This window comes from Arvicola amphibius, chromosome 1, assembly GCF_903992535.2.
Source record: "Arvicola amphibius chromosome 1, mArvAmp1.2, whole genome shotgun sequence".
NCBI classification, from domain to species: Eukaryota; Metazoa; Chordata; class Mammalia; order Rodentia; family Cricetidae; genus Arvicola; species Arvicola amphibius.
This window is the reverse complement of record NC_052047.1, coordinates 85,373,907-85,441,373: the sequence shown is the minus strand read 5'-3', so window position 1 is coordinate 85,441,373 and position 67,467 is coordinate 85,373,907. Positions and strand designations below refer to the sequence as shown.

Genomic DNA, 67,467 nt, shown 5'->3' with positions numbered 1-67,467 from the left:
GGTTATCATGCCCCTATTCAGGCAGATGGAAAGTTCGCAACATCTCAGTACGTGCATGCATAGCTGTTATGTCCTTGGTTCCCAGGGGAGGTGTCAGAAATGGCTTCACAATTGTCTTAAAGTTCTACAAAATCATATTCACCCATAAAGAATATAGCGTCATGGATAAAATACTGGATGAAGTCCTAGGTTCAATCCCAAGTACCTTGTGTTGGCATCCTTAGTATCTAGCTCAAAGCCAGCCAGGCCTGGGATACCTGATACACTGTTGTAAAAGAAAAGGCTTCCCTGCTAGGCAAAGTAACTCAGACCTGTAATCCCATCACTTGGAAAGCAGAAATAGGACCTCAGCATTTTAATAAGACCCTGTTTTTCGTTTATTTATTTGTTTTGTTTGGCTCTCTGCAACTGTGTAGATCAGGTTGGCCTCAAAATCACAGAGATCCACCTGCCTCTGCTGCATGTGACACCATGACCAGCAGGCTTGTTCTTACAGAGGTTCCAGGTTTGTTTCCCAGCACCCAAGTGGTGCTTAATAAGCACCTGTAACTCCGGTTCAGATCTGATGCTCTCTTCTGACCTATTAGGTACCAGGCAGGCATGTGGTGTGAATACAAGCAGGAAAATATTCATACACATAAATTTAAAAGGGGGCACCTCTTTGATTCCACCCTCAGCGTTAATCTTAAAGGAGGTAAGTTATTGGAGAGATGACACACGGAGGTTAAGGGGATTTGCCACTATTTATTTATTTATTTATTTATTTATTTATTTATTTATTTATTATGTATACAATGTTCTGTCTACATGTATGTCTGCAGGCCAGAAGAGGGCACCAGACCTCATTACAGATGGTTTTGAGCCACCATGTGGTTGCTGGGAATTGAACTCAGGACCTTTGGAAGAGCAGGCAATGCGCTTAACCGCTGAGCCGTCTCTCCAGCCCCTATTTGCCACTCTTGTAGAGGACCTAAGTTTAATTCACAGCACACACATGCACACATACACATTAACACAGCAGCTCACAAAGTCCCAATGCCCTCTTTTGGCTTCTGCAGGCAGGATGCACACAAGAAGTGCACAACATGCCCGGTGTTGGGAGCCCATGCTTTTAATCCCAGCACTCATGAAGCAGAGGCAGGTGGATCTGCATGAGTACGAGGCCAGCCTAGTCTACAAAGTGAGTTCCAGGACAGTGTCCTGGACAAAACAACAGAGAAACCCTGTCTCGAAAAAGCAAACAAACAAAAATAGGGCAGGACAGACATGCATGCAGTCAAACACCAATACACACAAAAATTGTTTGGTTTTTTTTAAAAAAAAAAAAAAAAGAGGGAAACCAGGCAGTGGGGGGAGCATGCCTTTTTTAGGCTGAATTTTTTTTAAATTTTATTTTTTAAAATCTTTTCTCATTTATATATCTATCCTAATCCCTACCCTCCTACTGTTCTCCCTACCTTCCCCTGACCCCACTCCCCATCCACTCCTCAGAGAGTCAACAAAGTCTTACATATCACTTTGAGGTGAGACCAAGACCCTCTCCTCTGACTGAACAAAGTATCCCTCCCAAGATAATGGACTGGAAAAAACAGTAAGGATAAATCCTTGTCCTATTGCCAGTGGTCCCACAGACTGCCCCAGGCTTACAACTATCACCCACATTCAAAGGGCCTAGTTTAGTCCTATGCTGGTTCCCTCACTGTCAGTCCAGAGTCATTGGGCTCCCACTAGCTTAGGACAGCTGTCTCTGTTTCCCCATCATGGTCTTGACCCCTTTACTCTTGGACTGATGACTACCCTAATTGTCATAGAAACTTTATCCAGCAACTGATGGAAGCAGATGCAGAAATCCACAGCTGGGCACCTTCTCTACTATAGCTTAGGGTCTTAGTTGAGGTCATCCTTATGGATTCCTGGGAATTTCCCTGATGCTGCCCCATAACGGCTCCCTCAATCAAGAATCTCTTTCCTTGCTCTCCTTCTCTGTCCTTCCTCAATCTCGGATCATTGGATCATCCCACTCCCTCATGTTCTCCCTTCCCTCCGTCTCCCCTCCCACTGTCCCTTCTCCACTCCACTCCTCCTTTACGCTCCTGGAACTTGCCTATAATTCCAGGACTCAGAAGACTGAGGCAAGGAAATTTGGAGAATCCAAGGCTTGTCTGGTAGTTAGAATGTACAGAAGATTTTGTTCCACCTGGTCCCACAGCCATTCAGTCCCAAAGAAACACATAGAGACTTATAACAATCATAAATTGTTTGGCCTAGTAGTTTAGGCTTATTATTAACCAGCTCTTACAACTTAAATTAACCCATAATTCTTGTCTATGTTCAGACATGTGATTTGGTTCCTTTTATCAAGGAGGCATTCTCATCTTGCTTCCTCTACATCTGGCTGAAGACTGACTCGACTCTGCCTTTACTCTTCCCAGAATTATCTTAGTATGCTTGCCCCACCACTGGCTACTGGCCAATCGGCATTTGATGAAACCAGTATGAGTGACAAATCTTTACAGTGTACAAGAGCATTTCCCACAGCTGTAGAGCCTGCCTGAAATAAACAGTTGATCGCACTGTAAAATAACCCCAGTGGGCAGGAGACGAGCACGAAGCCAGATTGTGCTACATAGCAAGACCTATCCCAGAACTCACTAAAGAATGTCTTAAGAGGCCAGCATGAAGCTCACGAAATTTTCTTTTAAAGATGTTATTTATTTATTATGTATACAGTATTCTGCCTGTATGCCTACCTGCAGGCCAGAAGAGGGCACCAGATCTAATTATAGATGGTTATGAGCCACCATATGGTTGCTGGAGATTGAACGCAGGACCTCTGAAGAGCAGTCAGTGCTCTTAACTTCTGAGCCGTCTCTCCAGCCACCTTGTTTAGCACTTCTAAGGCCCTGGGTTTGATGTCCAACACCAAACACAAAGATTTTAAATCAGTAGACTGAGACTATAGTCCATTGGTATAATTTTAAGACTCTGGGTCAGTCGGTAACACCAAAAAGGGGTGGGGGCGCTAAAACAAATGGAGTTGTTTATTATTATTATTATTATTTAAAGATTTATTTATTACTTATACAGTGTTCTGCTTGCATGTATACTTGCTGACCAGAAGAGGGCACCAGATCTCATTACAAATGGTTGTGAGCCACCATTTGGTTGCTGGGAATTGAACTCAGAACCTCTGGAAGAGCAGTCAGTGCTCTTAACCTCTGAGCCATCTCTCCAGCCCTATTATTATTATTTTTAAGCAAAAGCAATAGACTCCAAAAGACTGACCTTTGCAATGGTCACAAGTCCTTCACCTATTTAACACAGTGGTTCCCACCTCCTATTTTCAGGACAGCCACTGTAACACTAACAAAGCTTATGCTTTTTATTTTGTTTTTTTGAGACATGGTTTCTCTGTGTAACAGTCCTGGAAATCACCTTGTAGACCAGGCTGACCTTAACCTTAAACTCAGAGATCTGCCTGCCTCTGCCTCCCAAGTGCTGGAATTAAAAGTTTGTTAAAGCCACCATTCTGCTGAGGTTGTTTCTTTTCAGTTAGGGGAACATCACAGAGTCACCAGCCCCAACTCCGGCCTTTGTTGTCCACTGACCTTGCTGTTGCTCTCCAATTTCTGGAGGTATTTTTCTTCTCCTAAAGACCATGTCTTACAAGCCTGTGTTAGGCTCATTTTTTGTATAATCTAAAATTTGCTCTGAACCCAATCCAAATGTCATCTGGTGTGATCTTGTACATGGCAGCTAGCTTTCTCAATTCTACCTTTGCTACTGTTGCCTTCCCAGGGTGAAGGACATCAGTGTTTGCTTCCTCTCAAGTATATGGTGAATCATAAACTTCCTGGTCTGGATTGTGTCTGTGTCATTCACGATGGGGGTCCCAAGCTGCCAGGAGGAAGAGCAAGATTATGTTTTAAAGTGAGGGGGAAGCGTATGGTTCCTTAAAGCAGGAACCAAGTGGAAACAGTTCCATTTTGTGATTCAGGATAGTACTTCCCTTCCAGCTGAAGACGGTGAAGTGAAAGTGGTGTGCACTGAATCCCTATGGGACCTGCCAAGATAGGTAATCACAGGTGTATCATACAATAAAAACAGTTCCCCGACGATTGAGTTTTTCTGTCCTGAAGATCTAGCTTAGGGCCTCAAACAGTACACAGGCATGTTCTGAGTTAAAACCTCAACTACCATGTGTGACACATTCCTGTGGGTACATGCACATGTACATGCAGGTAGTTATGTGGGTATAGATGTAGAGGTCAGAGGTTAACACCAGGTGTTTCTGATCACTCTCCATTTTCAGACAATGTCTTGCTAAACCCGGCACTGACAGACTGGCTAAATTGCCTGGCCACTAAGTCCCAGGGATCAGTGCCCCCTAAGCCCTAACTAGAGCACTGCCATCTCCTTTGACCCCCCCCCCCCCGCTTTTTTAACACCTACTTTTTATGTTCATTGGTGTTTTGCCTGCATTTGTCTGTGTGAGTCAGATCTCCTGGAACTGGAGTTAAACCTCCGAGTCCTCTGGAAGTGTAAGAGCAATCTTAACCGATGAACCATCTTTCCAGCCTTTTTAGTAGAATTCTACTGCATCTATTTATTCATCTGTATGTGGGCATGTGCTTGCCCCTCACCCACGTGCTTGTGGAGGTCAGTAGACCCCTTATTCAGAATATGCTTCACACCTTGCACCATGTGTATATCAAGGATTAAATTCAGTTTATCAGTCTTGGTAGCAAACACCCATTACCCATTGAGAAATCTTTTGTCTTCAGCGTACTATGCCCAGCCTAGCCACACTTGGTATCAAATTGCCTAAGAAACAAAAAAAAAAAAAAGGGTCAAGCAGTGGTGATGCATACTTCTAATCCCAGCACTCCCAGGATCCCTGAGTTCGAGGCCAGACTGTTCTACAGAACAAGTTCCAGGACAGCCAGGGCTTCACAGAGAAACCATCTCAAAAAACCAAAATAGGGGCTGGAGAGATAGATGGCTTAGAGGTTGGGAGCATTGGCTGCTTTTCCAAAGGTCCTGAGTTCAATTCCCAGCAATCACATGGTGGCTCACAACCATCTGTAATGAGATCTGATGCCATCTTCTGACATACAGGCAGAACACTGCATACGTACGTAACAAAAAAATTTTAAAAAACAGACAAAAAACATTGGCATTGTCTATATTAGTATCCCCATGTTTATATGGTGCGTATGTGCCTGGTGCCCAAGGTTAGGAGAGAGCACTAGATTTCCTAGAACTGGAGTCATGTGTTTGTGAGACACCATACACAAGGTGGTACTGGAAGAGCAAGCAATTGTTCTTATCCCCTGAGCGACCTTCCCCACCTTCGTACTAGGTAGTACAGTAATAGATTATTTTGACCCGAGGGTTTGGCTTTATTTAAGAGTGCCTGCTTAGCATGTAGAGAGCACTGGGACCCACCACTAGCACCAAATAAAGCCAAAATTTCAGAACTGCCTATGAGTGCACGACCACCCTATCTCCACTATATAAGGCGCTGAGAACAGATGGAGCTCAAGAGATACTGTCTCAAACAAAAAAACTTGGACAAGGGTATTAAGTCAAGGATAGAGAACACCTGCTTCTTATGTGAGAAGTCCTGGGTTTGAACCCCAGCACTACTGAAAAATCATTTTAGGGATATGAGCTTATTTCAGAGGGCAGTATTAAAAACCACTAACTTGACATGTGGCCCACTCTTCAAAGTATAACCTTGTGATTAATATTGAAATGCCATCATATGCTCCTGTAAAAACATGCCTCACAGGACTGGAGGGCCACTCTTGCAGGGGACTCCGGTTCAGTTCCCAGCAGCAACATAGCTAGCTCCCCATCACCTATCTGTACAATCCAAGGCACAAACGGGGGTACTACTACAGAGACAGAGGTCTAGGAGTTGAAGGTCAGACTACTGATTTACAATTCTGGGTCAGCCAGGTCTATAAAGAGAGCTTTTACTGTGGTTTTCTACTAATTTAAGCTAAAACTGCATTCCTAGAACCTTTGTGTGTATGGATCCAGGTTGGAAATTCAGGGATCTGGGGAGATTAGAATTGGTCTGGTAAAGTGCCTCAGTTTAAGGAGCCTAGTGCTGGCATGACAGGTGTGACACCGTTCCTGTGATTTCCAAGACCCTGCTACCTGCCTTATGAATTAAATGTCCCTCCTTCCCTCTCACACATGGTGTATACTAGCATAATATTTGGTACTTAATGTGTTTGGCTAGAACTAGAGCAACGTCTTAACTGCTAAATCCTGAGTGTTGAATTTTCCTTGAGGAACACTAGAACCCAGTGCTACTGTGCTGAGAACAAGATGAGGCTACAGCCACAGCACCAGCAGTTCACCTCTAATACAGGCACGGAGGCTCTAACTGTCCTCTAGAACATCCGAGTGTGTGTGCATGCATGTGGGCAACTGGAGGCACACCTTAGAAATCAATTGACACAACTTGTGTGGGTTGTGCCAGTAGCTTTGGGCATCTTGCTTTTTGTTGCTTTGTTTTTGTGACAGAGTCTCTGTATTATGTAGCCCTGTTTGTCCTGGATGTTGCTTTGTATACCAGGCTACCCTCCAGCTCAGAAATCCACCTGCCTCTGCCCGAGTGCTGGAATTAAAGACATGCACCACCACACAAAGCTATCAATCTTATCTGTAAGACGAACAAAATTTCAGATAAAAATATTAGTTTTTAAATTACCTTCAGTAATGTAAGAATAATTTTAAGCCAGTGAAGGGAAAAATAAATGTAAACCAAGTTTATTTTGCGTTTAAAGTAGTGTTCTTAAAGCACTACAGCTTGGTAAACAATGTAAATTAGTATAAGTCATCTCAAAAGCCAGAGGTTTGTTTTCTTTCTTGTTTTGTTTTTTTTTTAATGAGTTGTTAAAAAGATGCAGCCTATTCTAACAGGATAAATATTTTTAACCATTTCACTTTGAGTTAATGAAGGCTCACAAATGAGCAACACTCCTCATTGAGGAAAACAAAAAGCTGTTGTCGACAAGCGACAGCACACACACACAAACAAAAGAACTGTGTAAAAATAACTAACTGTTCCCATATTTTTAAGTTGCTTTACAATGGGATGATATGCACATGATCTTGCTGCAAACTCAACACAGACTCTAATACACATAAGTCTAGAGACAGACAATTCAGCTCGAGGTGCCAGCTCCAGACAATGCAGCTCTACAACCCTCTTACGCAATTGGTTTTACTCATTACTTTTCTTCTAGACCAAAATACAGGCTAGAAAGAAAATGCTCCCTAATTAAAATTGGTATTGTTTACAAGAAAAGAATTTTATAATTAATTTTGCATTAGAATTTACAAGTATATGTTCAAATCTAATTTACTTCCTCCCCCCCAGCCTTTGCCACAAAATAGGCATGAAGTAAAAGTTTTTAAAAAAATGCCTTAATTTTCAAACTTCATGCAACAAACTAAAGATGACCAAACAGAAGCTTAAACAATGGAAGGGTATTTCACAGAAAATTTCTTATACAAAAAACACATAAGAAAAGGGCCACTAGGTGACATTTTAATTTACAAATTGGCATCATTTTGGTCGACAAATAATCCATATGCTGTTTTCTTCTGTGAACATATGTTGCAGAGAGAAAAAAACTGAACATGAATTCAGATTTTAATCACACATTTCTTCTGGAATCTCATGTGGATTAAGAATCCCAGGTACGGACATTTGAAGTTTATGCTTCTCCTCTTGAGCCTGTCGAAGTGCTGTTTCTCTTTCTTCCAAAAATAGATCAGAGGTATCTTCACCTGCAAACTCCTGTGAACAGAGGTCAAACATAAAACTTCAAGTTGTTGCCAGATCAGGGGTGGAGGTTGGGGTAGGGAGGAGCCGTGTGTAGAAATGCATGTACCAATTTTGCCATTTGCAATAGAAATATAAATTATTGCCAGGTAGTGGTGCTGCACACCTTTAGTCCCAGCACTAAAGAGGCAGAGGATTATGAATCCTGTGAGTTACAGACCAGCCTGGTCTATACACTGAGTTCCAGAACAGCCAGGAACTACTTCAGTTCCAGGCTTGGGTGGTGATGGAATGTAGGTTGCCCGAATGTACACAAAATATAATCTAGGGGCTGGAGAGATGGAGCGGTTAAGAGCACTGGCTGCTCTTCCAAAGGTCCTGAGTTCCCCAGCAACCACACGGTGGCTCACAGCCATCTGTAATTAGATTTGGTGCCCTCTTCTGGCCTATAGGCATACACACATACAGAGTATTATATACATAATAAATATTAAAAAAAAAATCTAAATATTTAATTAGAAGAGATGGCTCAGCATTAAGAGCATTGGCTGCTTTTCTAGAGCACCCAGGTTCAATACCTAGCACCAACATGGTAGCTCACAACTGTCTTTAACAAGTTCTGGGGATCTGACACCCTTACAGACAGACATGCAGGCTAAACATCAATGTACACCAATTAAAATCAAGTCCAGATGCATGAACAAGACAAGAGGATCCTCACCTACATAGGAACCCTGTCACAAAAAGCCAAAATAAAAACCTTAACTTAGCCAGTCGGTGGTGGCACACGCCTTTATTCCCAGCACTCAGGAAGCAGAGGCAAGTGGATCTCTGTGAGTTCAAGGCCAGCCTGGTCTAAAAGAGTGAGTTCCAGGATAGGCACCAAAGGTACAGAAAAACCTCGTCTCGAAAAACCAAAAACCTTAGCTTAATAAAAACATACCTTTATCTGGACTAAGAAATCCCTTAGATGTTCCTTGAATGCAGGGATATCCTGATTTAAGCTGAAAAGTCCTGTTACAAAGAGCTTCACTTGAGCACTACAAATCAAAATAAATAAATAAATAAATAAATAAATAAATAACCGTTTAAAAAACTGAACATTCAAAGCACTGTTTTTAAGACTATTTGTTTATCACCAGCACATCTGCCAAATTCAAAACTTGGAAAGATTTAGTAATACAGAACTCGAGGGAAGAGGGTTTAGGTGCTTGCAGCACCTGACAGTCTAGGACCCATTACTGGAAACATAGTAGAGAAAAAGAACTAACTCCCATGTATCCTTCTGACCCTATACATGTACAAAGTGCACACACCCATATGCATGCACACACAAAACTAAGATTAAAAACAAACCCAAGCACTCTTCCCAACTGCCTCTAACTCCACCTCCAGGAAGATGGATATCTCTGGTCTTAACATGAACCTGCACTCACATGCACAAACCCCTCCCCCATATAGTAATAACAGTAATAAAAGTATTTATTTACTCTTGTAGATGAGGGAATGCAGACTTAAGGAGATTAGCCACATATTCCTGAATAAACACTTGGTTGTTAACTGGATTTCCAGGATTTAGTGGCGTACTTATTTTTCCTTCTTCAACCAAATTAAACATATATGCAAGAATTGACGCATGCATTGTTAAGCCTGTTGAATAGAAGAAACTTATTAATTCAAAGAGGAAGCTTAAACACCAGGACACTTTGTAGCTTTGTGGGTCTCATTCTTACCTGCAGTATGTGAGGTGTCCGTCACAACAGAAAAGATATGCTGAAGAATATCACAAAAATAAGTTTGATAAAAACTCTGCGCTGCAGCTTCTTCTTGTGCAACATTTTGTAAAAGTGTAAAAAGTATCTGTAGGCCTAAAGTTAATAGAACATCGTTACAGACTGATAGATTATTTTAAAATGACAGCAGATATTCTTTAACTTTAAAATAAATAGAAAAAGAGAGAGACTGACTTATGTGAAAGGGTCCTGGTGCCGAGATGTAATTAATCTCTGATTCTCATGACTCTTGATTTCTGAGCCCCAGAGACCAATACTATAACTTACCCGACTAAAGTCTATTCTCCTTTATTATGGATAACAGATATATACTGACATATATTTTAAATATGTGGTCCCTCACAAAATAGCTCATACTAATGTTGACTCGTGGCAATTCCTTTCTTGACTGATGGTTTGGCTACCACCACAGGTTACAAATTAATGTCCCTTCCTAAGTACTTCTTAATTTCACCCCGGCCTCCAGACAGGGTTTCTCTTTGTAGACAAGGCTGGCCTAAAACTTAGAGAGCCTCCTGCCTCCATCTCCCCAGTGTTGATATTAAAGGTGTGCACCATCATGCCCAGCTGAGTTTCCCACATCCCCCTGCAAATTTTTTTGCGTCTACTTTTATTTTGTGTATTAACCTTGGATTAGTAACAGAGCTTACAAACTCCAAAATATTCCAGAAGCAAAAAAACGAAATAATTTTAAGCTTGGTTGTATCAACACAAAGAACTGTATCAAAGAGTATTAATATCAAAATGGTTTCTGAGAACCAATGTTCCCAACGCGTATAATAATAAATTATTGTGAGAAAAAAGAAAAAAAAATATGCCCTGGTAATACTGAAGCTGTTCTACTGAACCAATTTGTCCATGTTGGGTTTCATGGTCTAAGTCTAAGATATCTGACCAGGTCTCTTCCTCAATAATTAACCTAAATAAGATAAAACAGCTATGGAACTGCTTCTGTTCACCAAACTGCCATTTTAGGCCACTTTAGTTTTATGAATACAACTTACTCTAAGACACACAAAGAGAGAAAAAAAAAAAAAGAAGAGAAGGAAGAGAAGAAGAAGAAAAATATTGCACCTATGTTTAACTACTCATGAGTACTCAGGAGGCTTGCCACAGTTGCGACAGGAGAATGCCAAGAAACCAGCTGGTCCTCTAGCTTTGAGAGTACACTGGTAAACAGTAAAGGATCCTGCACACTTAACCTCTGGGCCATTCTCCAGGCCTCAGAATCCATCTTACTCATGGTGGAAGGTGAAGACTTGCACATGCAAGCCATGATACACACACCTGCATCCATAGGCACAGAAATGAGGAGGGTGGAGAATTAAGCAAAAACAAAACAAATCACCATAAAAAGGCACGTAAGAAAAGTTAATGCAGGAAATAGTGGCACATGCCTTTCATCCTGACACTCAGGAGAGCCAGGACTGTTGCACAGAGAAACTCTGCTAGAAAAAGAAACAAAAAAGAGAGCAAGAAAAACCAACAATCATAATCAGAAGCTAGTTTTTATGAAATAGCCACTAAAATCTAATTAATGGACACAGCGTACACAAAATGCATGAGCTCTATAAAAGATGACGAAACATGGCCCAGATTTTCATAATGATGCTAGAAAGGTTAGATTTAAAAGTAATAATTTTTATTCCTTAAATTTATTCAATATTTTAGAAACTTCATTAACCTCTGGTAACTGAAACCTCAGAAATTAAAGAGGTATTAAGTGGAACTTTATATATTTCTGGTTCATGAGGCAAATGAGTTAAACTACTTTTTTCTATGTATTTACCTGTATCTGCAACATTCCTCATAGTATGTTTAAAAGCCCAAATAATAGAATCCAAAACAAGCTTAAACTGTGCGGGTGGGATAGCTAGGAATGCTGGGAAGCAATGTGAATTGACAGCCTGAAGTAATAAGAAAAAGTTTGTTCTGTGTTCTGGATATTCTTCGAAATCCTAAAAGAAATGAGAACAAAATAACATTATCAGGGGAGGGAAATAGCAAGCCTGTATTTGCAGACACATTCAGAATTACCCATGGGTACTGTAAGATATATTGCCCCCAAAGGAAAACCCACATGTTGTGGGATAATCATTTTGAAAACTATTATCTCTGCCAAAGGTGACTTCTGATTGGCTTAATAAGGAGACAAATGGCCAATAGCTAGCTAGGCAGGAGAGAATTGGTGGAACTTCCAGGGAGAGAGAGTTCTCTGCACAGAGACACTAGAAAGACACAGAAAAAGCTGAACATACCGTACAGGAAAAGGTTAACTGAACGACATAAATTAATATAGATTAATAATGACAGATTAACTTATAAGAGCTAGTTGGGAAAAGGTCTAGGCTAAGGCCAGGCTTTCCTAACTAATAGTAAGTCTCCAATATAATTTATTTGCAGGCTGGCAGCTCCACATTTTAGGGTTCATATTTTAAAGTTTTAAATATCATGCTCTGCAAATAATTAAACTAGCAAACATAACCAGGTTGGGTGGTGAATGCCTATCATCTCAGGATTCAGAAGCCTGGGGAAGGTATATGGCTCCAAGTCTGAGGCCAGAGTGTGCTTTTCAACAAAATGCTGTTGTCCCAATAGGCACCCCAAAAGACCCTGGTCTGTGTTTGGTTATAATCCATGAAGAAGAAAAAGTTTCTGAAACTTCATCACTAGATTACATCCTGCTACACCTTGAAACCAATGAAATAAACTAACAGAGTATCTGATAGCCCCTAATTTTCAAATTCTACACCATATTGAGCTTCAGCCAAGCTTTAATGCCCACCCCATCCACTTTTAAAGCCAAGGTCTTACTGTGTAGCTCCAGCTAAGTAGACCAAGCTGGCCTTGAATTTACAAAGATCAAAATCCAACCATCTCTGCCTCGTGAACACCGGGTAATTAAAATGTTTTCCATGACCAAATGTCTTAATGTCAAAAAGCTTGATGTCAAGATTTTGTTATTAAGATGACAAACTTAATTCTAGGGCCTTAAAATTTTTCTAAAAGTTATTATTTCTATATTTTAAAGAACAGACTATAAAACTTTCCATTATGTAATAAGACACAAACCACTTACCTTATTTATCATATTCAATGTGCACTCAAAAACTGCATCGAATATTTGAGGTATTTCTGCTGTTATATGCCCGCCTAATTTGTTGACAATAATGGCCATAGTACTAAGCACTTCTGGTTCTCTAGCAGCTGGGACATTTCTCTGGTAATCAATGAGAACTGCATCCAACAAAGGAGGAACAAAGTTCTCAGCTACCTGTTGGGAGGGGGAAAAAAAGTCCTTACTTTTAAGCTATGGGTCACCAGCATCTCGAAGACCCAAATTATCTGCTGAAATAGCATGCTGAAGCATTTTAGCAACCAGTAAAGTTAAAATAAATAGTAATATAACTGAACATACACAAAGAGTTCAGACATGAGATAATTTGAATATATTCTTGAATCCTGTCATATAGCCAGGTTGGTACTCATCCTGCCACAGGTTACCAAAGCTGCAAAAACAGGTGTTTGCCAACACGCCAGCTTCATACATATTCAGTGAGTCAGATCTTCAAGTCCACTATACAATATATCAAGAAATTTGGTCTTGTAGTATTTTGGATATAGCCAATTTACGACTCTGACTTACTGAATATGTATGTGTTATTCATGTAATTTTATGTTGAAAGTTAGGGCATTTTCTTACTTTGACCATCAAATCTCAAGATCAAAGATGGGGGTTGTTGAGATGGCTCAAACCTTAACTTACAAGGTCAAAGTCATGATACTCCTACCCACTTAGGAACCGTATGCCTGGATTTCAATGTGACCCATATCACATCAATTCCACTGACCTTTTGTGACCAAGTTGTTTGTTTGGTTTTGAGGCAGAGCTTCTCTGTGAAGCCAGCTGTTCAAGAACTCACTCTGTATACCAGGCTGCCTCTGCCTCCCGAGTTTTGGGATTAAAGGCGTGAGTAACCACCACCTGGCTAATGTGACTAAAAAGAGAAAAACTTACCATCTGAGGATCGTTGGAACGGCTCACCCAACCAGATATTAACTTTAAGGTTTCCCTTTTTACTGTCCGCATACTTCTAATCAATGGTTGCTTTGTAACCATTTCACCTAAAAAAACAGTCAAATATAAACTAACTTGACAGACTACATCAGTGATAGGTCTTCTTCAGATGTTATCATTCCACTACCATTCATGAAGAAGAGTCTAAAACTAATGGAGGACAACGTTATGAAATGGGAAGAGCAAGATAAGCAAGACTAAATAACATGGCTTTGCGTATTTTCAAAGCAGCCACTGTCAATAAACTATACTTGTAGGCAAGAATAATCCTAATAGGGCAAAGGGCAAAGAGTTGTTGAGAAACGGTCGTGGACTTTTGATGCCCCAGATACTCAGGCTGACTTAAATTGAGAAATGGAGAAAACATATCAAAGATAAGTGAGAGCAGAATGACTTACACAGCATTCTATCACTTCCCCAGAAGCCAGAATCGCTTACCATTAGCTTGAATCGCTGCAGAAATATTTTCACTGAGGCACTTATATACATTAAGCATGTCTAAATAAATTCTCCCAAGCTGAATTACAAATGGATGTCCAACAGCTTTGCAGGCTCTCACGTTTGTTTTTAATATGCTACCCAGTTGCTTGACTGTTTCAGGGTCTTTCAGGATATCCACATTCTGGAATTATCACAATAAAATACAATCTCACTTATTAAAAACATCTCAAAACAAATACTGGAACTCAACTGCAGCTAAGTAGCAGAATATGTGCTGTATACATGAAGTTCCAGGTTTAGTCCCTAGAACCCAACAAGATCTAAAACTCAAATTACTTAAAACCCACATTAGAAAAGTGTCTAATAGTCTCACCAAAAGATCAAAACAGAACAAAGATATCCTAAAGCCAACCATGGTGGCACAGGTTTTAATTCCAGCACTTGAGAGGTACATCTTTGAGTTCTAGGACAGCTAGGGCTCCACACGTAAACTGTCTCAAACAGTCAAATGCCTCCAAAAAAAAAAGATCTTATAATGGCTCTCATTTTTTTTTTCTATGACAGGGGCTTCTGAGTCTCAGCTGACCTCAAACTAGCTGTGTTGCCAAAGTGATCTTGAACTTCTAGTCCTGCCTCTAACTGCTAGAATTATATATAATTCCATGTCTGGCTTCTGTAATGTTTCAATTGTCCAAACTCACATTAAAGCATCCATGGAGTAAGGAAAATGGCTGTGTTGGCCAAGGGCTTTGTCACACAAAACCTGAAGGCCTAAGCTCAGATCCCCAGGAGTAATAGTAAAGCTGGGCCTAGCAAAAATACACTCTCCCAGAGCTCCCATAGGGAGACATAAGATCATTAGAGTCACAGGATAAACACTCTGAGATAGGTAGTAGTGATGAGACCTTGTCTCAAAAAACACTGCAGGGAAGGACCAACACCAGAGGCTATCTTCTATGTGTGCAATAGGCATCCATTTTTTCAAAAGCACCAAGAATGATTATACTTTAAACCCCATTAGAAATCAAAACGCATAAACAAACACCCCCACAAAAAACTCAAAACTTACTTTGGTTGCCTGCTGAATTATACTGTCCCATACTTGATTAGGAAGCAGCATGTATTTTTCTATCAAATGCTCTTGAACTGTCTGGTCTGTCTGTGCACCAATCATATATCCCACAGCTTCGTAAAATGTATGAACCTGTTTTAAAATGCAAGCACTTTTATTTTCATGCTTTCACACATCATTCTTAATGGAAAACACATGTAAGCAGATTATAAATATATTAATAGTATTGATTAATGCCCCTCATTTTAAAATTGTTCCTGTATTTGTGATTCTGTGTGTGAGAATGGGATGGGGGCATATGAATTCAAGTGTATGAGCCCGAGGATATCATGAGGATGGATACAGTAGTGTTCAATGTGGGTGCTGGGATCCCAGTTACAATCCTCAGAAAAAGTAGACCCACTTTTCCATCCCATGTACACACTAGTTTTATACACTTTTAAGGCCTGGTGAGGTGACTCAAGTGTTAAGAGGACAGGCCTATCCCCCCAGAGACTCAGGTTCTAGCTCAGCTTCTGCGGAAACCAGGAAAGAGGAGATATACAAGACACACATACATGTAAGTAAAAACCCTACACACAGCATAAAATCAGCAGTGGCTTACATACCTGCTGAGGCTGAAGATCACAAATTATAGTATTTATGTTGTTTAAAATCTCGTCAATAAATGGCATTACTTCCCCAACTTGAACTTGAACAAAATGTCTGCGACATTTTTGAGCTATTTTAATGAATGTGTCACAAGCCATGTCCTGGACTCCATCATGGGTCTCTATCAAGATAAAAATACTTATTGAACAAAACAATGAAAACAAAAATTAAATACATGATGTGGGATTCCATTCTGTATGCTGTGAATACCATTGGTTAATAAAGAAACAGGCTTGGCCTGATAGGACAGAGTAGAGCTGGGGGGTGGGGTGGGGGGTGGAACGGGACGACGCTAAACTGAATGCTAGGAGAAAAAAGGGTGGAGCCAGGGAGAAGCCAGGGAGCCACCACCAGAAACAGACATGCTGAAACTTTGCTGGTAAGCCACAGCCACATGGTTATATACAGATTAATAGAGATGGGTTAAATTAAGATCTAAGAGTTAGCAAATAAAAAAACTAATGGACCAAGCAGTGATCTAAATAATATGGTGTGATTATTTTGGGAATAAACAAGCAGGCCTCCTCCAACAAATATGAGTAAATGTGATTTACCATGCATGAATTCAAACAGCTTGTTTACTACTGTCTTCAGAAATTTCCAATGTGCTCTCAAAAACCTTGGGTATTGACCTACTATATACATGATATTCGATGCAATAATAGCTTTATTATCTTTGCCTCTTTTCTGCTCACATAATCCTAAAAGGTCCTGTAAAATACGACAAATGTATTTATTGTTAAAGATGCTTTTATGGTTAAATACTGTTAAAAATAAGACACATTTATGGTTCTATTTCATCCTATTAGCTGCATACCTTAATAACAGTAACAAGAAACCGCTTCTCATCTTCTTCATGCATTGCACCACTAATGGAGCCTATTGCCCAACACAACGTATTCAAATTTTTCCATGACCATTCTGTACCATTCACTTGATTTTGAAGTTTTTTAGTCATTATTATTTCCGTATCTACATAATCCAGATGAGTAAGATAAACTACAAAGAAAAAAAAAATAACAGATGTTTGATACCCAAAACTTAAATGATTTATTTTGGGGTTAAGGTAAGTAAAGTTACTTAAAAGATTTCATTAACTGTGGAACTTTGACCAAACAGTATTTTCAATAAGACATAAAATTACAGAGTAAATCATTGTCATTTATTAACTCACCTAATGTTTCTCTCATATTCTTATACAAATTTATGGAATCGGTATCCTTCATGAACTCTCTTACAACTTCTCCCTGATCATTTTCTACAACCAGTACCTCCTCTGGTTTAGCCATGCGACTAACCATCAATAAACGGACCTACATATCAATAAACCAATAAAGAAACTGTTAAGACATTTGACACCCATGCCAAATATAGAATCAGTGGAAGACATTTAAAAGCATATACTTTTTTTGTTTCGGTTTAGTGGCAGAGTCTCTCTGAAGTCCTGGCTGTCCTAGAACTTGCTTGTAGACCAGGCTGGCCGTAAACTCAAGACACCTGCCTCTGGTTCCCCAGTGGTGGGATTAAAAGCGTGTTACCACTACCCAGCTAAAAGCATATACTCAATTAAGATGCCAGTCATGGATGGTGGCACACTCCTGTAGTTTCAGGACTCAGAATACTGAGTGATTACTAGTTAGATGCTAGGATTGGCTACCAACCCAAAAACAAACTTTCAAATAAGGCATTGTCATACATGCTTATAATCCCAACACTTGGGAGGCTGATTTATGAGGATCAAGAAGGCCAGCCTTGACCAGTTAAGACTGACCAAGGACCGACCTATCAAATGTTTCAATTTAAAAAAGCTAGATGTAGCAATGAGACATGCCTTTAATTTTAGCACTGGAAAAGCAGAAAGATCTGGATTCAAGAAGATCTTGTCCCCAAAAGAATAAAAACTTCTAAAAAGTAAAACATAACTTGTGCGTCAACTCTGCAACCCTGCATCTCAGGCCCTCCTGATCTGGGTTTGTTTGTTAACACTATCAATAAATAATCAACCTCTGGCCTACAGCCTTCATGTACCTCACTGACTGGATAGGGGAGTCAGTGAGGGTCCACTCTAATAAAACCTCTCCTTCTTATGCCCACTTCCAATACCTACTAGTCATCAACATTACAGGAAGAAACAGCACTCACCAACCCCTTGATCATTACCTTCGATAACACAGTCAAATACAGTTGTCTCCTAGGAGGAATATCAAAATGCTGACTTCCAGATAACAATGGAGAAGCAGACGTAGAAAATGGACTCTCTCTGTAGAGCTCAGCTGCCAAATGATTCCAGTACTCAAGACAGATTTTAAAAATTTCAGTTTCTTCCACTTCAGATACCAACAACATGTAATGAAGGGCCTACACATTAAAACCAACAAAATTAAAATATTACCACCAAATCTCCAAGTTGGTTCCCAGCACTTAAATCAGGATTAAAAAATTATCAGTTTGAAATACATCTGGATCCTCATGCCTTGAACAGAGAACTATGTAAACAAATGTTTCCAGTATACATAAATAACTCAGTTATAATCAAGTCTGTTTGAACAGGCCCTTTGGTGGCAGATACAAGATCCTCACAAGTTTGAAAATAGCTTGGTATAAACAAGTTTAGTGCAAACCAGGACTAGAGAACATGATCTTAAAACACCGGTACCGAATTTGATGTGGAGACAAAAACGTTCGGAAACCAAACTGGTGTTGTTTATACCATTCAGATACATATCCAAGCAATAAAACTATTTCCTGGGCTGGTGGGGAACTCTGATCTTGAACTGGGAATCCTTACTCCTCAGCTTTCCAGGTGCTGAGATTATAGCACAAGCACGTTTCAAAACTAGGTTTCTTCAGGCTGTCCCAATATGATATTTATATCATGTAGTCCTGTGTGGGTTCATATGTACAACACTATAATGTATGGCTTTTCTATCTGTTCTGGGATCTTTTTTTTCTTTTTTCTTTTTGGTTTTTCGAGACAGGGTTTCTCTGCAGCTTTTTTAGAGCCTGTCCTGGAACTAGCTCTTGTAGACCAGGCTGGCCTCGAACTCACAGAAATCCGCCTGCCTCTGCCTCCCGAGTGCTGGGATTAAAGGCGTGCGCCACCACCGCCCGGATCTTAACAGTTTTCCACCACCGCCCGGATCTTAACAGTTTTCCAATTTAAAAGTAAAAGAATTTGTCAGGCATAGTCCAAGGATTTGAGAGGCAGAGGCAGGTTGATCACTGTGTTCAAGACCAGCCTGGTCAAACAGAACAACAGAGTGAGACCCAAAAACCAAAAAAGGAACCTGGTTTGGAAAGAAGTATGCTCATGCGTATAATCTCAGAACCCGGAAAGTTAAAGAATGCAGATTCGCCGCAAGTTCAACACCAGAATGCCCCTACAGAGTTTCACACCAACCTAGGAAATAGTATGAGACACTGTCTCCAAAAAAACAGAATAGCGGCTGGGCACACCTTTAATCACAACATCAGGGATGCAGAGGGATCTCTCTGAGTATGACTTCAAGGACAGTCGGGGCAATATAAAGGACTTTGTCTTAAAACAAAACAAAAGCAACAGGTGGAGAGCAAACAAGATGTTTCAATATCCACATACAGAACAGCACATATTTAAGAACCCTTTTTTTCCTTTTCAGAGAAAAATGTCAGGAACCAAACCTACCTCCATGAGTGCTTCCCTGAGATTCAGTCTTTTCTCTAAAAGTTGGCCATGTTCCTTTAGAAAGGTGCAGAGAAATAAACTGAGATTCTGAATAAAGTTCTGTTCATCATCTTTTCCATTTGAATATGCAAGTCGAATATTAGTATTTAAAGGAAGCATCTGGAAGTTGAAAATTATTATCAATCAATGTTACAAAACCAACAAAACAGTCTGAAGTCTAAAATGACACCCAGTTGCTAACACCAACACACAAAGGACAGCTATTAACTGCCTTATATATTCTTTGAATTTTGCTATCAGATTTTTCCCAAGACACAGAAAAATATAAAGGTGTACTCATATGGCAAACAGCAATATAGCATCATGTTTAACTACCTAGATGATCAAATTTTGTCTTCACACAATTCTTTCACATGTGTACTAACAGACTTTAGTCTAGAAAAGAGGTTGGCCAGTTTGGACAAGCAATGTTAAATTAGACGAAGGAGGGAGAGGTTGGTCCTAGAAGGTTCTCCATTACCGCACTGTGTGATCAAGTCTTCACATCATCCAACCTTCAAATTTCTAGAACTATATTATCATGGAACCCATAAAACCTTAATATTACAAGGAAGAAAATTAATAAACCACTTCTACCTAAGATTGTATATAATATATATATAAGCACGCTATAACTAATATATATTAACTGTTCTATAGTTTAACTTAAATTCAACCATTTTTATTGTTTATTTGGCAATGCTACTGATCATGAATGTAACCATTTCTAGTGCATTAAAATTATTCCATTTTCAAGGCAGGTCTATCAATTACCTGCTTTAGCTGCATCATTGTAAGTGTAAACAGAGTTTCAAACTGTTCCTCATATTGGCTTACACTCACACCAGCAATCTCTGTGAGGCACTTCAGCGACACATTTCGAAACATTGGGACATTCAGGAACTATTTTATTAAAAAAGAAAAAAGAAAGCAACATTAATCTCAAAGAACATTTTATTTTAAGAATGACAAAGGAGTATGGGGGCTAGAGAGTTGGTTGTGGTTAAAAGCTTTTGGTGTTCTTGTAGAGGACCCAGGTTCTTTCTACTCCCAACAACACCCAATGGAAGCTCACAAGTAGCTACTCGTAGGGGATTCAAACCCTCTGAAGTCTATGCCTTCTGACATCCAAGAGCACCAGACACTCATGTGATACACACACGTGGTGTGCACACATGGATGCAGTAAACTCACCCCCATACACAAAAACAAAAAAATTTACAAATAAAGGAGACTTACAATCATAAACAAGGATACAGTCTAAAAACATTGAATAATAGATTTTTATTTTTGCATATACAATTTTGAAGAAACACCATATACTCAAAGCACATATGCTTGTGTCTTTTGAGATGGGAACGTATGAGACAAAAGCCGGTATAAAGCTAAGAATAACCCCAAACTTCTGACCTCTCTCCTTGTATCATAGGTATGTAATAAGGGATGCTGGGGGTTAAACCTAAGGCTTGCACATGCTAAGCAAACAGTGAGCTACATTCCCATGACATCTGAAATAATAATAATAATAATAATAATAATAATAATAATAATAATAATACTTGTTTGGTAACTTTCCTGAAATCATTACTGTGTGTTTGATTGGCTTGAGACCCTATCGTCATCATCATCATCATCAACCAGTAACATCAAAACACAACCTACTCTGACGAGAATAAATAATGGCCGAAAAATAGTCAATGCCACTTTACACACCAGCTACACTGAATTTAAAGCGAACTTAAACCATGATACCTTTACCACTCTTCGCAACCCCAAAATAAGGTCTTTAGGAGATAATTAACAAAACAGATTATATTATGAAAAAATTTAGTTATATATTCTGTATACCCTTAGTGGTTGATTTGGGAAATATTAATAGCTGATCTACAATGTTCATGTGTTAGCAACTGATCTTTACTAAGGTTCAATAAACACCTCTGTAACATTAATCAAGATAATACAACACACAATGCACTGGCAACTACTATGGAATAATCCTTCTGTACACTACGAGAATATATGTCACTATGATTGGTTTAATAAAAAAGCTGACAAGCCAATAGTAGAACAGGAGAATGGCAAAGTCAAGAGAACCCAGCCAGCCACCAAGTAAGCAGAATCATGTAGAAAATGAGGTAACAAGTCATGAGCCACATGGCAAAACACAGATAAGAAATACAAGTTAATTTAAATATATAAGTTAATTAGTACAAACCTGAGCTATTGGCAGATAACTTATATTAAGTCTCTGAGTCAGTTATTTGGGAGCAGGGAGTTGGGACAGAAAAATGCCACCTACACATAACAGTAATTATCTATGAATGATTAACAATAGGAAGTGCATGGCATTCTAATTTTTCAGGCAAAATAGATTTTCATGGTCTCAGTGTTGAAGCACTTGCCATTACATCTGATCCCAGGGGCAGCCAATTGCATACAAAATGGGATCATTTGATCTCTTCACTGTAACTCAAGTGAAAGCAATATACCACTAGAGATATACCCAACATAGCATTATTGTTTTGTTTTTGACAACACCAAGGAGCCAAGCTTTTCCCCCAATAACTTCCAGCCTTCACTTTACTTTGGTTTGCCGCCCCCCCACCTCCCGCAAAGTCCTACAGTCCTGGGTTAAGAGGTTCCAAATGGATTATGTGCTGGTATTAAAGCTTTCAATTTGCAGCCCAATGTGATAACACTTTTAATCTCAGCACTCCAGAGACAGGAGGACCTATATGAATTCAAGGCCAACCTTCTACAAAGTAAGTTCCAGATGTCAAATAGAGAAACCCTGTCTTGGAACCCCGAAAAAAAAAAAGAAAAAAAAAAAAAAAAAGCTTTTACACAGACCTTAAACTGCATTCATACCTGATTCTTGAATCAAACTGACCTAGGTAGCTGTCAGTTAGACAGACCCTCCTAGGTAAGTAATTTAGATCACCCCTTAACCTTGAAATCCTTGTATCTGGGGCTGCTGAGATGGTTCAGCAAGTAAAGAAGCACCTGATGTTCAATCTCCTAAACCTGTATGGCAGAGGGCATCAACTCTCAAACAAATTGTCCTTTGACCCCCACACATATCCATCCCCACATACATTCACACAAAACTAACAGAGATGTAGTAAAAAATAAAAGACTTCCTACTTCTGACCCTGCAGTACTGTATTACATACATATATACCACTATGTCTAAGTTTAAAACAAAAAACAAAAAACCAGGATTTAAAGAATCATTTCAAACAATTACTATTTATATAAAAATCTTTATACCTATCCAGACACAAAATTGAAGTGTACTGGCTTTACCTTGTAAATTAATGTGCTGATTAACTTGGTCTCAAAGATGTATCCCAGTGGAATCCAGTTCAGAAATCTTAGCAGTGTTTCTAAGGTTGCATGTACAAGGGGAGCATTTTGGGAATTTTCCTGCAAAGGCAAGCATATCATAAATATACTTTACTCTCACTCTATTTCAGAAAGAAGAAAATTGAAACCACTTACCATCACAAACTGACAGAGCTGAAATATTTGTGAGAACTCATTGCACATGCTAAGGAGAAAAAAAAAAGATTTAGGAAAGAGTAAAGACAAATCCTGGTTTCAAGCAGAGCTGATGGAGAGTGACGGAGAACACTTGACATCTCCTTGTGCACACACTCCCAAGTAATTTAAAACTTGCTGACCACACTCAAACACTTTTACACATAGAGCTCCATACAGCACAAGATAATTTAAAACAAAATTACTTGCCTGTCTTTTAAATGCTTTGCTTTCACTTGGGTTATCTGTCCACTAGAGAAATCAAACACTTCTTCACTCAAGAGTTTAAGAATCACCATGTTATTTTGACATAGACTTTCACTGGTCCTACTTGCTCCAACAATGTCACTGATAAATGTTGGCCAGTGCTTAGGCCACTCTTGCTTAAGTATCTAAAAGTGAAGATGAAATGTCCATTTCACTTCATTTGACAAAGACAAGACAATTTCAAAGCCAGAGTAAATATTATTCACTTTACCCGTTTTATTAAGGCAGAAACATGTCATTCTCAGTACCACACAAACACAAAAAATGGTGCTTCAATACTCACAGACCCACTCAATCACCCTGATGGTTAAATATGGCTGTAGTATGTATGAATATTAATATATGCCTGGTAGAACATTTAAAATCTAATTAAATGATAAAGGGTGAGGTTAAGTAGACAGATTTAGGAGCTAACGAGAATGCTCATCTAGTATGGGCCCCTGGAATCAATCCCTGCTACTCTAAAACTAAGAAAAGACATTTTCTGTTGGATATAATCTAGTTCTTATATTATCTAAAATTTGCTAATGCAGTGAAGTTGAATTGGGGCTCCAAATTAAATTGATGCCACTGAGCCCTTCCTTGTTCTTGAATTACAGTAGGGTGTGGACATTTTACAAGCTTGAAGTAGACAGCACAAGCTGGGAATGAATTTTCTACTAATGAAAATTCCTAATGAAATTAAAATTCTGAAGTCTGAATACTGTCATAACCAAGAATATTCCAAGCATTCTACAAATGAGTGACCTGTTGGGGGGTCAGTAAAGAAAACAGGTCGATACTGTATCTAACTAGGAGGCCTAATTCCAGAAAAGGATATATAAATTGGAACTGGACCAGCCACATGGAAGGGAAAAGCACAGCATCAGGCAAAGAGTCTAGGTAGGAATCCAACTCCAGTATGCAGTCCAATTTACACTAAAGCCATATAACTGAAGTCTTAAGATAGTTGTTGATTCTTACCACCACAGGCTCATAACAGATGTTAACTAAAGAAATGAGCTCCTGGCCGGGCGGTGGTGACGCACGCCTTTAATCCCAGCACTCCGGAGGAAGAGGCAGGCCATCTCTGTCAGTTCGAGGCCAGCCTGGTCTACAGAGCTAGTTCCAGGACGGGCTCCAAAGCTACAGAGAAACTTTGCCTCAAAAAACAAAAACAACAACAAAAAGACCAAAACAAACAAACAAAAACAAAAACAGAACTGACCTCAGGTTGGGTGTGGTGGTACACACCTTTAATCCCAGAATTTAAAAAGCAGAGGCAGGCAGATCTCTGAGTTTGAGGTCAGCCTAGTCTAAAAGTCAAGTTCCAGGACAGCCAGAACTATTACAAGGAAACCTTGTCTCAGGAGAGGCACAGTTCCCAAAGCCCATGTCAATAACAACCATCTGTAATTCTAGGTCTAGGCATTTCAAATGCCACTGGCCATTGTGGGCACCTTCATTGGCATGCACATACCCACTGGAAGACACAGACACATACACTCCTTCACACACACCTACACAAAGTTAAAAATACAAATATTTTTATAAAGATATCTAGGAACAGAGGAAGTTTGAAACGTTAAGTGTTAACAATCATTTAATTTTTCCTAGGAAGATGGTTATTAGAAAGCTTACCTGAACAAGAATCATATTTAACTTCCCAATATACACCTTTTCTTTCTAGGAAAAGAGAAAAGGGGTCAGGTTAAATAAGTGCCTAAAACATACAGCACAAACATAAGGAAAAGAGATAATCATAGGTCTACTATAAATATGTTTTTATGACTATTAAAAGTAGACTAACATTTAAATGTTTCTTTCTTGAACACATTCTTTGGGGACCTTGGAGGTGGCTCAGCATGAAAAGCCAACTGCTACCAAGCCTGACAACCCGAGTTCCAATTCTCTGGGCCTATATGGTATAAGAGAACCACTACCAAAAGTTGCCCTCTAACTTCAAATAGTACCTAGGTGGTTTATTCACTGCATACTTAACATCAATCTCTGAGGCTTACATTGTAAACAACTGAGTTCAGTCTCCAGACGACAGGGTCGAAGAAGGGGAGCACTAACTACCTCCCTAGTATTCTCTGATCACCACACTCAGGTTATGCTACTTGGGCATTCCCATGTGTGTCAAAAGAAAATGTGCACACAAAGAAAATAAAGTTTAAAAATTAATAATTTTCAAAAGAATTTTCTTACCTCTACACAAGCTGGGTCAGAAGATGTCTTGATAATGAGGCCAACAACATATTTTTTTATTCCTATTAAAAAAGTATATATAAAATGTATTAAAAAATTAAACTTTTTAAAAAGATAGGCATGGTGACTTATGCCCATAATCCATCACTTCAGAGCCTGAGGCAAAGGAACTATCACAACACCCTGAACTAGAAGGTGACATTATTTTTCCTGGGTTGTTTGTTTGTTTTTAAAGACAAGGTATCCTTGTGATATCTGGCTGTCCTAGAACTCAGATTTGCCTGACTCTGCCTCCTGATTGCTAGAATTAAAGGTGTTAGTTAGCCTCCACCACCTGGCCAGAATGTGACTCAACTTAAGAAAATCATACTTTTACACCAGGCTAACAAACATTCAGGATCCAGGAGAGGGCAGAGTAACCAGTTTTAGGCTCCAAATCCTTCACAGGTGCTGGCAATTTCAAAGAGTGTCAATTAGGACTCTAGATGTAGTTCAGTTGTAGCACACTTGCCTAACATACCATGCTTTCTATACTTTTGAACTTTTTAAGCTTTGAAAAATCAGAATCAAGCAGAGTGGTGGTGGTATACACCTTAAATCCCAGCATTCAGTGCCAGAGGCACACGAATCTGAGTTTGAGGCCAACCTTCCCTACACAGCAAGTTCCAAAACACCCAAAGACACACAAGAAAACCCTGTCTTGAGGGGTGGGAGGGAAATCAAAACCAAATAAGGGAAAAATCAGAACCCAGCAGTCCCAGGCTAACAATAAGCTATCATCCTCCTAAATCCCATTTATTCTTTTGTAGTAAGATCATACACATGCACTACTATGCCCATCTAACACCATATCAATCTTATAAACACTGAACTATACATACTTGAACTTTTGATCCTGCCCCCAAAGTCCTGGGAGTAGGTAAGGGCATGACTAAATTACACATTTTTCATCTTTACATTGTTATTCACGTGTGTCCGTGATTGTCTATTTCCTGTGTGCGAATGCTCAGTGAGATTAGATGACCAGAGTTACAGGTAATATGGATGCTGGGAACTGAACTTAGAACCTCTCCAAGTATAGCAAGTTTTGCAATTGCTAGGTCATCTCCAATTCAGGATCTTTCCTTTGCAACTGATATATATCTTGTGAATAAAATGCATATCATTTAAAACTGTAGGTACATTTTCTCCAGAGAATTACTTACTGTTTTTAGCATTTATTCCCTTTTTTTTAGGGGGGAGGGTCTTAAAATAATCACTTTGACTTCTGCCTAGTAAGTGAATCACAGTGTTTCTTGCAGTCTAGACTGGCCTAAAACTCACCCTTCTGCTTCTACCTCCAAAGTTATCTTCAAGGATCTCTAACTAGTCTTATAAATGTTGTATACTGAGCTAATCTTGAATTTGATGATCTTTCCGCACCGGTTTCCCAAGTTCTGGGATAAGTCACTCTTACTTTGTTTCACTCTCTGCCTCTAGTCTCTGAGACAGGGTTTTAAGTTCAGGCTAGCCTCCACTATTTGTAAGTGGTGGTGCACTCATACAGAGGAAGGAGGATCTCTGTGAGTTTGAGACCAGCCTGGTCTACAGAACAAGTTCCTGAACAGGCTCCAAGCTACGGACAAACCCTGTTTCAAAACAGAAAAGAAAAGGAAAGAAAAGGAAAGGAAGAAAAAGAATGACCTTGTGCTATGGGATTGACTGTCTACCTTGGGAAGGGGGAAGATAATGGTGGTGGGATTGGTGAATCAAAAACAAAACTTTTAATTTAAAAATAAGATGTTTATGTTTTTTTCCTTTTGTCCTGAGAGAGGGTCTCAGGTGTGCAGTCCTGGCTGTACTGGAGCAGCTGGAATAAGGTGTGCTAGAAACCCAGTTAAAACTGTAATTTAATAATAATAAAAAAAAAAAATCTACTTTTATTTGGTCTTTTGTTTTTGTCTTAACCTTCACTTTCATGCATACAAATCCAACTAAACAAAAAGGTACTGGCCACTGATTGTTGCTGGGGGGAGGAGTCATTGTCTTGAACTTCATGGGTTGAGCCCATGAGGCTCCAATGACAGCTCCACCCATATTCATTGGCTAGCCCAAGATTAACTCAGTGAGTCACAAACAATGGTGTCAATGTGGAAAAGGGACTTTTAAGGGAGGAGATGGTGCTGAGGGTAGAGGGAGGAGAGAGCATAAGAACTTCTTGGTCTCCTTGGGCTAGTTTCTCAAAACAGCACTTAATATAAAGAAATGAATGGAGAAAACCCTATTAACCTGAAAAATAATTCAGTCATTACTAGCAAATCACTAACTTAATAATCATTAATACATAAAACCACAAAACATACAGATGTTATTTTTTGGCCCCAGGCTAAATGAACATCATAGCAATGCAGAAAATTTATAACATATTTTACATCTTTTGTCCCATATTTTGTAATGCCTTTCTCATTATTAAAATGGCTTTTTAGAGGGTGGAGAGATGGAGTAGCAGTTAGAAGTGGACCCGAGTTTGGTTCTTAGCACATCAGACAACAAAGCTCTTTTCTGCCATATGAGAGCATGTGTTTGCCTAAATGTATACATGAGTTCAAAGTACCTTCAGAGGCCAGAAGAGGGCACTGGATCCCCTGGAACTGGAGTCTGAGTCACCCACCCACTGTCTATACATACCAGAAACCGAACAAGTCCTTGGCAAGTGCTCAAAATTGTCCAACCTGTGCTCCAGTCCTATATTATATTTTCAAAATTCAATACTTTATAGCCCTGGCTGGTTTCCAGTTGAGATCTACCTGCTCTGCCTCCCCACTGCTGAGATTAAAGATATGAACCACCATACTTGGCTTGTTTACATTATACTCATTGTTCTCTGAGTTTCTGATAATTTTACCATTAATTTCATAAGTTCCTTACATGTTAAAAATATACCCCTGCCCGAAAATAAAATTTATATATATAAAGTTTTAAAAGTGCAAAACAGTAAACTTAATTACTATTTTAAAATACTAAGAAATATTTCTTTTAAAACTTAAACTTCAGCCAAGTATGATGACACCTGGCTACACACGGTGAGTTCTTGTTCATTCTCAATCAAATTTGAGGGCAAAGATAATTCAGTTGATAGAGTGCTTGTCTAAAGTCCTGAATCTGATCAGTACTCACAAAGCTACGGTAGCTCAAGCCTGTAACCCAGTCCTTAGATGGAAGCAAGAGAACCAAAAATTCAAACCATCCTTACCTACAAAACAACCTGAACTACAGAGGACGCCATCTAAATAAAAAGGAACAGGGCTAGAAAGATGGATGACTCAAGGGTAAGAACACTTACTATTTTTACAGAGGACCTGTGCTCAGTTCCCATCACTAACTTAGGAGGTTTCAGAATCACTAAGACCTCCAGCACCAAAACATAAAAAGCAACCTCAGAAATAGCAAGGTAAAAAGCCCTGATTTGATGCTTTCCACTCTTAATGCAATCAAGCTGCTAAACATGAACAATATTTTTGGTTACTTGTCTCATGATCTTAAAACATTCAAATTCAAGCTGTGCCCCAAAGTAGCTCAAGTGGTATGTACTAATTTGGTATGCATGTGAAACTGAGGATGGCCCAGTGACTCCCACTTCCAAATACTAGGCAAACACTCTACTTCAGTTCTTCATTCTCAGCCTGGTATTTATTTATGTCCATGCATTCTTTCCTACCCTTCTGTCTTGACAGGGTCTCTCCACATAGCTCTGGCTGTACTAGAACTCACTCTGTAGACTAGGCTGATCCTCAAATTTACCAAGTTCCACCTGCCTCTGCCTCCTGAGTTCCAGAACTAAGGGGGTTTTATCACCCTGCCCAACCGTGTGCATAATCTTTTATTTTCTAATCAAGGTTTGCTCAAAGTGATGGTTGCCTCTTTCCTCTAAAAAATAGCCAACTCCTCTTTCCCTACACAAAATCCTGCCATGCAACATTAATAAACTCAACTGTAAGAGTGTCATGACCCAAAATTGAATTGTTTTCCTACCTTCACACTGGTTCCTTGGAAGAATCTTCCACCTTGTTTTTATCACATTTTCCAGAATTTGTAGTCCATAATACTGAAAATTGGAGAACAGAATTATGTGAGTATCTTGTCATAGGACTAGGACCTTTCTTTCAGGGCTCACAAATGGACAGACACACATTTATAGCTAATATTTCAAAAACATTATGCTATCAAGTTTAATTACACATATTAAACAAGGATCTATTCACCCATAAGCTGAAATTTCATGCATTTTCCTCATTTTACTGTTTGCTACTCTACGTAACGTCCTGCTGTTTATACATGCTCACACCAGGAAGAACCAAATAAAAAGCCCGTTAGCAGCCAAATGGGCTTATCTGTAGAAGGAAAAATAACAGCCAGATATGAATTCTCAGCATAAGACTGCTCATAGGCTTGTATTATTAACACAACCAGGCTCCTAAATTTAGTAACTTGAATGCTGTCAAGCTTCCTGTTCTCCTCTAGGAGCTCCAAGCTTGCAGCCATACACGAAGTGTTGCCACAGGTAACTTTCTACACAAGTGTAAGCGTCTCTGGTGTGTTACTTAACGAGCAGCAAGACAAACCCACAGGTTCATTTTCAATTCTAGCCCCACCCTTATGCACTTTCTATTTCTACTAATTTAAAGATAAACTTTTGTGCACAGTCAAAATAAAATACAAATGCATGTTGCAATCTGTGTCTACCTTTCAGGTATCCCTTTATAAACATGGAAGCTGTAACTACATATGTGAAAAAGTGAAATAACAGAGACCACTTTGAATCCATTTTATCCCTTCTGCTGATTATGGACAATAGTCAACATTTGAGAATTTATAATACTCTAAGATTTATTACCTAAATTATTATTGGTCATTATTATTATTACCAATTAGTATAAATAGGCAGGAGGAAGAAAAGGAACCAAAATGCATTTTGTTTCACCTCAAGAATTAGGGATTCTAAGAACTGGCTGTAATACCTGAAAGGTAAACTCATTCACACAGACATAGCCTCAGATTGCAAGTTTTGGCTGAGAATAAGAGTTCATCTTTAAAATTGTTAGTCATTTACACAATAATAGGAGCATTAGTATTTCAACCAAAGGGATCATATAAATGCTCATTTTAGTCAAAGCACAATATAGACTGTCCCAAACTACACTGTGTTCAAATGTTTTTGCTGTTTTCTCTCACTTTAATATTTTATACCTTACAAAAATAATTTCTCTGTAATCTCTACCCAAACTCTATCTACATTTGCAGAACATTCCTTAAAGTCTTCTAAAATAAGAACAAGGCCAAAACAAATTCTGACATTAAGAACCTAAATGTCACAATCAGCAGTAGTGAAGCTCACTATCCTGGTCATTAGTTGCAGAAAGCGGGTGCTCATATGCATACAAAAGACAAAAGTTTCTCTAAGTTAGCATAAAAACTATTTCCCTAAAGAACCCAAAGAAAAAAGAAAAAAAATCAAGGCAGAACACCACTGTGCTACAGAATGTCCTCTTGCTAATAATTAAAAAGACTACAAAGCACCAACGAACTAAACAACATAGTCAGACTTAAAAAAAAGTCATTTAAGATATACTTGACCTAATTTTTATTTCTCAATTGAAAATACCCTCTTCCATTACTATCATATTTATTAATTTACTCACCCTTTACTAACATTCTTGTTATACTGTATTGATTTACTAGCTCCAGTCATTTCTACAATTACAAAAGTAGGATCAGCTCCTTAACAAAGAGGCTGAGGAAGGGAGCCCAATAGAAGCATCCCACATGCGTGGTCAAAGGACGCACACGCTGTGTCCGTCCTACAGTCTAAGCTCTAGCCTCGCCTCATCAAAAACAACTGTGTATGAAACTTGGAAAGAGAATTTGTGTTCCTTTGGGAAAATAATTTTCTTCATAAATGCGAAGTGACAGCCAGTCTTTAAAAAAACAAAAAATTAAACACCTACTTCTACTTTAAATCTCAGAACTTGAGTTATCCACTGCTGAGCTATGAAGATGAGGGACAGATAACAGCAAAGACTACATGAAAAAGCAAACGCATGAAATGATCCCTATGGCAGAAATTTCTGAGCCCTTAGAAATACTTATTTTATGCATTGAGTCCCCCTTCCCCTCCCACCACCCATAAAACAAAAACAATTGATGAACAGAATTCAGTTAAAGGGAATCAAAAGGGTAGACCTTGTGGAGGCCTGCCGTCAAAGCCTAGCTGTGTAGTTGCACAGGAAGACACCCCTTTTCTTCCTATTACAAGCAATCAACATAATGGAACATTATGATTAATATCAGGTAGTGTTAACATCTTTAAAGAAAAAAAAATGATTGCATAAAAGCCAAATGTCATAGTGCATAAATTTAGCACCAAATCATTTGTAATTTATGTAAATTGAAGAATTCTTTACCTGTTGCTTTCTTTCTGTTCCTCTAATCATCTCATTTTTCACAAGACAAATTTGAGTTTTTAAAAATACTGTTGATAAATCAACTTAAACATTAGTAATGTCTGTCAGTATAAAAAGCAAAATTTACCAGGCAAGCAAACAGGCAAACACTGTTATGTTACTTAAGGTTAGCACTTTGAGGAAGTTCTGGGCTGTATTTTTGCCTTAAAATTTACCAAGATGTCAAAACTAATTAATATTTTTAAACTGTTAACTAACACACTCTGATTTCATAAACAGATGTGCACACGGCTATTTTCTGTTTTAACACAATGTATATCAAGTAGAAGCCTTTTGTGTATTAAACAGAATGCCATGGTATTTTATTACTTTAAGGCGTTTAAAGAGAAGCGTGAATCATCAAGCATTAAACAGTCAAAACACATTTTGATCAACCCTTCTGTTCAAACTCAAGAAAAAAAAAGCCCTGAGTTATAACATTTTCAATTGCAAATAAGAACTGAGTGCTGTCTCATTGAAAACACTGGTACCATGGAGTAGGGTTTTAAGCTGTCCACACTTACTGGGTGTTGATGGTGCCTAACCTGTATTATATTGATTACTTGCCCAAAATAATTTGTCAAGTCTCATCTCTGAATAACTTTTAAAACGTATACTACTAAGACCTATATACATGCTCTAAAAAAACTCCCACCCCCAAAAGGAAAAAAAAAAACACCTTGCACCCTAGTCCCAATTACAAAAACTTCATCCATAATTCTTAGGACTATTTGCAAGAATTAATTCTAAGGTCTAGAATAATTTTGAAATTAGTTAGCAATATAAAATGATTTGGTAACAAATGCTAATACTAAAAATGAGATACCTTCCTCAAAGTTTATGACTGGAAGAAAAGAATAACAAATTTTTAAAACCACCACTTGCTTACTTTCGTGTTCATGTTCTGCGAAAACTCCAATATTGTGTCGACGCGCGTCCAAGCATCAGGATGTTCCTTTAAATGTGTCAGTACTTCTTGAGCCATTCTTTGCTAAAACATTATACAAAAAGAATTAAGCTTCTGTGCTCTTCAGAACTCATTAAAATGTAAAGTACAGAGAAAGGCACAAACTTAGCAGCACAGTGATACTTCCACCTCCTGAAAGCAGCTGAGAGATGAACTATTCCAGAAGTAGAAGCTCATCAGGCTTTGGGGTACAGGGTGTAATCCCAAGTACTTAGGAGGTTAGGCTAAGGTAAGATTCCCTAGTTCTCTAGTTACCACTCCATGTATGAGCTCATTCCCTGGAGAGCACTCATTAAGTAAAGGCATTACTACCAAGCCTGATGGCACATATTTCATCCCCAGAACCCATATGGTAGAGAATCAGCTCCTGCAGGCTGTCTTCTGACCTTCAAATTCACACACACAAAAGATACACACCTTTTTCTTTCTTTCTTCTTTTTTTTTTTTTAAAAGTCACGGGGCATGTCTGCAAGTTATCTCTAATACTGAGATACATGGCTTTCTGAGTTCAGAGACAGCCAAAGCTACAGAAACTTTATAAGGAAAGGGGGAGAGGAGGGATTTTAAGAAAGGTGAGGGAGAGGGAAGGATTTATTTGAAATACATCAGCCTTTTTCACAAATCTGGCTTATTAAACTGAAACTGCATTAAATTAAGGAGGGGTTTGGTAAGAACTATGTGTCAAAACACAAGTTTAAAATAAAACAAGGCCCCAGATTCACTGTCTAATATCACAAAAGGAAAGCAGGAGCAGCAGAGGATCTGTGGGTTCTGAGTCCATCCTGGGCTGAGTTTCAAATAAAGAGAATATGTAATGTCTTCTGCAATTTGTCTTTTGCATTTAATGCGGTTTTAAAGATCTATCCATGTAAACATTACTATGTCTAGTTTCTTTGGTTTAACAGTAAGCCATTTTCATAATACATTTCACCAAAGTTTGTAGTCTACTGAGAACTTAATCTTTTCACATTTTTTGACTTTGTTATTTTGTAGCTAAACTGGATCCTTCCTCCATTTCTACAAATCTATATGCATGAGACAGGCATTGTGGTATTAACCTGTATTCCAGCATTCAAAAGGCAAATAAAGTAAAAATTAATCTACAACAAAAAAGGCTAAAGCAAAAAAGACTGCCAGCCCGAACCACACAGGGACAGACTTTGCTTCAAGAAATGGGAAAAAGAAAGGGAAGGGGTTTATTTTGAAGTAAGCAAACATAACCATAACCATATTTATTATGATCTTACTAATCAATATATACTTTTGAAACCAAGCAAAATGCACACAACAGTAATCCTAGAAATTGGGGGGGGGGGGGTGTACACATAGTAATCAGGAATCCAAGCTACATGAAATCATTTTGCCGGGTACTAAGTGCATGTAGTGTAAAGACCAGAAGAGTGCTTCGGATCCCTGGGGTAGTTGGGAGCCACCATGTAAGAGCTGAAAATTGAACCTGGGTCCTCTGGAAAAACAACTAGTGCTCTTAGCCTTGTCTATAGAGTGAGTTTCAGGACAGCCAGAGCTGTTAAACTCAGTCTTGAAAAACAAAACAAAAACAACCAAAACCACTTTTTAGCATCTGGGGAGATGGTTTAGAGGTTACAGGTTCAGTTGCCACCATCCATATTAGGCAGCTCACAACTGCCTCTAACTCTAGGTACATCTTCTAGCCTGAGGGCACATGCACACACACCATCCTTTTAGAAATATACACAACAGACACTGTAGTTCTAAAACTCACCCAAAAGCAATTGTGGAATTAGGAAGAACTCAGTTACCTATATCGGTAGTACCATGAAGATCTTGGGTTAGAAGTTAGGCAAAATTGAAGGTTTTATTTGTTGGTAAGGTATTTGAGTGTTTTGTCTATGTGTGACACAAGCATACTGTGTGCCTGATGCCAGCAGAGAGCAGCAGATCCTCTCTAACTGCTATAGATGACTGTGAGCTTCCAAGCGGGTGCTGGGGACTGAACCTGGGTAGTCTAGAACAACAAACACCCCCACCCCCTTTTTTTGGTTTTTCGAGGCAGGGCTTCTCTGTAGCTTTGGAGCCTGACCTGGAACTTGCTATGAAGATCACACTGGCCTTGAACTCAGAGATGCGCCTGCTTCTGCTTCCTGAGTACTGGGATTAAAGGCATTAGCCACCAATGCCAGGCCCTTGTTTTGTTTTTCAAGGCAAGGTCTGTCTAGCTGCGTAGCCTATGTTGACATTGTCCCTGTAGATCCTCACTCTCCAGAGTACTGGAATTACAGGTAGATATACCATGGTGCCCAGCCACTTACGTACATTTCCCATTTATTTTGTCAAGGGACTTACTTACTAAGAAGGTATACATCTGCCTGTCCTAAGAAAAACTATGAAAAATAAAGGAATATGACTTATCTAGAACCAAAGCTTATTTAGTTGTTATTGAGGCATAGTTTCACTGGCCGGGAAGCTGCAACAATCCTCTTGCTTCTGCCTAAGGTTACAGATGACCTCCACCTCACCCAGCATTGGGTAGTGTCTATCTTAATGTTCTCCCTGAGAATAACTAGAGTGTGAACTTGTAACAAAACAGTACATATCGTGAATCTTTACCTAGTAAAACTTACTTGGTCCTACTACTGCCAGCTCTTTAGGACAGCCTGAACTCAAGGTCTACTTGCCTCAGTCTCCTTCCGGAGTCACACCAGCTTCAGGTGAGTCAGGTCATTTGATGTGCAGAGCACTGCACAGGGGAACACTTTCCACATTATAACCTTTGGTTCCAACCCCCACAGATAACATGTGCTTTGCTACTGGTTATAACCTCACGCTTCCAAGTTAACAGCACTATTTGTACCATAGTTTTCTTCTTTATTTTGCCCTATTTCCCATTTTTCTTTTAATAGATTTCTATTACCCTAAAATCTCAAAAAGGTTTAAACAAAACAGTAACAAAAAGAGGGACGGTAAAAGCAAATTTCTAGTAAAAGCAAAAGCATTTCTACTCCTTAGCAATAGAAGAGTTCAAAATAACCAACAGAACACAACATTGGAAAACACACCCACTCTTCACTCTTTTCCTTTGGGCTAACTGGCTAAAAATAGAAAAATACCTAATATTTTAGTACTTTTAAAATTATGTGTATATGGGGGGGGGGGCTGCATTTAGTGCAGTAACCAGTGAATACCAGAAAGGGGGCACAGGATTCCCTCAGGGACTGGAGTTTCCAATGTGGGATCTGCAGAAAGTGGGTGCTCTGAACCACTCAGTTCTCTGGAGAGCAGCACATGTTCTTGGCTGCTAGGACAACACTTCAGTCTCCAACCATCACAGTTTAACAATCTTACCAAAATCCCCATATAGGCAAAAGTTCTGTATATAAATTATTTCATGCTACAAAAAAAAAATCGTGGTTCTGACCATTTATTTTGAAAAATATATTTTGTGTTGCTGGGCACAATGGTATCTACCTAAAATGCCAGCACACACAAGCAGAGGCACATTGATTCGAGTTTATGGTCTTACAATGCAAGTTGCAGGCCAGCCAGAGCTACATAAACTGTCAGAAAAAGGAGAGAAAGAGAAACAGACATGTAACTTTTTAGGCCTGTCCCTAGTGACCAACCTACTTCTGTCCTAGGAGGGAAGACAGGGCATGGTTACATGGGACACCTCACAAGGATAGCTAATTGCATTGTGCACAGCACTGACAAGGGTATGAACGGTGCGTTCGTACCAGCAGCCTATCAAAGGTAAGTCATTTAAACAATTCTTATTACGAGCTAGGATCCATATCCCAAAGTGCATAAATTTTATTTTACATTATTTATCCACCTATTACAAGAATGAAGCAAACAAATGATCAAATCAAACCAGGATTAAATCTTTTTCCTGAGAATACACGCCAAAATGTATCTTTCCTTTTCCATTTCTACAACACTGGGGTTTGAACCAAAAGTCTCATGTCACTGAATTAATATTTTCAGATTTTTCTAAACTATGAGACAGATCTTACTAAGTTACATAGGCATCCTCAGTGTTCAGAGCTGAGATTATAAAGATCTAAATACCACTAAGTGACTTAAATAATACCTTTCTTTTTAACCAGAATGTCTGAAACAGGTCCTTTATAAACTTTATCACTAATCTTCCAAAATCTCGTAATATAGGCAACATTTTGTACATGGAGTTTTAAGGATACAGCTAGGGAATCTATGAAGAAATTAATGAATTAACAAAGGAGAGCACGATAAACAACGTTTGCGTGCAATCTCACTACTGCAGGTGGAGGCAGAAGATCATGAATTCAAGAGCAACTTAAAGCAATCTTCCAAGTTTGCCTCCTAAAAAGATAATAAAATGTTGGAGGTAATGCTCAGTTGGTGGAATGCTTATGGCAGAAGCCCTGGGTTCAGTCCCAGCACTGCATAAACCTGGCATGGTGTCACGTCACTGTAACCCTAGCATTCTGGAGGTGGAAACAGAAGAACCAGATGTTCGAGGTCACCCAGAGCTACATTTGTAGTCTATTCTCACACTATACTATGGTATAAGATCCCATTATTTAAAAAAAAAAAAAAAAAAAAGAGTCAAGTCATGTGATAGATTACATTTTCTACACGTGACCTGTCAGCTTGTTACTGGAAATAAAGTCATTCACTTAGAAAAAGCTAGCCTATTGCTCTCATAAACAAAAAGACTTATGCTGGGACTAGTGGTGAGTCAAGCCTTTAATCCCAGAGAGGCAGAGACAGGTGGATGAATTCAAAGGCAGTCTGGTCTACAAAATGAGTTTCAGGATTGTCAGAGCTGTTAAAAAGATAAAGCCTGTCTAGAAGACAAAACAAAACCAAAAAATGACAAGCATTTCTGTTGCAGTTAAGTTATCATGAGATTCAGGCTAGCCTTCAACTCTGATGCCCCTGCTTCTACCTTTTCTTTCTTTTTCAAAACAGGGTTTCTTTGTTGCCCCAGCCATCCTGGTACTCACTTTGTAGACCAGGTTAGCCTTGAACTCAGAGATCTGCCTGTCTCTGCCTTCTGTTCAGGATTAAGGGTATGTGTTGCCACAGTCCAGCTGCTTTTAAATCTCTGTACTTAGAAGCGTTAGGCCAGTCTGGGCTACAGAAGTTCAAGCCAGTTAACACCCACAGAAAATCTTGTCTCAAAACATAAGAGGCAGGGGCATAGCACTGCAGAGATGGTTCAGCAGTTAAAAGCACTATAGCTACTACTAGCACCTACCAACACAGTAGCTAACAATCCTTTGTAACTTGTCTTAGGGATACACATGGTTCATACATGTATATAGGCACGTACAAAACCATTCATACATGTAAAATAAATTTCTCTTTAAAAAAACCCATGGCAAATTTTCATCTCTGCTCATTTGTTTTTAAGTACTAAAATTTTTAGATTTTTAAGTTTTATTTTATGTTTATGTGTGTTTTGCCTACATGTATAAATAAATACCACTCTCATGCCTTGTGCCCTCAGAGGTCAGAAGGAGGCATCAGATCCCCTAGAACTAGAGTTCAAGGTTGTTAATGAATTACCATGTAGGTGCTGGGCACCAACCTTAGGTCCTCTTCAAGAGCAACGTGCTCTTTTTCCTAACTGCTGAGCCAACTCTCCAGCCCTCCCTTAAGCTCTCTTTATAAAGTTTATAAACTGTATGATAGTACCCAAGGTCAGACAAAAATATCTTAACAAGCCAGACTTGCTGAGTACCTTGGGAGTTCCAGGACAGCCTCGTCTATACAGTGAGTCCCAGGACAGCTAGGACTACACAGTGAGACCCTGTCAACACCCCCGCCACTCTCCACCCTCATAAAAACACACAAAACACAATTAACTTCCAACAGAAATTGTCCAAGAAATCAGATGTTTGGAAACAATATTTGCACTGTTAGATGTTGTCATGTTACAAGACTTTGGGGTCAAAAGCATGTTTGAGATAGTTTCTGAACCTGGCATGCACAAGACACTGGTCTTTAATTCCTAATCCTCCTGTCTCCCTAGTGCCAAAATTGAAACACACACACACACCCACCCAAAAACAACAAACAAACAAATAAAATCACCCAACAACAAAAATAAAAAACCATGTTCCACCATGGTCAACTTTTATTATAAAAGGATCTTTTTGGCTAATTTCAGAACATTTAAATCAGAAGACAATTAACTTTCCAAAGTGGGTTCTCTCCTTTTACCAGGCAGGCCCTAGGGACTAATTCAGGTTGTTTATACATCGGGAGGCCAATTGCATAGAACTTTACTCAAAACTGTTCTGTTCAAACCCAAGATCCTCCTGCCTCTGCCTTACAAGTGACAGGACCATGAACAAACACCTATATTATAATTAAGTCTTAAATCATCAAAATATAGCTTACTGTGAGATAATTAACTTCACTAACAGGACTTCTTTTGCAACAACACAAAATTAAATGAAAAAAATTCATATTGTCTGGAACCCACTATGTAGATTGAGGCCATCTCAAACTCAAAGAGATCTTCCTGCCTCTGTCTCTCTGAATTAAAGGAGTGCACCACATCTAGCTCTTAACGAATTTCAGATAAACATTTGAAACACCTGAAATTTCAATGTTTAAAAACTGGTAGTAGATATCAGCCAGATGGCTAGTGGCCAAATCTGTCCAATCTGAATCTTACCACCAGAATCCATAGGACAGAACCAAGTAGTTCCCTGACTTCCACATAAGCAACTGCACAAACACTCAAACATTAAAACCTCTACTAAAAATAGGACATTAAGCCAGGCAGTGGTGGGATACATCTTTAATCCTAGCACTTGGGAAGCAGAGGTAGGCAGATCTGAGCTCCAGGACAGCCAGAACTACACAGAGAAATCCTGTCTTGAAAACAAAGCTTGCTGTTAAGAGTATGCTCTTCCAGAAGTTCTGAGTTTAATTCCCAGCACCACATGATGGATCAATGTCTAACTCTAGTCCAAATGAATCTGATACCACCATCTGTTCTCTGTGAGTACTAGGAATAAAATGATACACAAACATACAGGCAAAACACCCATATCCATCAAAACCAAAATGACTTAACTCCAAATACATTAACCATATAAAGATATTAATAAGCATTTTTTGTATTAGGGTTACAAGTATACATTACTATACCAAGTGCAAATACATTTTAATAACTAACAAAGAACTAACAATGGGTTCTATTTCATTTTATCCATTTTTTGTTTTGTTTTTCAAGACATACTTTCTCTGTGTAGCCCTGGCTGTCCTGGAACTCAGATCCACCTGCCTCTGCCTCCTGAGTACTGGGACGAAAGGCGTGTACCACCATTTTATTTTATTTATGATTAAATTGCTTGGAGGTAAAAACTCATAAGTGGCTGGAGAGATGTTTCAACAGTTCTAAAATTCAGTTTCTACCATCTATAATTGGGTGGCTCAAAACTGCCTTTAACTCCAGTTCCAGTTTTTTAAGGGCACCCCCACACCCACTTAAACACAATAAATATTATCAGCATTCCAAAGACAGAGGCAAGTAGATCTCTTAAAGTTCGAGGCCAGACCTGTCTCAAAAAACCTAGGAAATAAAACAACAACAACAACAAAAGCTGGGATTGGTGGCAAATATCTTTAACCCTTTAGCCCTCACACCTACATATGAGCAGATCTCTGTTGAGTTGGGGCCAGCCTGGTTTACAGTTAAGACTGTCTCAAAAGAAAAAATAAAATATATATTAAAAAAAAAAGACAAGTCTATTCGTAAGTTTCCTTCTTGACCACGTCTAATAATACTTTTCCCAGACTGATTCTCATTAGTAAATAACTCCAAATTTATATAAACTATAGAATACATTTTATAAAAAGGAAGAAAAACTCAACTACTTTGTTACATTTTAATAACTTCATAAAGTTTTAATAATCTACATTACCTGGGCTCCTTCTCCATGGTATAAGCAATTCACCACATTGTCTAAGAGGTTGATATCCAGTTTTTGGCTGAAATCAAGCAGCTGACGAGCTGCATGGTCTGCTAACATTGTCATAATTGCTGGCATAGATTACTGGAAAAAAAAGGTGCAGTTACTTAAGAAGTTTAGACATCAGCTAGCACACGATCTATCCGAGTAATTTTACTTCAGCACTATTCACACAAACACTTAGAATACAGATATTTTTACCTAATTATTATGAAACTAGTAAAAGTAACAAAATTATTAAGCCACTCTATAACTGCATTAATAAATAAGCCCATTCAACTTTCCTAGTTACATTTCCCACTTACATTTATAAAATTATGCCAATCTAATTTTCAGGTGAATCCATCATAATTCCAGAATCCTTTTGGGGGGTAAGGGTGTGAGTATGGAGGGCAGACAAGGATTCACCATCTAAGACACCAGTCTCCCAAGTGCGGGGACTACAGAAGTGTGTGACCATGACCAACCAGTTACCTATGGGTTCCTGCTTGTCTGACTTTTCCAGTTTTTGTATCGTGGTCTCTAGGCCTGGCTCACCTGAAACTCCACGTGGCCAACAAATGACCTTGAACTTAACTCTGTATGTTTGTGTGTGTGTGTCAGATAGAGAGAGAGATAGAGAGAGAGAGAGAGAGAGAAAGATTGCGATTTCTTCCTCGGATGTCCTGGAAATCACTTTGTAGAGCAGGCTGTCCTGAAAGTCACAGAAGTTGGCCTGCCATTGTCTCCCAGAGTGCTGGGAACTAAAGGTGTGCACCACTACTTCCCAACCTTGAACTTCTACTACCACCCCCTTCTCCAGTTCCTGTTTTACCGAGTGCTAGGGAAGGCAGGCTAGGCAAGCCCTCTACCACCTTTATGCCCAGCCCTCATAAAAGTTATTTCAAATTTTAAACATGATTTTAAGGATTAAAAGAAATCCTATGTGATTCTTTTGAATAACTTAGTATAAGCATCTCATACAGCATAGTGTTAAAATATTTATTTTGTATTGTACACAGTAGTGCTAAGAATCAGTCTAACATATATTAGAACCCAATACCCTTAACCCCTACAGAATTTATTTTCTACATTCAAACCACTCAAATACATTACTACTTTCCATCCACATCAAAAGCATAGTATATATCATATGCATATAATACCAGCACTAGAAGATTGAGACAAAGTCTCTAATATGAAACTAACCTGGCTACACTGACAAGTGCCAGGAGAAAATCCCAGCGCTCAGATGCAGAAGCAGGAGGTTCTGTGAGTTCAAGTCAGCCTGGTCTACAAAGCAAGTGCCAGAGCTACACAGAGAAATCCTGTATCAAAAACCAAAAATCAAAATCTTCAAGCATACACATCAAGAGGAAAAAACACACTATGAAAACCAAGCACGGATCCTCCAAAATTAGCCTGGACTATGGAGTAAGACCCTGTCTCAAACAACAAACAAAAAAATAAAAATATAGACTGGTTGTGGGGAAAAGGGAACACTTCTGCATTGCTGGTGGGAATGCAAGCTGGTACAACCCCTTTGGATGTCAGTGTGGCGATTTCTCAGAAAATTAGGAAGCAACCTTCCTCAAGACCCAGTAAGACCAAAGGATGCTCAATTGTGCCACAAGGACATGTGCTCAACTATGTTCATAGCAGCTTTGTTTGTCATAGCCAGAACCTGAAAACAACCTAAATGCCCCTTGATCAAAGAATGGATAAGAAAAATGTGGCACATTTACACAATGGAGTACTACACAGCAGAAAAAAAATGACAGCTTGAATTTTGCAGGAAAATGGATGGAGCTAGAAAACATTATTTTGAGTGAGGTAACCCAGACAATTATCACATGTACTAACTCATAGGTGGTTTTTAAACATAAAGCAAAGAAAGCCAGACTACAAATCACAATCCCAGAGAATTTACACAACAATGCAGACACTAAGAGAGACTTTCTACATGGGAAGTAGAAAGCATAAAAAGACAAGATCTCCTGAGTAAATTGGGAGCATGGGGACCTTGGGGGAGGAGTGAAGGGGAAGGGGAGAGGCAGGGAGGGGAACAGAGAAAAAAAGTAAAGCTCAATAAATATCAATAAAAAAATAAAAATAAAATAAAAAATAAAGGGTTGGTGGTGGTAAAGCTAAGGTTGCTCCCCTGATTATAAGGAATTCTGACTATCCCACTGAAATGTATAGCACTACAGATTTAACCAGTCAATCCTTAGTGGCACTGGCTTTGCAGAACTAGCCAGGGGAGAGGAGCATTGTGGTTCATGCCTCTAATCTCCAAGCATTAGGTTTAGGTCAGAGGACCATACCTCCTCCTACATGGGAGGTCAACCCAAGAAAAACAGTAAATTCTTTGTCTAAAACAAAATCTTGTCTAAAACAAACAAAAAATTAAACCTAAGCCTGTACTTTGGTGAAATGAAAGGAAAGCTAGGGGGTCAGAGGCAGGTGAAGCTCTGTGAAGCCTGGTCTACATAGACAATTCCAGGACAACCAGAACCATGTAATGAACACTGCCCACAAACAAAAATAAGTAAGGCAACAGAAAAAGTATTCTAATTCTGGATAACAGGGGCTGGCAAGATGGCTCAGAGGCTAATGTACTTGCAGCCAAATAACCAGAGTTCAATCCAAGGGATCCCCCTTCCACAATAAAGACCTGACCTCCACAAACTGACCTTTTGAGTGCACACAAGCAAACAAAATATACTGCCAACTTTTTGTTTCTGTGGTGTTAAACCTTGTAAATGTTAGTCCCAGCATGCCACACTGAGCTATTTCTCCCCACCCCTTGGTTTTATCTTCAGATAGAGTCTTTCCCAGTTGCTGGCTGGCACTGAACTCACTGTAGCACAAGAAACACTGGAACTTGCCATCCTCTGTCGCAGACCCAAATCAGCCTGGGATTACAGGCCTGGCTTGTATCAGTGCCTCAGCAGTAGAATCCTCTTAGAAGTAGAGAGCTGCCTATGATCACTTATAAGGCAATTCTGCCTCAACTTCCAGACACCACGACTATAGGTGTGAGCCACCACACCTAGTTTCTAGCTCAAAGTTAAATTTTGCAGGGGCTAAAGAGATGGGTAAGTGGTTAAGAGCACTTGCTATTCTTTGAAAGGACCTGGGTTCAAATCCCAGCCCCACATGGCAGCTAACAACTGTCTATAACTTTAAGATCTAACAATTCTCACAGATTTATCTACAGGCAAAACACCAATGTACATAAAATGAAAGTAAAACAAAACAACTCTGCATAGCATTTAAGGAGAATACCTTAAGTATCCATGACACCTTTTAGCAGTGTTTGGAAACCTTCCAGGACCAGGAAATGAATAACATATTTGATTACAGGTTTTGAACAACAAGGTAAGAAAAGATGTTTTTAAGATATTATTTTTTAGTTCTGTATGTGTTTGTGTGGGCATGTGCACCTGAGTGTAGCTGTCTGCAGAGGCCAGATTCCACCTGAGCTACAGTGACAGTTATTATGGGCCACCCAGAATGGGTGCTGGGTCCTCTGCTGAGCCATTCAGTCCAAACCCTCACCCCCTTTTTGAAAATAGCAGTTTGAAACCTATACAAGCAGGGCTTGGTGGTTTAGTCCTATATTCCAGTTCCTAGGAGGTGAAAGTGGAGATGTAAATTCAGGACATCTTGGACTGCAGAGATCCTGAATGAAGAACAAGGCCAGGTGTGGTCACCCACAGCTTTCATCCCAGCCAAGGCTACAGAGTAAGACCTGTCTCAAAACACATAAGGTCAGCAGTTTCTACATTTTATTTCTTTCCATTATTTAATTGCACATTTATCCGTGGTGCTGAAGGTTTTATTGAGATATAAATTAGTTGGCTTGGCTCAGTAGTGTTCCACTATGCATGAAGCTCTGGGTTTGGAACCAGGGGTAGTTACGACATGTATCTGCAACCCCACTACTCTTGAGAATCAGAAGATCCAGCCCATCCTCACCTGCAGAGTTTGAGGCCAGCCTCAACTATGAAACCCTGTCTCAAATAATTAATAATTAGGCCAAGACTAACAGAAGTCCAGAGGATGAACCCAGCATACTACTGTAACAGATAAAGGCAAGAGGAGGGTAACAGGTTCAAGAACTGCCTATTGGGGGCTGGAGAGATGGCTCAGAGGTTAAGAGCATTGACTGCTCTTCCAGAGATCCTGAGTTCAATTCCCAGCAACCACATGGTGGCTTACGACCATCTATAAAGGGGTCTGGTGCCCTCTTCTGGCCTGCAGATATACACACAGACAGAATATTGTATACATAATAAATAAATAAATATTAAAAAAAAAGAACTGCCTATCCCTATTCAAACTCCTTCTAAAAAGTCCAAGCCTTCAGGCTGGAGATGACTCAGTGGTTAAGAACACTGGTTGCTCTTTGAGAGGGAGTTCAATTCCCAGCAACCATCAATAATAGGAACTGATGCCCTCTTCTGTCATGCAGGCATCCACAAGAAAACCGAGCACTCTAAGTGTCCAAACACTGTCACACTGATAAAGACACACTTAAAAATACATTAATGTAAACTAAAGAAACACGGTGCCAGCAACTAAGCTCTTGGAAGGTGAAAGGCAGGCCAGCAGCTTCATCTATATGAGGCTCAAACCACAAAACAACAACAAAAAACCAAAAACAAAAAAAAAAACCCTATGAGAATTGAATGGGCAAACACATCTGTAACCTCAGAGGAGGTGAAAGCACCAAGGCCAGACTGGGGTACACAGCGAGATAGTACCTCAATAAGATCTAAATACTAATATACAAGAGAAATAAATTCCATAAACAAAGAACTATGTTTCCACTACCTTCAAGGGCCATAATAGAGTAAAACAGAATTTTCGATTTTATGGTTAAAAGTTGCAATTAACTTTTTCTCGACACTACCACAATTTACACGAAATAATTATTAGTCAAAGTGCCCCTCAAGTTTCATTTTCAAGCTGGTCATCTTTAAGAGTTCCGATGCTAGACTGGGGGGGGGGGAGGGAGATACTTAAATACAGATGTTAGCCATCCTCAGAACTACCCAGTCATCTTCCAAATGACCAACCTATTCTCTTCAACTATAGGTAACCCAGAAATGGCTGCTTTGTGGTCAATGCCAAGTACCTTTAGCAGCCCAAATCAAACAGCTTCCAAAACATTCTTTCCACTACCAGGCGAAGACCATGCACTAAGTAAACAGCCATGGAGGGAGAGCATTCACCAGAAACACCCTTTTTTGTTGGTGTTCCCTAATCCTAAATTCCACTCGCTGGACTGCGTACTACGGGGAACCATCCACCAAAGCTCTGACTCTAACAAGTGACTGCTGATATCTCTTCAATGTCACCTCAAGCAGCCGACACACTACCTACCAGTTGCCACCCAAAAATCTGAAAATCCTAACCAAAGCTTGGAGGTAACTTCACATTAGGTCAGAAAAAAGACGCTACAAAAGACTGTTACTTCGGCGTGTGGGCAACCGCCTGCTTCATTCAGTAAGAAACACGCCTCACTAGGAAGGCCCGCCCTCCCTTGGCTTCCCACCCGAACGACTCTCAGCACTTCTAACTATAGCTCACAGGAGCACGCACTCACCCCGCCCATACTCGGAGGAGGCATTCAGACCCGGCGCCTTAAGTTCACCGCCCCATTCTCTATGCAGCATGTCCTCTGAGTGATCCGAGGTCCCGCCTCGGCGAGTATTTAGTGCATCCTCTACTACCACCACTTCCTCTTCTCCACCCCAAACTCAAGGGACTAGAAGGAGTATTTAGGAGGGCATCATTCACAGTTGATGGCCAGCAGTAAATGATTCCACTACCAAGACACACAAGCCCCGGACGGTGAAAAAAAAAAAAAACCCTAACACAGAACCCCACTCACTGACCCCCGAAAAAAATTTTTAACTCATCTTCCCTACTTCTTGTCTCACTACAAAACAACAACAAAAAAACCACCCACAAGGCTTTCGAGTTTCCCCACTAGAAGGGACTCGGTAGCCCCTCCCTCCCCCATCCCAAGCTCTCCACCGAGGGGCCACGTGATGCAGGCGGACGTTTCAATGCTGCTGCACTAAATATTTCTGGAAACTTCCACTCCTAATAATTTACAGAGACGTTCCTGAAATCACCCCAACTCTAGCCAGCCCTTTGGACTGGGGAAGCCCTTCCACCCACACGCAGGGGCTCTACCTCACTACCACGCTCTTCGCCTTCCTCCACCGCCACCCGCACACGCCAATGACCCAGCAAGCGCTCCCCTCCCGAGGCCGCCTCCCCGCCTCCATCGACAGAAGCGCTTCCATTCAATCGCAGGCTCCGCCGAGGGCCCCGCGCCCGCCCGCCCGCCCGCCCGCCTCGCCTCACGCCGGCCGCGCCGCCGCCCGACCCTCGGCCCCGAGCACACGGCCGACTTACCCAGAAATTCAGCCAACTGCTTCTTCCTTCCTTGTCCGGGCTTGGGGCGAGGGAAGGTGGGGAGGAGGGAGAGGGGAGGAGATCAAGGTGGGTTTCACAATTTTCCCACCTTTAAAAAAATAAGAAATTAAAAAACGGAGAGAAGGGCAAAAAAAAAGCTCAATATTTACTATTCCAGGGACAACTCCACCCAACACACACTCACGCACACACACGCGCGCACGCACACACACACGCGCCCCACCAAAAAGGGGAATTAATCCGAGGAATAAATGCTCCCGCCCGGCTGGGGAGGGAAGAAAGGGGGAGGGGAGCGGGCCAGTCCGGGAGACAGAGCCCAGGACCCTCCAGCCACAGGCGGCGGCGGCGGCGGGAGCAGCAGCGCGAGTCCGTACGGCCGGGGCCGCTCTGCCGCCAGTTGCAGTCCGGCTCCCCCTACCACACAGGGCTCCCTCGCTCACGCCGCTCCGGCGCCGGGCCCCCCCACCCGGGCTCGCCTAAACTTTCCCCCTTTCGCGTGCTCCTCGGCGGCTGGTGGCTCCCCCCTCCCCCTCGGGATGGTTGCACGACTGCTGCAGCAAAGGCTGGAACAGGCACGGCCGCCGGGGCTGTAGCTACTGTTGCTCTTGCTGATGCTGAAGCTCCCGCTGCTCCTGCCGCGGCCGCTGCAGCCGCTTCTCCCCCTCCTCCTAGTGCCTCAAACTCGGAACCGGTTGAAACCGGTTCAGACTGGGAGATTCCATCTCGGTTGAGTTTTCAGCCCATGGCGCCGCGGAGCGTTTGGAACCTGGGCCTCCGCCCCCAGGCCGCGCGCCCATTGGTCGGACCCGGCCACAGCCGCGCCACCAGCCTACCTCCTATTGGTCCGAGCGCCCGTCAATTCCGCCTCAAGGCTCCACACGAGCCTGCCGCTTCGGCCCCCGCCTCTTTCCAGCAGTGATTTGCCCGCAGAGTGGGGGAGGGGAGGCGGGGCGGGACGCAGAGGAGTGAGGCGGAGGGGTGGGGGGGGAGGAGGAAGAGAAGGTGGGACGTAGAACAGAGCCCAGCACAGAAGAAAGCGGAGAAGCCGCCAGGAGGATTGGCTGGAGTGAGCTGTCCGTCAAGCGCAGCCCGCCTTCGCCTTCCCTTCCCCCTCGCGCGGCTCCCCCTCCCGGTCCCTCGCTTGCGAGCCCGGCCTTTCCGGCTCGCCCATTGGCTGGGCGCCTTTGGTGACGGAGAGGGTGGGGCTCGTGCGTGAGCTAAAGGCGGCGCGAGTTTGAGCGCCGCGCGCGCCGCTTTTTGCTCGGCTTGCCCAGTTCCCTGGTGGCCCGCCCCCCTCGGGCTCCCGCCAACTTCAAGGGCCTCGGCCTGGGGCCCCAGCACCCGCCCCTCGGATTGGGTCTGCGCTCTGAACATGGAGGGCACACCCTGTTGTTTCTATATCAGGATAGGCGGAGGCGAGGGACCGGACCGAAAGGAGCACGTAGGTGCCGGATTGTAGGCCCTGGGCCTGGGATCCATTGTGAGAGGCCTGGGTATGGGCACTGCAGCTGGGGGGGCGAGGATAACCCGGCAGAGGTTGGCTTGAACTGTATGGCGTGCAAGTTTGGCGCCTTGTGATCTCAGAGCCCTGGAAACGGTGGCTAGTTATTGAGTAAGCCACCTTAAAAATTTGACTCCCCAGCCTGCTTCAACAAGGAGTCCATCCTAAAAATTAAAACATTGAAATTCCTGTTACTGGTTCAACAACGCGTATAGACTGCAGTCCGTGCCAGTTTCTTTCAACTTGCTGCCTTTAGTCTGCCACGCTCAGTTTTACTTTTTGGTAGTTTCCCTTTGTACACTTCTTCACATAGTACAGTCTATGAAAGTGAAGCACGTGGCTCCCAAGTGCCAGGTCAGCTTTACTGATTAGCCTTTCTTTTTTTCTCTCGAGACAGGTTTTCTCTGTGGCTTTGGAGCTTGTCCTGGAACTAGCTCTTGTAGTCCATGGTGGCCTGGAACCTACAGAGATCCGCCTGCCTCTGCCTCCCAAGTGCCAGGAATAAAGGCATGCGCCACCAACGCCAGTCCTTAGCCCTAATTAAAACAGCCAGCCGCCTGATGGTGATGGTAGACACCTTTAATTCCAGCACTCCGGAGACAGAGGCAGGTGGATCTCTGAGATGGAGAGAGACCAGCTTGGTCTACAGAGAGTTCCAGAACAGTCAGGGCTACATAGAGGAGCTGTCTCCAGGAAAAAACAGAGCCAGCAGCCCACCAGGGAACGATAAATGATAGATTAAGCTAACATGTCCTGGCAGGATGGCACAGGCCTGATATCCCAGCCTTTGGGAGGAGGTGGCAGGAATGCAAGGCCCTTCTCGGCTACAGAGTAAATTCTACGTCAGCTGGAAACAGAAGATCCTATCTCGATACACAAAACAAACACTCAGAATACAGATCTGACATTGTCTCTGAGTTTTCATTACCTTCAATAGAATCAATCCTTCCCCAAGGATACAGATATGGAAATAAAGAAAAGTGAGTACCTGCCATCCAACAGGTTTGGAAGATCTTTTGTGCAATGTTCTATTAAATGTTTTATATCCCCATAAATAATTTATATTTTGCAGGAACTACCCCAACCCCATCCCAATTTCACACTACCCCAGATTTTCTGTTTGTTTGGATTAGGGGCCACTTGGCACAGCACAGGTGAGGAATCAGAGGACTTTGCTGAGATAATTTGCCATTTCCTTCCCCCCCACCGAGACAGGGTATTGATGCATCGTCTTGGCTGACCTAGGACTGGCAGTGGTCATTGTGCCTCTGACTCCCTAGTGCTACCATATGCCACTACTAAATAGTTGCAGTGTCTTTCTTTTACACACAGGGTCTGGATAAATTGTACAGGCTGACCTTGAACTCAAGATATTCCTGTCTAAAGCGCTGGCTGGGATTACAGGTATATGCCCTTTAGAAAAATAGTTTTCTTTTTGTGGCTGGTTATAGTGGCACAAGCCTTTAATGCCGGCACTGGGGAAGCAGAGGCAAGCAGATCTCTGTGAGTTCAAGGCCAGCTTGATGTACATAGAGCTCTAGACCAGCAAGAGCTACATAGTGAGACCTTGTCTCAAAAACAAAACCAAAAAAAAAAAAAAAATAGTATTTTCCAAGTAAGGTGCTATAAGCTTTTAAACCTCAAGGCTCAGGAGGCTGAGGCATGAAGATTGCCATGCAACTTTGAAACTAGCCTGAAATAAAAAATTAAATAAAAATATATTTGATCATGGTTAACAATTGTAACAATGGCAAAAAAATAAAAGTAAAACTCCCCTACATCTGCCTTTCTCCTAGCCTTTTTCTTTTCCTTTTTTCTTTCCAGTTTTTTGAGAAAGGGTTACTCTGTGTAGCTTTGGAGCCTGTTCTGGAATTGGAGGCCAGTCTGGCCTCGAACTCACAGAGATCTGCCTACCTCTGCCTGCCGAGTACTGGGATTAAAGGCGTGCGTGCACCTCCACTGCCTGACTCCGATCCTTTTCTCACCCAGAAGCAACTGTGTGTCTAGTCCACTGCAGCCTTGTTACTAGAGCTCTGTAGCCCACACATACCCTTAAGGAGGGTCTCCTGCAGCCCAGGCAAGCCGGTGCTTGTGAAGGAAGAGTTCATGAGTAATCTAGATGCTGAACCCTGAGGCTGGCCAGGAACTGTTGATCTTCCTACCCCACCTCCTAGTGCAGGGATTATGGCTATGGACCACTGTGCCAGCTCTCCCATCTTTACAGTGTCATCAGTGATTCAACAGTTTCTTCACAATGGATAATTAAGCTATTTCCTGCTTTCCCTGTGACAAACAAGGCTGCAGTTAGTATCCCACACATTTATCTTCTGGCACAAATGTGGACATATCTCTAGGTTAAAGTCCTAAATGTTTCGGAATTATAGTGTCAAAGGCCATGCATTTTTGTTTTGATAGATACTGCCAAAGTGTTGCCTAAAAGCCTATATCAGTTTTGACACAAGGTCTTCCATTGCCTAGAAATGACCTTATATTTTTTGTTATTTTGAAACAGGATCTCACACACACAGAGATCAACCTGCCTCTGCCTCTGGAGTGCTAGAATTAAAGGTGCCAGCAAACTGGGCTAGAATGAGCATTTTGTTTGTTTGTTTGTTTGTTTGTTTTGAGAGTGACTATGTTGCCCCAGTTACAGCCCTGGCTGTCCTGGAACTCACTCTGTAGACCAGGCTGACCTCGAACTCACAGAGATCTGCCTGTCTCTGCCTCCCAAGTGCTGGGATTAAAGGTGTGTGCCACGGCCACCCAACTATACCCCTTTTTAAAACAGAGTCTTGCTCCATAGCCCAGGCTGGTCTGGAATTCACTCTGTGTTCATGGTGTAGGCCAGGATGGCCTTGATCCTTTTATCTCAACTTCCAAAAGGCTGAGCTCACGGTGATGTGCAGCACCTGGTAATTTCTTTTGTGCTCATGTTCCTGTGTGTGTCTGCATGTGCAAGAGTGTGTACATGTGGACTTGTGTATGGATGTACCTGCATCTTCCGTGTACCGTGTTCATGCCCAGTGCCCAAAGAGGTCAGAAGAGGGCATTGGGTCCCCTGGGTCTGGGATTTTCTGAGATGGTTATGAGCTGCCGTGTGGGTGTTTGTAAAGAGTCACGAGTGCTAGAGCTGCTGAGCCAACTCCACACTCACAGTTCCTGACTGACCTCCACTTCTGCCTGTATCCAAGGATCATCTTGACTTCTGGTCTGCCTGCTTCTGCCTCCGTGTTACAGGTATCCTCCATCACACCCAGATTATGTGTTGTTGGGGGTGGACCCCAGGACTTTCTGCACGCTAGGCAAGTACACTGTTAGCTAAGATACACCTCTGATCCCATGGTGGTTTGTTTCGTTTTGTTTTCACCTGCAGTACTGGAGATTGAATGAGGAAAAAAAAACTTCCAAGACAGGATCTCACTATATAGTTCTGGGTGTACTGGAACTCATTCTGTAGACTAGGGTGGCCTGGAACTCACAGAGATCCACCTGCTTCTGCCTCCCAGTGAAGGAAATTGTGGGTGTGTGCCACCATACCTGGTAAGGATTTTTAAAAATATTTGTTAGCCGGGCGGTGGTGGCGCACGCCTTTAATCCCAGCACTCGGGAGGCAGAGGCAGGCGGATCTCTGTGAGTTCGAGACCAGCCTGGTCTACAAGAGCTAGTTCCAGGATAGGCTTCAAAGCTACAGAGAAACCCTGTCTCGAAAAACCAAAAAAAAAAAAAAAATTTGTTTTCTTTTTGATCTTGTGTATGTAATCTGTGTCTGTGTGTGTGCCACATGTGTGTGGGTGCTTTCAAAGACAATGGAGGTGTCCCTCAGGTCCCCTGAAGTGCCCCTCAGATCCTCTGGAACTGTAATTAAAGGCGGTTGCGAGTTATCTGGCCTGAGTGCTGGGAACCAAACTATGACCCTCTAAGAGAGTAACACACTCTCTTGACCACTGCACCAGTTCTCAGTCTTGAACCAGAATCTTGAATATGCTAAGTAAGAGCCCTAACACTGAGTTGTGTCCCAAACTGACCTCAAACTTAATAAACTTCCTCCCTCAGCTTCCCCAGTACTGAGGTATGTGCCTCCGTGACTGGCAAGTAAGTTTCCTAGCTCAGGGAATAAAAGATTAGGAATTTGGAGAAAGGGATGACAGCTTGCTCTGACCCTTTGTTGTTGAGACAGGGTCTCTCTACATAGAGCTGGATATCCTGGAACTCACTATGCAGACGATGGGGCTTGTACTCACAGAGATGTGCCTACCTCCTGGGTACTGGGATTTAAGTTGTGTGCCACCAGTAACCCTTGCTGGTCTGGAACTTGTTGCATAGACCCATCTAGTCTAATAACCACCTACCCTAAGAGGTGATTATAGGTATAAGTAACCATTCCCCATTTCTTTAGTATTTCTGGATATAGGATCATCTTGCATCCATAGGAGAAGTCAGTAGCTGATCATTGAATTATTATTTTTAAAGGTTTATTTTTTTATTTAATGTACACTGGTATTTCACCTGTATATGTCTGTGTGAGGGTGTCAGGTCCCTGGAACTGGAGTTACAGACTGTTGTGAGCCACTCTGTGGGTGCTGGGAATTGAACCCAGGTCCTCTGGAAGAACAGCTGATACTCTTAACTGCTGAGCCATCTCTACAGCCCCTGAGCATTGTATTATAAACGACCATGAGACTCTGTCTCAAAATCAGTAGAGCATTTCCAGCCAGGCAGTGGTGGTGCACACCGTGATTTCAGCTGTGAAGGAAAACAAGAAGCCGTGTCTGCAGAGATTGGTTGACTGTGTGCAGTTTCAGTGCTGTGGAGAGCCTGGAGTGTTACAGGTCCAAGGTAACTAACTACCTCCATTAGGCTGGCTTTAGCCTCCAAACTTCCTTATCTACATCTGCACAGGAACTAACACCTTGTGACTAGTAGATAAAAACTGTTTGGAATCTACTCAACACAGCAGACCACTGGCCTAGACCAACTCAAATGCAGAGAATGTTGTCAGACAGCTTCTTGGGCCTTTAGAAAAGCTTCCCCCATCTTTCTGAACCTGTCTCTCTGATGTACCTACTAATGTGTGTTTAAACTTGCCTTAACTTATGACTGTCACTGTTCTGTAAGTCTATAAAACTTCATGAAACTGCTTCCACATTGGAATGTGAAATTTGGGGTAACCAAAACCTGTGTACTAGGCCATGGCCACTCAAAATGGCTCCAGAATAAACCATCTCTTATTCCCTTTAAGATGAAGGCTGTGGTTTGTATGTTGACACAGTTCAGTAGATTGGAGTCTAAGGCAGAAGTTATCACAGATTTGAGGCCAACTTGGCAATTTTCAAAAATTTTAATGTTTCAAAAATGAAAAATTAAGGACTGGCAAGGTGACTCAGCCAGTAAAAGCACCTTCCATCAAGCCAGATGACCTCAACTTGATCCTAAACTCACATGGTAGAAAGAACCCACTCACACAAGTTGTCCTCTAACATACACACATACACAGTTAATTTAAAATGTTATCTAAAAATTATATTGGCATCTGGGCAATGGTGGCACACACCTTTAATCCTAGCACTTGGGAGGCAGAGGCAGGTGAATCTCTTGAGTTTGAGGTCAGCCTGGTCTACGGAGTGAATTTCAGGACAACCAGGACTACACAGAGAAACTGTCTTGAAATACCAGAACCAAACAAACAAGAATTATGTTGGAAAGATGGCTCTGTGGGTAAAGGCGCTTGTTACAAAACTTGACAACCTGAGTTAGATTCGTAGGACTCACATGGTGGAAACAAAGGACCAACTCTAAAAGGTTGTCTTCTAACCTCCATACACAAGTGGCATGCCCTCTCCCACTAGATAGATTGACAGATACAAAACATGAATTTTTAATGTAAAAAAAATCCAGCATGGCGCCGTCATTGTAATCCTAGCACTTAGGAGATCAAGGCAGGAAGATCAGGAGTTCAAAACCAGCTTTGTAGAAAAGTTCAGGCCAGTCAGGCCCAGTCATGCAACTCTAATAGGGAGGCAGAGGCAGGTCAATCTCTGTGAGTTCAAGGCTAGCCTGATCTACATAATGGGTTTCAGAACAGCCACGGCAAAATAGTAAGACCCTTTCTCAAAAAAAGAAAAAGAATAAAAAGGCAGTCCCTCCCAGCCACCATGAGGTGCCTGGGTTGGGCCATTTTTGGGAAATCAAGGATGCTTGTTCTGAGCCCTTGTTCTCCGTTCTCTCTGAAGCTTCCTCTCAGTTCTCAGTCAGTTCACGGCTCTACCTTCCCCATTCTCCCCGGAGACCTCAGTTTCCCTGCACGAAGGGCTTTTCTTTTTAAATTCTAATAGAATTGTCTGTGAACTGGAAAAAAGAAAAGAAAGGCTAGCCTTAGTTACATGAGACCCGATTTCTAAAATGCAAATAAATAAACAGATTGTTAATTAATTTTAAAAGGGCTGAGGCTATGCTCAGCAGGATCGCACCTGCTCAGCGCGCATGGCGCCCTAGGTTCAGTCCTTAGTACAAAAGCAAGCCCCCAATGCTGTCTGCAGTGCCCGAGTCAGAGCACATGATAGCTAGGTCAAAAGTGAAGACAAGCAATGGAAAGTATAATAGTTCTGTGACAGCCGATGCCATGTAGAGAGATCCTGTGTCAAGAAACCCAAGGGAAGAAAAAGCATAATGAGGGGCTAGAGAGATGCTCAGTGGTTAAGAGCACTTGTTCCCCTTGCAGAGGACCTGGGTTTGTTTCCTAGAGCCCACACAGTGCTTCACAATCCTCTATAACTCCAGACTCAGGGGAATCCAGTGCCTTCTTCTGACCCCCACAGCACATGTATGGTGTATAGATAGATACACATACAAAAGCACACATAAAATAAATTGAATAAATGTTTTTTTTTAATTTTTATTTATTTATTTTGCTATTTATAGAGACAGGGTTTCTCTGTATCTTTGGTGCCCATCCTGGAACCAGCTCTTGTAGACCAGGCTGACCTCAAATTTACAGAGATCCACCTGTCTCTGCCTCCAGAGTGCTGGGATTAAAGGTGTGCGCCGCCGCCACCACCACCCAGCTGAATAAATGTTTTTTAAAAAGCAATTTTAGCTGAGCAGTGGTGGCACATGCCTTTAATCCCAGCACTCAGGAGGCAGAGACAGGCGGATCTGTGAGTTTGAGGCTAAGAGCCAGTTCCAGGACAGACTCCAAAGCTATAGAGAAATCCTGTCTCAAAAAAACAACAAAAAAAAAATGCGGGCGGTGGTGGCACGGGTCTTTAATCCCAGCACTCGGGAGGCAGAGGCAAGCTAATCTCTATGAGTTCGAGGCCAGCATGGTCTACAAGAGCTAGTTCCAGGACAGGCTCCAAAGCTACAGAGAAACCCTGTCTCGAACACCCCCCTCCCCCGCAAAAAAAGTGTAACACGTTAGAGGGTTGCAGCTGGTCCAGGAGATGCTGCTGGCATCTAATAGAGACCAGTGATAGTGTAAAACAACACGAGTCAACCCTTCCCTCAATAACTCAAAATCCTGTGTTATTCTACCCAAAACATTACCAGCAGCGCTGGATTGAAATACAGGATGTCTGAAATTATTCCAACCCTGGGAGAAGGAAGAAGGGAAGAGAAAGCTGCCATTCACTGGATTAATTCTTTTCAAACTTTGCCATAAACAGGAACCACCTTGCAGGCCTGTGGAGATGCATATTTTGATCTGGATCTGACACAAGCCTGAAATTGCACTCCAGCAAACTTTCAGGCAATTTGATGATAGTCCATGGACTGTACTCTCAATAAAGTCCCCTAGACTATGCCAATGAAGTGTCCTCTGGGGTAGAATGAAGACAGAGACTATGCGAATTTGAACAGAGCTGGGTATGGTGGCACCAACCTTTAAACCCAGCTCTGGAAAAGCAGCTGGATTTCTGTGAGTTCAAGGGCAGCCTGGTGCTCATAGTGAGACCCTGTCTCAAAAAACCATAACAGAACAAAACAAATTAGAATTCAAGCTAAGCTGGGTACTGTAGGCCTCCTGAAATCCCAGCTTCTGGAAGTAGAGGCAGAAGAATGAGGAGATTCAAGGTCATCCTTGCCTACACAGAGAATTTCCAGTCCAAAAGTAAAAGGTGAGATCTTGTCTCATACAATTTCCTGGAAGTCACATCACAGTGGTTATTCTTTGTAGGAGTGGGAAATCCAAGCTATCAAAACAGTATAGGTTATTGTCATGGCCCTTGGTTATCACCTATAACTTAAAGGTAAGTTCTTGAAGACACCACAGGACTTGGAGGAATCAAGCTAGAACTGACCGCTTCCCTGAGGACTGGCTCTCATAGTATCGGGAGATGTGTCCAAGATAGTCCTCAATAGTCCTGCCTGGCTGTTGAGCCTGAGAACCACAATAATGAGCAACCTGGCAAGACATCCCCAGTGGTGATGTGGCACTTTTCCCTTGGGGCTAACCAACAGCTGTCTAATTGGATTTAGGTTCTGCTCAGTAGGAGGGAATTTATGCTTGCTACAGCCAATCTGGCTAGAGAAGTTAAAGGCCTCAGCAGAGAGCCCACTGCTGTTAGTATCCTAAATAAATGTAGTCCTAACTGTGCTCTCAACAGCTGTCCTCACAGCCACGGTCAGTGCCGCTTTCTCCCCTCTTTAGAGGAACTTCTTTCTCCAGCACATGGGGGCTACTGCAGAGGCCCACAGCTGGCCAGAGTGCAGAGGCCCACAGCTGGTCAGAGGGCAGAGACCCACAGCTGGTCAGAGTGAAGAAACCCACAGCTGGCCAGAGTGCAGAGGCCCACAGCTGGCCAGAGTGCAGAGGCCCACAGCTGGCCAGAGTGCAGAGGCCCACAGCTGGTCAGAGGGCAGAGGCCCACAGCTGGTCAGAGTGCAGAGACCCACAGCTGGTCAGAGGGCAGAGGCCCACAGCTGGTCAGAGGGCAGAGGCCCACGGCTGGTCAGAGCGCAGAGGCCCAGCATCAGTTAATACATCTGCAACACAATCCCTGCACTTAAAGCTCTTGGAATATTGCAGAAGAGGGGGCAGAAAGGTTGTAGATGCCAGAAGACAAGGACACCTGCTGCTAGAAAGTGTCTTTTAGACATGACATGGAAGCTATAGCCACGAAGAGTCTCAACAATATGATTGCCTAAACAAGATATGCAGTGACAACACCCAAATATAGAAAGTAAAAATAAAGCTTGATTTTTATATTTTTTAACAAAAAACAACATACACTTTTCAAGGCCATTTATAAGCTATATATAGACATAGATATATAGATATATATCACTAGATATAGTGGCTGGCATATGCCTGTAGTCCCAGCCCTTGGGAAGTAGAGACAGGAGGATCAAGAATTCAGGATCTTTCTCAGCAACATAGAAAGCTCCAGGCCTGCCTGAGATATATGAGACCTTGTCTTAATAACTAAAATAACATGACAGCTGAGTAAGAACCATATGTTACACAGGAGGCTGGGACAAAACAAGCCTGCAGCTCTCAGTACTAACAAAACGAAAAAGCAGTGTTGGTCCCCTGCAGAGGCCCAGGCTGGGAACTCATGGTCCTTTTCATTAGCCTCATAAGAGCTGGCATCTCAGACAGGCATGTCCAGCAATAGCAATGGCTGCTTGGTGTGTGTATGTGTGTGTGTGTGTGTGTGTGTGTGTGTGTGTGAATATGATCAAAATACATTGCACATATGGAACTCTCAAAGAATTAATTAAACTTATATTTAAATAAAAAAACAATAGAAACTTTTAAAATGCCATTTTATCAATGTCATCAATGTAAACAGTTCGAACTTTTTCCTATAGTACCAGGATACAAACTGTAAAGTTCCCTGCCATGTACAAAGATCTCACTTTTCTGACTGGGAAGAAAGAGTGAGTTTGCAGGCCAAGAAATCCATGGTATACAGATTAGTCCAGGGGCTCAGAAAGCTTCAAGGTCCTACATCTAATTTTACAAAGGCTTATTTAAAATAAGTGTGTGTGTGTGTGTGTGTGTGTGTGATGCACATGTGTGTGCACATGCTCTCAGAGGTCAGAAGAGAAGGTCAGACCCTCTGCAACTGGAGTTACAGGCTGTTGTGAGCTGTCTGATGTGGATATAGGAGCCAAACTCAGGACCTCTGGAAAAGCAACAAGTGCTGTTAGCTGATGAGCTATCTTTCCAGCCCCTCGTCTATCCCAGCATTTGTAGAATCTAAGTTGTCCCCAATGGCCTGAGTTGCCTGAGGAATTCATGCTTCTGCTTCCACCATTAGGAAACCTAGAAGCAAGTCAATGGAATCTCTGTTCGGTGTGTCAGAATTTACTTCATAGTAGCAGGGGCTCTAATGTTATAGAAAAATACAGGATACCAAATCTAACCCTTACCGGAAGTTAACCTCCAGCAGAGTTCTTAGCAATATACAATCGAACATTTAAACAGCTCCACATATATCATGAAAGGTCGCCTGCTCCTGATTGTGGATAGAGAATGTAGACTCAGCCTTTGGACTTTTAGCCTCCTGCTGTCTCTGTTGAGCTCACCAGGGTCATCTGGATCCTCTGGTTGAATCCCTGGAGTGGGAGTTGCTTTTGCGTAAGCTGTGACCTGCTCAGCCCACCACAGCCTTTCCACATTTTAAATGAGCTCTTTCCTATGAAGCCAAAGAACTGTAATTACCAGGGCAGTTCCTAGGCACCTTATCTGTTTATCCCCGCCTTTAAGGGCTAAACAGATAGCCCTGGTCTCAATCTCAGGGTTACTTCTACCCATTTTTCTTACTCATGAAGTAGGATTTGGTTCTGTATTTTCAAGCATTAAAGCTATACTAGAGGCAGAATATATATTTGGGAGAAAGATTTTGAGACAGAGTTTCTCTGTAGCTTTGGAGCCTGTCCTGGAACTCATTCTGAGGACCAGGCTGGCCTTGAACTCACAAAGATCCACCTGTCTCTGCCTCCACCACCGGTGATCTGGCTAGCAAATACATTTCTTCTGAAGCAAAAGTAGCATTAGAAGGAAGGAGAAAAGATGGGGGAGGGATTATTAAATTGATCCAAAAGGAGTCCAGACACAGCTACAGTTACTCCCAGGACTCGGGGCTGAAGAAGGAAGACGGAGAGATCAAGGATAGCCTGGGCTACAGAGCAGTTTCAGGCCAACCTTAAAGGAGGTGGGAGTGTACTCAGTGGCAGAGCATGCAGGAGGTCCTGGGAGTCCCCAGTACTACGAAATAAATAAAGGGCAGAGAAAGAACCAGTGGGGAATGACACAGTAATGGTGTTTCAAATTCAAATTGCCTATATTAACTAAAATGTTGAGAAAGAAATAGAATCATAGACATGTCTATGAAGACAACTGACACAAGACCACCAAGGTCTTCTACATAACAACCTTGTACATGACAGAGCATCCTTGTACATAACATCCTTGTACATGACAGAGCATCCTTGTACATGATACAGCATCCTTGTACATGACAGAGCATCCTTGTACATGATATAACATCCTTGTACATGATATAGCATCCTTGTACATGATACAGCATCCTTGTACATGATACAGCATCCTTGTACATGACAGAGCATCCTTGACTGTACATGACAGAGCATCCTTGTACATGACATAGCATCCTTGACTGCCTAACAGCTGAAACAATAGGGTTTACAGCAAAATCCCAAGGTTTGCTCAGGGGACAAGACAACCTTTATGAATACACATCTGAATTCCAAATTCTGCTTCTACTACAGGAGCAAAGTAACTGCAATGTGACAAGAATGAGCCAGGATAAAAATATCTTCATGTCTGCCCCATTCTTAGAAAACCTAATGTCATAGGTTAGGTATGGCGGTACTCAGCTGTCACTCCAGCATGGAGGCAGAGGAGGGAGGAACAGGAGTTCCAAGCCTGTTCTGGCTATATGAGACCTTGTCTCATGACAAACATAAAAACAAGATGAATCCTAAGAACAACAACCGGGCAATGGCAGTGCATTCATATATAAAATTAAAACTTAAAAAAAAATTGTAACTAGGGCTGGGTGGTGGTGGCGCACGACTTTAAATCCCAGCACTTGGGAGGCAGAGACAGGCAGATCTCTGTGAGTTTGAGGCCAGCGTGGTCTACAAGAGCTAATTCCAGGACAGGCTCCAAAGTTACAGAGAAACCCTGTCTCAAAAAACCAAAAAAAAAAAAAAATTATAACTAGGTGGTGGTGGTGCACCGCTTCATTCCCAACACTAGGGAGGCAGATATAGATCAATCTCTGTGAGTGTGAGGCCAGCTTGGTCTACAGAGTGAGTTCCATGCAGTCAAGGCTACACAATGAAACCCTCTCTTGAAAAACAAAACAAAACAAAACAAAAAACCAACCAAACAAACAACAAAAACCCTACCTATAAGCTATATTAGTGTTCTTCAGAGTCACAGAATTTATGGGATGAATCCCTATGTCTCTCTGTATCTATCTATCTATCTATCTATCTATCTATCTATCTATCTATCTATCTACACACGTATATATATATATACATATATATATGTATATATATAAATGAGTTTATATGGAATTATAAATGATCTATTTATATGGAATTTCTTGGGATGACTTACAAGCTGCAGTCCGACTAATCCAACAGTGGCTAGCTGTGAATGGAAAGTCCCAGAATATTCTGTCTGCAAGGCTGGATGTCTCAGCTGGTCTTCTGTATATGCTGGAGTCCCGAAGAAGAAGGCTCCAGTGAGGGAAAGGATGTGCAGATGAGGTGAGGGCAAGCTGGTGAATAAAGAATGGACGTTCCGCCGGGCGGTGGTGGCGCACGCCTTTAATCCCAGCACTCGGGAGGCAGAGGCAGGCAGATCTCTGTGAGTTCGAGACCAGCCTGGTCTACAAGAGCTAGCTCCAGGACAGGCTCCAAAGCTACAGAGAAACCCTGTCTCGAAAAACCAAAAAAAAAAAAAAAAAAAAAAAAAAAAAAAAAAAAAAAAAGAATGGACGTTCCTTCTTCCATTGTCCTTATAGGGGCTTCCAGCAGCAGGTGTGGCCCAGATTAAAGGTGTGCCTTCCTGATTCAGTATCTAGATTTAAGGCACATTGTCTTCCTGCTTTAAGATCCGGATCACAGGTGTGCCCTCCATTTCTCAATTGTAGTTCATTCCAGATTCAGGCAAGTTGACAACCAAGACTAGCCGTCATACCTGCCCAAAGGGTTGGGAAGATGACTCTGTGGTTAAGAGCACTTTCTTTTGTTGCAGAGGACCCGGGGTTGGGTTCCCACCATCTCTTTGGGGGTTCACAACTGTCTGATACCTTCTTCTGACTTATTCAGGCACGAGACATGTATGTGATGCAAGGCATATATTCAGGTAACACACGCACGCACACACACACACACACACATACACACACATCCTAGAAACAGTCAAAGCCACACCCATATTCACATCCAGTTGTATTTAGGCCATCTAGGTCCAAAACAGAACATAACACATGTACACACACCAGCACCAGCTCTGCAAGTCCCTGTGGATATGTGTGCAGTCACTTCACTAGGCCTGGTAACTACTTCTAAAGGGGCTCCCAGCAACCCATTTAAACATATTTTTGCTATGTTTTATTTTGAGTAGACCCTGCATTCTCATGATTCAAGCTCTTAAAAATATTTTCTACTCTACTTGAGAAGTAGAGGCAGGAGGATAAGGAGTTTATCTATTTGTGTGTTTGTTTGTTGTGGTATATTGGATCACACCACTTGAAGATGTCTCTGTTTTATCTCACTTGCCTAAGACACCTTCTGATTGGTTTAATTAGTCAATAGCCAGGCGGGAGAAGATAGGCGGGATATCTGGGGCGAGAGAGGAACTGGGGAAGGACCTAGGGAGGGGAGGGGACTCTCCTGTAAGACACAGAGAAAGTAGGATGTACTGTACAGAGGAGAGTTAACAAGCCATGTGGCAGAGCGAAGATTAATATAAAAGGGTTAATTTAAGTTATAAGAGCTAGCTGGGAACAAGCCTAAGCTAAGGCCAAGCTTTCATGCTTAATAAGAAGTCTTTTATTTGGGAGCTGGCCATCCAAAGAGAGCCTGACTATATGCATTTATTATTTCTAATTTGTGTGTGTGTGTAGGTATATATGTGTGTATGTGTGTGCAAAGTGTGTGGTGTGTGTGTATGTGTCTGTGTGCATGTGTGTATATGTGTATTTCAGTGTGGTGTGGTGTGATGTGTGTGTTCTCCTGTAAAAGTCAGAGAATGGCTTTGGGGAGCTGGTTTTCTCCTTCTGCCATGTGGGTCCCAGGGATTGAACTCAGGTTGTTAGTTGAGGTAGCAGGTGTCTTTCCCCACTGAGGTATCACACCATCCCACGGTCTGATTTTTGAAAGAAGGTCTTGCTCTATTTCACAGACTGTATTTGAACTGTGTTGCCCTGGATATCCTGGGCAACGCCATCTTCTTGCCTCAGGCTTTCAAGTGCTAGGATTACAAGAGAGTTGCGTCATGCCAGGCTCTTGGATATGCCTTTGCCCCTCTTGGTGCTATAATATTCCATCTAGTGGATATACTAGCATTTGTTCAGCCAGCTCCTGGGAAGCCTTTGGATTAGTTCTAGATTTTTGCTTTTCAAACACTGCTGTGATGATCAACCTTGTTAATAGATCAGTTAGCATGAGCGCAAATACATCTGGGGAACGAACTCCAAGGAGTCAAGGGGTATATGCATTTGTAATTTTGACAGATATCGCCAAATTGGCCTCTATAGGGTTTAAATCAATTTACATTCCTATCAGCATTAGGTAGAGCACCTTTTCCCCACAACTTCTCAGCAGCCTTTTTTCCCCCAAAGAGACAGGGTTTCTCTGAATAACACCTCTAGCTGTCCTGGAACTATCTCTGTAGCCCAGGCTGGCCTCAAACTCCCAGAGATTCACCTGCCTCTGCCTCCCGAGTGCTGGGATTAAAGGAAACTGCTGGTAACTTGCCAAGCTGCAGGAGAAGAAACGGCACCACCACATTTTTCTCATTAGAGAAGAGGTTGAGCATTTTGCCTTTAGCTTAAGAGGTTTTATTTTCTTCTTTCTGAATGCACAGCCTTAGTCTGGCTTTCTTTCATTATATGATGATGATGATGATGATAATGATGATGATGATGATGATGAAGATGATTAGACAGGGTCTCACCATATAGCCCTGGCTTTCCTGGAACTCACTATGCCTCCTGAATGCTATGTGCCATTAGTCTCAGTTTTATTTATTTATTTATTTATTATGAATACAATACTCTGCCTGCATGTGTACCTGCACCTCTGAAGAGGGCACCAGATCTCATTACAGATGGTTGTGAGCCACCATGTGGTTGCTGGGAATTGAACTCAGGACCTCTGGAAGAAGAGTCAGTCCTCTTAACCACTGAGCCATCTCTCCAGCCCTAGTCTCAGTTTTTGATGTTGTTTGTTTGTTATTGCAAATTCTGTATATGTGTGGGTCTTTACATAGGTAAACACACTTGAATTCTGTGCCCAAGAGGCCAGAGGTTTCAAATGTTCATAGAGCTGGAATCACGGAGCTGTGAGCCTCCTAGGGTTGGTGCTTGGGACCAAATTTGTCCTCTACAAGTGAACTTGACAGGATGATAAATGACCTTGGACTTGTGGTGACTCTCTTGCTTCTGCCTCCGAATTACAGGTGGGAGTCGCCAAACCTGACTGTTTTTGTTTGTTTGGTGCAGGATCTGCTGTAACACGCTGGACTTGAACTTGACGTGAAACCAAGGTGACCTTGAACTTCTGTTTGTTTTTGGTTTAGAATGTGTTTGCAGACAACCCTGGAGGACAGAGGTTGACATCAGGTACATTTTTCTATTGCTCTCCTCTCTCTCTCTCTCTCTCTCTCTCTCTCTCTCTCTCTCTCTCTCTCTCTCTCTCTCTCTCTCTCTCTCTCTCTCTCTCTCTCTCTCTCTCTCTCTCTCTCTCTCTGTGTGTGTGTGTGTGTGTGTCTGTCTGTCTGTCAGTATGGTTCTCCAATTATTGCCTTGAGACAAGGTCTTTCACTGATCCTGAAACAATGTTTTGGCTAAACTTGATGGCTAATGAACTCTGGGGAGCTGGCTGTCTCTTCTCCCAGTATTGGTCATATATGTGTGCTGTCTGCGTATGTATTTCTATATATTTATGTAAATATATAGTATTTATGTAAATGTATATATTTATATAAATGCATACATTTTGCCAATGCTTACAGCTTTTGGAGACAGCGCTGGCTGGTTTGGAACCTGGTCTTTCGACCAGGCTGGCCTCCTGAGTGCTGGGACTAAAGGCATACACCACCATGCCCAGCACTGGGTTGTATCTTTATGTGGCTGCTGGTATTAGGTCTTCATGGTTGCTGGACAAGCACTCAACTGATGGAGTCATCTCCCCAGCACCAATCTGCTTCTCTGGTCTCTACTTTCCAGGTCCTAGGGTTGCAGCATGTAGCACAGTGCTTGACTCCAGAATACTTCAGTGTTTACCTCAGTTTAATTAGTTATCATTTCTAGGAGGTGGATGAAACTTAACTGATAAAGAAACTGAGGGGCGACATTAAGTGACCTGTCCAAGGTTGGACAGACACCTAGGAAGTGACCATCTTCAACCAGGACAGCCTGACTGCAGAGCCTATGGTGTTTACTCTCTATAATGAAGAAACTCAGCGGCAGAGTGCGTGACAAGGATACACAAAACCTGTATCTATTGATAAGTCCCAGTTCTGAAATCTTCTTCTAACTCCACAGTCATTTCCTTGATGACCCTCCAGAGTCCCTTGGGACAAATGCCAGGTTCTCCATGGTATCTCCCCAGATCGCTCTCAGATATGATCTCTGACTCAATCATTCTCCATCTATCCACTTGTTTCTAGATTCACAGCACTTTCTGTTCCTCCTGTCCTTCACTCAAATCTCTACTCAAATGCTACCTCCTCAGGGAGTCCCTCCCCTGAACAATACTGCCCTAGATCCTCTCTGGCTCTTCTCATGTCCTCTTCTTATGCGACACTTCTCCACAGGAGGGCTTCGATGTTTCTGTCTTGGTCACTGTTATAATTCTAGACCCTAGAACACTGTCTGGGATTCTAAGAGTAGAAAGGAGAAATTCTGGCTATTCCCATTAGAATATCATTCCAGAAGCCTTATTCCAACTTATCTTTGTTTTCTCCTGAGAACTGAATAAAGGGTCAAGCGGGCAAGCACTCTGCCACTGAGGTACTTGCTAGCGCCGTCTCATCTGTAAAGAGCTGCTGAAGCATCACTGCCCATTGGCAGTCTTTCCTGGCCGCCAGGCTGGCTTAGCTTTGCCTCAATTATGTCTTCATTCATCCTACCCCCAACCTGAGCTAAATCCACCAGAGTATCTTTTTCTCTTTTCGGTTTTTCAAGACAGGGTTTCTCTGTGTAACAGCCCCAACTGTCCTGGAATTCGCTCTGTAGACCTGGTTGACTTCAAACTCACAGAGATCCTCCTGCCTTTGCCTCCTGAGTGCTGGGATTAAAGGAGTTTGCCACTCCTGGCAAACTCTGCCTGGCAGGCGGTTGTTTTGAGACAGGTCTCACTACGTTGCCTTGGCTGTCCTGGAACTTCATCTGCAGACCAGGCTGGCCTTGAACTCACAGGATCTGCCTGCCTCTGCCTCCTGGGATTACATATGCGTACCTAATCATACCTACTTTAATTTGCCATCTGACTAGTGATTTGTTAACTGTATAAAACTTGATTCAAAGCTGAGCAGTGGTGGTTCACGCTTTTAATACCACACTGGGGAGCTAGAGGCAGGTGGGTCTCTGTGAGTTCAAGGCCAGCCTGGTCTACGTGGTGAATTCCAGGAGAGCCAGGGCTGTTATGCAAAGAAACCCTGTCTCACAAAACAACAAACAAACAAACAAACAATCAAAAAAACCCAGAGAACCAAAACCAAACCAAACAATAAATAAATAAATAAATAAATCCAAAAGTTTTATATATGTGTTTCTGAGATTGATCTCAGGGCTTTAAAGCTTTGTTTATTTGTTTTATTCCCCCCACCCCAGACAGTGTCCCACTAGTCACCTGCCTGGTCTTGATCAGATATCCACCTCCCTTTGTCTCTGAGGGCTAGGATTAATGGTGTGGCCACCACCTTGAGCTGTGGCCTCATACGACAAATGCTCTACCACTGGCCTACATCTCAACCTCCTGTCAACTTTTTTTTTTTTAAAAAAAAAAACATTTATTTGTGTGGGGGCTGAAGAAATGGCTCAATGATTAAGAGCACTGCATGTTCTTCCAAAGGATCCAGGTTCAATTCCCAGCACCGACATGGCAACTCAGACTGTCTGTAACTCCAGTTCCAGGGGATCTGACACTCTCATACAGACAAATGTGCAGGCAAAACACCAATTCAAATGAAATTAAAACAAAACAAACAAAACAATTATTTGCATGCGTGTGCGTGTGAGTGTGCATGTGCGCGTGTGCGTGTGCGTGTGCGTGTGTGTGTGTGTGTGTGTGTGTGTGTGTTACAGGTCCTCTGCGAGAATAGCAAGTGTTCCTAACCCTGAGCTCTCTAGTCAGCCTCTCTCTCAGTTCCTCTTATCT

General features: G+C 41.6%; 1 protein-coding gene across 2 annotated transcripts; it reads right to left on the bottom strand.

Moving 5' to 3' along the window:
• Window positions 1-6,770: 6,770 nt before the first annotated feature.
• Xpo1 (exportin 1) lies at window positions 6,771-48,122 on the bottom strand. Of its 2 annotated transcripts, XM_038330007.1 has the most exons (25): window positions 47,355-48,122; window positions 40,893-41,024; window positions 32,911-33,012; window positions 29,554-29,626; window positions 25,543-25,604; window positions 24,973-25,017; window positions 23,296-23,477; window positions 23,047-23,095; window positions 22,852-22,971; window positions 20,320-20,448; window positions 19,507-19,665; window positions 18,003-18,200; window positions 17,017-17,155; window positions 16,660-16,841; window positions 16,397-16,553; window positions 15,800-15,963; window positions 15,189-15,323; window positions 14,117-14,300; window positions 13,619-13,725; window positions 12,680-12,874; window positions 11,390-11,558; window positions 9,541-9,675; window positions 9,298-9,457; window positions 8,751-8,847; window positions 6,771-7,822 (listed from the first exon to the last, which is right to left on the bottom strand). In XM_038330007.1, exons 2-25 carry the CDS (start codon window positions 41,016-41,018, stop codon window positions 7,676-7,678), a joined length of 3,216 nt encoding a protein of 1,071 aa, XP_038185935.1. In that variant the 5' UTR covers window positions 41,019-41,024; window positions 47,355-48,122; the 3' UTR covers window positions 6,771-7,675. The 2 variants fall into 2 exon arrangements, with proteins under 2 accessions (XP_038185935.1, XP_038185944.1); XM_038330016.1 differs by lacking the exons at window positions 40,893-41,024; window positions 47,355-48,122 and adding an exon at window positions 31,983-32,050 and having other exon boundaries at window positions 32,911-32,983.
• Window positions 48,123-67,467: the final 19,345 nt, after the last annotated feature.

Coding starts and splice junctions, on each gene's coding strand:
- Xpo1 (XM_038330007.1), bottom strand. CDS start 41,018: ATGCCAGCAATTATGACAATGTTAGCAGACCATGCAGCTCGTCAGCTG. Junction 9,676..11,389: donor GAGGAATGTTGCAGATACAG/GTAAATACATAG, acceptor TATTAACTTTAG/GCCTACAGATACTTTTTACA. Junction 8,848..9,297: donor GCATTCCCTCATCTACAAGA/GTAAATAAATAC, acceptor TTTGATTTGTAG/TGCTCAAGTGAAGCTCTTTG.